Below are 72,089 nucleotides of genomic sequence, written 5' to 3' on the forward strand. Positions count from 1 at the left end.
CATATTGACACATTGGGACTGGATGATGCACTAGCGCAAACACAGTGGGTCTCCGCAGAACTGCCCAGCGGAAGGCAGACGAGGCAGCGTCTGGTATTTCGTCTCTAATTAAACCGGGCAACGTGAGGGTCTGCCGCTCGATGGCTGGAATCAGGACGGCGAGCAGCACCGTGAGCCTGAGCCGCCCGCCACTCGGGGCGGCGCGCTGTGGAACCCCCATCTGTTCCGCGAGACATCAGATGCACTGGTGTTGGGCCAGGCCGGCGCACGGCAACCCCCGGGGGGACGGTGACGCTCCTGTCGGCACGCCCGACTCGCAAACCGGGGCGAAACGTGCCCCGCATCGCGATGGCACCATGCCGACGCAGCGAGCTCTCAGCCAGCGGCTAATGGTGCAAAAGGGTGTTGAAATCGCTGGATGAAGGATCCACTACCACCATATTTCACCTGCTGGTTTACAGGTTCAGCAATTTACGGATAAGCGGCGTGTCAACGGCCCATTCCTCATACCACTGCGTGACTGATGGGAACAGATGCCTACGATGGGAAACAAATCAGCCTGTAATTTCTAGTAGAAAGAGACAGGTAAGTAGGCTGGTAGGTAAAGCAAAAAATGTAGCTTGTATTAATTAACTAATATTCAATGGGTGTTCTTAATTGTAATACTTAAAGGTCAGTTAACAACTCCAAATGGATTTTTATCATGAATAATCCTACTTAAATAAATAGTACTGGAACACCGATGGTCCAGCACAATGCTCCAGCTGGTAAGTGTCACGCACAGTGGCCCCTCCGGCATTAGACCTAAGGTCCTTCATCACAGAGATAGAAGAGGACTCAGGTTCCTTCGATCATTACTGTTGCATGGATTGTGCCACACTGCCAAGGTCAAGGGATTGGCATTAGCATTTCTTGACATGTGCTTGGTTGTAATCAGTCAGCCCCAGAGACGTGGCAGCAAAAGGAAGAGGCCGCGCCTAACATAGATGTGAGCCCGTGAAAGAGGAGTGTCCAGCACCTCTCAAGCTTGTGTGGTCAGCCCACAGCTGCCCTTGAAAACAAGGATGCCGCATACAATCACCCAACCAGATTGGACCTGCCCTTTTAATCTTCCCTGCCAACTTGACTCCAGGTAGTTTTCCCACTGACAGCTTCTGCTGACATATTAGCAATGAAGACTCCCAATGCTCCCTGCAGCTGAGCCTAGCATTGGGGCTGAGGCTGGGAAAAGCGGCGCACTCATAATTAATGCAGAGAAGAGGATCTTGGGAAGATGGAGAGAGGGAACACCACGGTCTAATTAGGCCATGACCCCTCTGCACATCGAAAGAGAAAACCCCCTGACCCCAGTGTCTGACAGTGACACTGTGACATCGAGGTTATGGAACTGGGCTTTTGAGCATAACAGTGTGGGTTTGGTACCGCTGCTGTACCCTCAAGGTACTGAACCTTAACGACTCCTGTAATATCCAGATGTAAAAAGCTATAATATATAAAAGTGATGTAAGTCACCCTAGATGCTGGCTTTGCCAATAAATCATGGATCCACCTCCTAACAGAGCTCACAGATTGCACGACTACAAGGAAGAATCATGGGAAATTTATCTCCACCAACAGTCTTCACTGTGAGATGCAGCTGACTGTACACACTTGTGACACTCAATTGATGAGTAAACTGAGCATTTTCCTCATCATATCTTAATTACTCTGTGATGGACTACAGACAATAGGCTGATTACGCTGCCTAAACAGCACTGGGAGGGCAACCGCAATTTCATAATGACATAATCAAAATGATTCTGTTGACTAAGGTTGTCAAGCAACAGCAAATATTGATTAATCTGTCTATCCAGACATATAATAATGAGAAATATTTAGAAAGGGCATATTAAAACAGAAGTCTTAGTCATACAAGGAATGAGATTAAATAGACAGACACTCAATCCCATCCGAGCTGCACAAAATTTTTGCTTTAATTAAATTTAATTAGCTAGTCTTTACTCAAGACGTTCTGATCCACCACTAAATTCCACGCCAGATGGAAATTACCTTCAGAGCTTTAGTCGTTTAATGGACTGAATGGCTGAGTTTTACTCCACTTCCTCTGATTGTTCCAACACAATAATGAATGTGACTAAGCTTTGCCAGCACTGGTCCATTTACTCCAATTCAGCTTTCACTGCTATGTAAATAAAGATATATGATGAATACGAATTCATGAATGGATATGCAGTGGATATGAATGGTTATGCAATGAACACATGCAATTATCTGTACATAAACCAAATTTTAAAAAAGGAAAGAAAACAGGAATCCTTCTCAGAGGATGAATATTTTTTTTGGAATAAGAAGAGGCTGAACTCCACCGCTCAGTTTTAAGGTATACCAGATGGCACCTTCTGTTAAATTTCCGTCTTTGGTCAAGACCCCATCCATCATGAATTAGCCAAGAGAGCAGCGCGTAGGGGGGAATAACGCAGCCGAGAAAGAGAGTGAGGAGTGTGAGTGGGGGGGACGGCAGATCCCAGCTTCCGCTGACGGCGTGTGCGTGGGAAAGCCGGGGCACGTGCAGAGGCAGCGGATTTCTCCTTAATGAATCCTTGTCTCGTTTGCCCGCACTGTGCCCCCGCACTTCATTTCGCTAATCTTGGCAGCAAAATTCACAGTGACCTACTGAAATGAAAGGCCTTTCTGTCTGTTTCTGAGCTTCACGCTCATTACGACAGCCTGTTTTAAAGTGTACGTCTCACATTAAAGATGAAGGTAACATACACACCATAAAGAAAAACTTGATGTATGCAGACATACTACATAACTTCACAATGGCTGCTTTGCTAAAATAACTGACTGGCATCACATTGTGCTATACACTGTAACGGCTGCAAATAGCTATTCTTCTCATCTCACTCCATCCTTCACTAGCCTCAGATGAAAGGGATCAATGCCTGAAAAACCCTAAGTATTAAACATACTGTACATGTTTATGTCTTTTACTGGTTAAATTTCAGATGTTACCTACATCAGGAATAGAACAAGCTTGAATTAATGTACAGTAGACAGAAAACATGTTGTCTTGATGGGCATGATACCTGTATTGTCACTGTCAATCTTTTGTCATGAGTCACAGAAGGGTAGTGAATATTTCTGAGATCTTGTTTAAGGCTCTTCTTCATAGATTCAGGGCTTCATATGTACCATCAAGAGGTGCACGGCATGTGCGAGAAAGGGTAAAAATAAAAGCCCTTGATGTCAGCCCGGGAAATGGGTGCTGGTTGTGGCGTACCAAAATTACATGGACAGCAGCAGGGGTTGATGGGAGTTCCCTGCAGATGCCCGACACCAGGAGCCTGACGGCACCCTCTCCTGCTGAGAGTCACAGCGCTTCCTCCCTCGGGAGTCTTCTGGCGTGTCAGGACGAGGGAGAGTGACCCGCACGCGATCTGAATATTTCAGCGCGCAGTGATTTATTGAGTTTCTGGCTGGGTGAGCACTCCGGGATCCTGGGGGGGGGCGGCAGTGGTGGCGTACACAACGAGCTCGCGGGACAGGGAGCGCAGCCTGGAGGTGACAGGCAGGCAGAGGACGGGACAGGGTGACGAGCAGGGCATCAAGGGAGACCGACTGAAAGCGGAAGGACATGGCGCGCTGCCGCCGAGTCTCCAGCAAGCACAAAGGGACGGTTAAAAGAGTCAGACAGACACAGAAACATGCACCAGAAAGGCATTATGGGGGCTCTTTCAGCAAGTCATCCTGCATTGAAAGGATTTGTGCATGTTGTCTTCAGTTTAGTTTTAGCTTCATTTCAGTCACAAGGCCACTTTCTCCTCAACATCACCACCACAGACTACCCAAAATTCAACAGGTTTTCCTACAAGACACTTTGTGTTTTTAAGTGATCAGGTACTGTTTTGCATTTTTGACATGGCAGTATTTCATGCATGTAATAAAACATAACGTATGACTGCAGTTCTCCTGTACAGCAAGCTGGAACACCTGCTGGACTCCATCCTACAGATGAGAGGCCCTGTTCTGTGACATCAAGCAGACCTTCCCCACATCTACATATAGTCATGATGCCACACTGGAAGTACATTTAAATGTAAGCCAGACTGAATTCTGCACCCAATCCAGTAATCCTCTCTCTACAGGAAGTGGAGGAGATTCCCAGAGACGCACGGCAAAGAGTGCGGCACGAAGCGACACTGTCAGTCTGCACTGCATAATCCCCTTTAGCCAATGAGGGCAGGCTCGGAATCCTATTTAAACCCCTGATCCTTGCCCTGTGGCTCATTTACACATGGGGAACTTGACTTTTCTTTTCAACTCTCTGATGTCATTAAAAAAAAAACATGCTGTTAATGAGCCTATCCTGCACATCTGAGGACGGTGGACTCGGGCCTGCGAGAGGAGGTGCGGGAGGAGTCACGAGCCGACCTGCGGTGTCCCGGGCTCACCGGGTGGGGGAAGGTGTAGAGAAAAATCCTGCCTCGCAAGGTTAATTCTGGAAGATTTATTAAAACTCAGACCTTCGTCACATCTTCCTCTACATCCTGTCTCCGAGGCACTGTGTCCATGATGGAAACCGTTTTTTTCGTCCTTCTCGTTCCATTTCCAGGTCCCACAGCAAATGAATCCCATTTCAAATTCATGGGAATGGAGATTTACACGAGAAATAATTTTCCACAGCTCCACCGATTCCAAGTTTACAAATGCCTACACCCTCCCTACCTACTGGTACCCCCCCCCCCGTGCCAGTTACAGCATTTGGCATAGCAGCAGTTGACGCTGACGATCCAGTCAGATCACGCCCCACAGTATAGGAGCACAAAAAAGCTTTAACAGATGGGTTTTTAAATTAAAGTCAGATATGGTCTGTGTGGATCGTATTAAAACTATAAAGGTGAAACCTAATTCCGTATGACTTTCAGCACATCTGAAAGATAATTAACTGGTAGTCTGTTTTTTTTTCTTTTTTTAAACAAATTCTACCTTATTAGACGTCGACCTCTACGTTCTCCAGCAGGTGCCTTCATTGTGCATAAAAGAAGAGTACAGTATGGAAATGCAATCATCACAATTACCGTCACCTTCCACCCGTCTTCATGTGACACTAATTGCGATAGAAATCCAATCATCCCATACGTGTTAGCACAACGTCCTTGGAGCCCCTAGAGGTCATGCATAATCATCCACTCACTGAAAGGTTTAGACTTCATACAGCCTATGTCTGGTGTATGGCCGAATGGTGTATATGGGGCATAGGTACCTTCATGGCGCACAGGAAACCAGTATGGACAGCAATAAATCAAAACAAAAAACAAACAAAGAAGGTTGCACTGGAGAGAGAACACTCATTGAAAGGAGAACAATCCCCCCCAACCCCACCCCCTTCTCCAAACGAGCGACCTTTCAGAGCAAACCACACTGCGTGTTGACTTTGATCTTGAAAGGTTTTTCTATCCAATGCAACGTGGGGAGGAAAAGTCACAAACATCAAGGTAAGTGACGGCTCGGCCTGGGTGGGTATCAAAACTTTAATATTGCGGTACAGTAACCCACCCAATCCGACATGACTGATTCACCTGACCTGCTTGCGTCAGGCTGCAATAAATTAGTGCTGATGTCAGCTTCAGCTCTGCATTTGAAGCTCTGTATTTATAACATATAACATGGTTTACAATACATATCTGAAGCACGAACTAGCTAGGAAATGTAACCTCCATTGCTAAGGTTAGCCACATACCTAAGTGACACCGGCTCAGCTTGGACCGTGATAAGAAATTTAAGGTCTCCAGTTTGTAACCGGACATGCCCTCTCAAGTGAATTGAAAAAACTCACTCCGAGGGAGTGCGCGTGACACACGTGCAAAGATATTTCCACCTCAGTCACTGGCTCTTGTCCATATGTTACTGCTTCTGTAGTGGCCTGGTCAGGGATTTAGTGGTAAATAAAGGAGGGTAAACTGACAACAGCGCCGTTCTCTGTAATTCACTCATTCCCCTTGTGATAAGGGAAGACAGACTGCTATAGTGAGTGCATTCTCACCAAGGATAATGCAGTTGTAAAACTACAACTGGTTTACAACTAATTTAAACAACTATAGTTTATAGTTAATTGTAAAGACTATGGTTAGAATTCTGTACATGGGCAGGGGTGGGGGGTGGGGGGGAACATATGTGTTACTGCTGAAAATATCTTGAGGTCACACATATATCACGATATACAATAACACTCAATTTTGGTCCAAGCCTTGTGAATGCATCAAAAGAGAAGGCGAGAGAGAAGGGGATGGAATGAAAATAGGGAAGGAGAGAGACTTTCACGAGCTGGCATGCATGTGTGTGATTTCTTCTACCAGACCAGGGTTAACAGTTCTCTTTTGTCACTGCCACATCACTGTCACTTCACCCTGAGAGGCCCTATTGAGGGTACTTCCAGCTCTCTGCCTGCCCCTTTCTACTCTGGGCTGAACTGGGCCTGGGGGGGCAGCCCGGGTGCTGCTGTCAACTTCACTGCCCACCAGCCAGACGAAATGAGGGAGATCCGCACCAAGCCACCCCCTCACCCCCCCCCAAACCAGCATCTGGATTCAGAGACACGGAAACCCCCCCCAAACCAGCATCTGGATTCAGAGACACGGAACCCCCCCCCCCCCCCCACGTTCCACAGCTGTTGCCTCTCAAAACCCAGGAGATTCTCCGCTCAATTCCAGCTTGTTTCCCCCCCCCCCCCCCCCCCAAGCGCAACCTCCAGTGAGACGGATGGAGGGATCTCAGGAGGGGTCATCAAGCACACCCTCATGAATCCCATCAATGGCGCGGCGTGTCGCCAACAGCAGTAAACAAATATTTATTTTTCGTACTCCGCTACTGGGTGGCGCAACGGTTCAGTGACTGATTCAATTTATCCAAAAATAGGGCTTGGGACGGGAGAAAAAAATAATAATAATAAAATTGAAACTAAAGGCTTTCCTCCGTTTCATAAGCCCAGCCATCCGTTCTCAGGGGGGAATGAAGAAAATCATTTCCACCCCTCTTTTGTTCCAAGAGGATGCACTCAAAAAGGCAATCGCTGTGGGTAAATTAAGACAAATGCAAGGGTCATCAGTGGTATTAAGTTCAGAGCACACGTGCTCTGAACGGCAGTGCAGCATGGTGGTAAGGAGCAGGACTCGTGACCGAAAGGTTGCCGGTTCATTTAAAGAGGGTCTGCTAAATGACAAAAATATAATGTAATGTAAAGTGCTGCCTGTGCATCTTGTGTTCTCCGCCTAAATTGGGTCTGGGTGCGGCACCACCTGCAGTGGAACCAGCATGCAGTATTGGCCCGATGAAAGTGATTATCCCCGGGAGCAGGTGCAGGAAGACCGGGTGATGGAGGACGCTGGCCTGGCACAGCGTGGCGCTGTGTGCTGGCCGGGGCGCGGGGGGCGAAGACGGAGCAGGTCTGACCCAGAGCAGCAGTAAGGACACGGGAGGGCGAGCATCTGCACGGCGAATGCGGGTCAAGTGTGGCTGCGGGCGATGGTGCGCGGCGCAGAGGGAGAGAGGGCGAGGTCGTCCACCCGCCTGCGAGAGAGCGAGGCGCTTACTGCGGCCGGTCCACGAGCGAAAGCAAGAACCCCCAACCCCCGCCTCCCAACCCCAAGGCTTACTGTGACATCAACCCCAGGCTGAACGCTAATGTGCACATGAGCGTGTGTCAGGCCCTCTCAGTGCAACAGAAAGCCTGAGTGCATCTGCTAACACACACACACACAAACACGCACCAGCACAAAGGCTCCCCGTCCATAAGTTGTCTGTAATCACTTGGGAGACGCCGCGTCAGAGATAACAGATTTCCTTTACACCTCTAATTTCAAACACCTTGCTACACTTTAAGAAAACAAACACGGCACGTAATCCTCGGCACTCAGAGACTCCACTGCAACAGTCTCCGCTGACAAGCCACACTAATTCAGTGTCGCCTGACAGAGGAGGGAGTAATTCCACGGGCAACCATGACGGAAAAGCCGCGGCCCTTTTTGTCATGGGAAATTATAACACAAAGTATCCGTTTTCCTGCAATGGCAAAAATAAATCATGAAATAGTCAAATGGTGATAGGAGCCAAACTCGTGTATTTACAGTAATAATTTCACACGCCTTTCGACAATTCCCTCGCCGGCCACGGAAGGCCTAGTCTTCGATAACGTCACAAATGACAGCGTAATAAATGTGGCCCACAGCTCCCGGAAAGGGCAGAGCAGAGATGGGCTTAAATACACTTTAATCCCGCATGTGGGAGACATTCTGTCCCAGCCCATGTATTGGAAGCTGGAGCATCCTTGGTAGAGCAAGGCAAAGTGGCCCAGCCCTCATTTACCAAAAAAACCCAGAAGCTCCACAGGAAGGATACTCTCCTTGTACAGCAAGCTCACCACATTCCACAGGAAGGCTACGCTCTTCGTACTGTCCGCTCATCACATTACTCAGAAGGCACTACGCTCTTCACACTGTGGTCTTGCTGCATTCCACAAGAAAAGCTATGCTAATATTCCTCAACTTTTCCAGCAGGTCCTGAATGACAATCCAAACCCCCCGCGGAACAGGGAGCCAAAAAACTACACTCACTAACATCAATGGGAATGCAGGGTGCGTATCTCACTGCACCACAAGCACTAGTACAAGCAGCCACTACCAAGACACCACGTCACATAACATGCCTCCCTCTTCCACACCTTCATTTACATTCACTTCATTTGGAGCTACTGTACACTTTATCCAATTTAAGGCTTCCGTCACTCCATAACAATGATGTTTACATGAAGATGAATGTGGTAGCATCCATATCACGTGTTGTCCTCTCTGAATAAATTACAGAGCTATAAATCTTAATGTGTGTACGTGTGTTATGTCTCTGTTGCACAAAACAGAGATAAGGCAGAGTTACTCCCACGTCAGACAGGAGATAAGACCGAGTTACGCACATGTGAGGCAGGGGATCACGGAGAGTTACTCACATGTGAGGCAGACCATCAGGGCTCGGAGGGCCAGCTCGCAGGGCCCCCTCCAGCTCTCACGCAGGCGTGACCTGAGGGGCGGCAACAGGATCTCCGCTGGAACGAAGAACTGGATGGCGAAGCTGACGAAAACCCCGAAGCAGTACAAGATCTTCACCATTTGGTTGGTCCTGCACACACACACACACACACACACACACACACACACACACACACACACACACACACAGAGAAGGGAGTGATGAGGTCAGCGAGCCTGAAGCACCCTAGAAAGAACACCTCCATGGTAATCATGTAATGATGGATCACTTTAGGAGCAAAATGCTCACCCTCCTAAACATCTCTCCATAGGGTAAACAAAGCGATCTGTTTAAAGATACTACACACGACGGAGATTAATACCAAGACTTGTGTTTGGTTAGATGGCAGTGCAGAGCAACAATGAGAGACCTGGACCTAGATGAGGTCACAGGTGTAAATCCTGCTGAATGAAACACTTCTGTTGCCCCCTTGTGTGAGAGGGCCTGAACTGCTCGGAGTGCGGAGAATATGTGAAAGAATACACATTATGAGGGCAAATAAATAGTGTTACGTAAAACGTGCACCCTGCCACCAAAGATCCCATGCTTATGTGGTTTGCTGCATTCAACCACACAGCGATCATTTCTTATTTATGAAGCTGTTCTTCGCCACAGAGGATCAATTCCAGGCTCCAGCTGGATTGTCGGTAGATGTTAACGCATCATGGCAACGCTCTCTTTAACCAACCCCATCTCTCAGTCAGCGTACACGCACCTCGTCGATCAGAGTTTCGGCGGGAGAAAGATGATTTTCCTTATGACAGCTGAAAGTCACCCCCACTGCCAGTTTAACGAGGGCCGATAATGCGGGCACCATGATTAATGATTTGGTCAATGGGGGTCTCGGGCAATCTCAAAGGCCCAAAAGCACAAACAGCATTGTGGGTAAAAAAAAAAAGGGGTAATACGGGCTCTTGTGACATATGGTAAATCTCCCTGTCACTGTACTCCCTCGCCGTGCATATTGCATCACGGCCTTAAAAAGACATCTAGCCGTTCCTGAACAGCTGCCAGGCAGACATCAAAGGCACCGTCGCATTGTGTTTGACATGTTTTCCAACACGTCTCTGGCATGTAAAGCAGGTGTAACAGCCTGTAATATGCACGCGTAATGAGGCCGTCGCAGCAATGGCAGCCACCCGCGGTGAGTCCGCCTCGGTTCAGGCAGGGCGCTCATTACGCCGAGCGTGTGTCACCTGGCCGCGCGGTTCCCCGTCCCCTCACAGTCTGATCGCCCTGCGTTTTAACCTTTAGGTGAGGAAGTGCCAGCTCTGCAGATCAGCGGGCGTATTCACGTTAACACCGCAACAACGATTTAATGCAGCAACACATCCAGGGAGGAGGGAACATCAACTGTTCCATTACCACCAAGTAACTTCAGATTAATTCCTTAAAGGCTTAAGCTAGCCCGCCCCAACCCCACCCCGAACAACATTAAAGTGAGAGCGGGCTGGGCTCCGTTCCACACAACTGTTAAACGGTTTCTCTAAAATGCGTTTTTAAGATGCTGGGCCAACACAAACAGACAGGAGAGCGCGCAGCAGGGATTAGCGCTTCCTGCCAACAGCAGAGTGGGACTCTATTGGATATGATGAATAGAGGTTATCACAGCATAATGACCAGCGGACGGCTCAGGGGGGACGGGGAGGGAAGCTTGCAGGAGCATCACCCATCGAACAATGCAACAAGGAAGCAGGGGAAAAATAGCCGTCCTCCAACAAAAGGAGGTGGGGAAAAAAAAACCTGCCAACGACACCAAAGCCGCTCCGCAACCTCTTAGCTCAAAGCGCATTGTGAAGTACGGCCATAGCTCAGGGGCTTTTTTTCCACCCAACTTCCAATTACACTTTGTGTGGATTAAGCGTCACACAACAGATGATGAAAGATATATGATACAATGATCCCTTCAATGAGAGCGCTGAAAGCGACCAGGACCATTTTCCTCAAATGGAACTGCGCTGTTTTCTTTTTTTTCAGTCAAACGGCAAAAACTCTCCCCGCCATCCCGCAGCAGAGGCAGGCATCATCCGGGCGTCTGAAAGGTGCTCCTCTGCTCGGCTTTCACGAGGCTCCAAACGCCGCACGTCTCGGCTTTGTTTGGCGTACACGTCGCAATGGCAGCTAGTTATCTGAGCGCAGCAGGTTTGATACATGGACTACATTTCTCCTTTCCATTCCACCAAGCAAAACAAATCTTTACACCCCTAAAGCTCTGCTGAAAAGTTGATTTATTGAGACCCGTTTGTAAAACTGGAACAGGGAGAGGCAGCATTTTGTCAAGAGGGGCTCTGAAATTATAATAACCTCGACAGGGCCAAAAATCATCCTCAAGCCTGGGGGGTGGCGAGTGAAATATGTACCTCCCTTTCTTCCCATATCATAAACACGTGCATTAAGAAAACCAACAAGAAAAAAAGATTAAAGCATGCGAAAGCGCTACTTTTTGAAAAGGTGCTTTTGTTGCATTGAACACCGTCCCACTAAACGTCATTTGAAGTAAAATGACCTTCACTGGATTTTTTTTTTTTGTTTCAGAATACGTCAGAAAGTGCAAAAATCGCCCTGGGTGATATGTTCTCTGCGGTTTTGAAGGGCAATAGCACGGGCATGCATGAAGGCGTAACATCTATCATACATGAGGCCCTGTACCCAGGTAATTCAATCATGAATGTTATGAATCACCCATTCACCAGGAAGTTCTGTGCAAAAAAGGAGCCCTAATCTAATCAGAGAGGGGCAAAGTGATTGATTGGCTCGGCCTCACAAACTCAGCAATTAAACACTGCCCAATCCCTCACTCTGACAAATCTCATCCGCGATCTTATCGCTCCGGCCCATGTGGCCGCTTTTACGCCGGTGCCTCCCGGGCAGCGTCGGGCTGCATGTGCGGGCCCATGTGGCTTGCGGTGTGGAGCGGAGGAGTTCCTGTGCTCCCCATGACAGGAACTGGGAGACACAATCCTGGGGGACCAGATGGCTGTGCGTTCCTTTCCCCCTGCACTCACTTATCACACTTAGCATCGCTGTCTCTGGGGACAGCGCATGACTACGCGCAGCACAGCTCAAGATTTTTCCGTCTGTTCATTTTATTTTCATTTAAATACATTTCTCCCCATTTCTGTTTTCAATATTCTTCTAGTACTAGTACTCAGCAACAAAAAACTGTCAAAAAGTAAAAAACGAGAAGAAACCGAGAGGTTACACAAGCGCATGCATGCACATGCACACACATGCACCACTCTGGATTCAGACACAGCTGAGGTCACCACCTCCGGCCAAGCGGCCCGTTTGTATTCCATAGCGTGGCAGAAACCTTTTCCAGGGAAAAGGGAGGACAATTTGTTTCTGGCGCGCTTTAACAAAAGGCTGCTTTAACCCTGCCTTCTAATACATGCCGGGTGACAGAGACCGGGTCCAAACGCATTACGGAAACGGATTGCTTTTATTCCACCGCACGCTCTCCACTGCACCTGTACAGAAGTCTATCCATCAGTTCTAATGTGATTTTGCCCCCCACCCAGACCCTTCACAGGTTTTCCCCATGTTCCCATTTATAACAACATGGGGCTCTGATCCTACTCCGTAAATCAGCAGGTCCGGCTCTGCAGACCCGTGGTTCCTGTACGATCCATCAGGCTGTCCGCCCGGTGGAGCTGCGGCGGGCCGCACACAGCATGTATCTACAGAACCCCTCCGTCGTCCGAAGCGCAGATATCTTCAGCATGTTCATCCACGTTATCGGGGAAGCCAAAGCTGTGCCAAGGCTACACATCCACAGATATTAAGGCCTGTTACCTCAGCTAAAAGAATATGCATGACAAGAAGTTCTAATTTTAAGCGAATGTCCTAAAATTGGACATTACAGATTCACCACAGCATACTTCATGAGCTTGAAAGGAGCCACACTATCTCTAGTGATCTACAGTTCTGATTTAGCCTAATACAGAGTGAATTGAGCACATGAGTAAACTACTCTCCCCTGGGGACACCACTGTGAAATGCATCCCTGCACACTGCAATTTGGGACTTATTTCACAATGCACCCTGGGGAGTGTAGTTTTCAATCGACCACATCCTACGTTAGATCTGACTACACCACATGACCTGATTGGGTTGGGTCGATAATGTGGGACATTGTGATGTTTAAAGATATCACTGGTATTATTTTCGTAATCATGACATGAAAAAGTGATTTAAGAAATGTTAATATTAATGTTTTGGAAACAATTTTATCACTTATCAAAATGAATCAAACTAACTTTGTTGCTAAATATGAGATGAAGCTGAGCTGTAGGTAAAAAGAACATTCTTTTTATTTCTGTTGTATTTGGCTATATTAACTAGGCCAAAAGCTGTATACATTTCCTATGGCACAGTTGAAGAAGTAATTGTCACTATTTATTGGCGTATGTGAACAACAGCAGGGGATCAAATTACACTGTAATAGCTTGCTGTTCTGTCATAGCAGAGGAAGAAAGTGTGGAAAGTGATCCTGATTAGGAAAGACTGCATATAGACTGGATTGACAGAGGATCAAAGACTGGACAATCTTTCTACCAAAAAACACACAACTGTAGCTGTTTGGCAGTTAAAACCTAATAGGAAAGATGTACAAGTCAACTTTGAAGGAAGCAAGTTTCATCAAAACGTCTATTCAGGTTAGCCTAGCATCAATGTTAATACTATAACAATTTAGTGATGAATCAAATTTTGTCTCCATACCGCAAAGTTTAAAATTACACCCTTGTATAGGACTAAACTGTGCATCAGAATATTACACAATAGTATACTGTGCATCTATTATATTGTTTCCAAGAACAATATGATGGACGTTCTTCTTTACTTCAGTATATCTGACTCCCCCCCCCCCCCCCCAAGTCTATTTGCAAAGAAATCTGTGAGCATCATGCAATAGGATCCACGGTACAGAGATTCATGTATTTCCTATTAAAGTTTCAAATTTTTTTCAGCATAATGTGAGTTATTAAAGTGCTGTATTTCAGTTTTGGCAAATCAATAGAAGAAAAACATTTCTAAAAGTTCACAACTCCACAGCCACAGGACAAGGTGTGATTTAAGATTCCCAGTCTCACTTATCATTTGCATGATCACTGAATGACAAAACTCCTCAAAGAGCAGTAATAAAATTTTGCTTTGAGCGATTTCCCAAGAGAGAAAACTCAGCTAGCTAGATTCAGATTCATTCACAGGCACCAGAGAGCCTGGATCACTCTTCTGTAGAGTTACATGGCTGTGGAGATTGTGGGCAGACTCATAATAAGGGACAAGCCCCACATTCACGCACTCAGAGGAAGTATTGACCAATAACAATCTGATTTCTGAGCAGTGGAACTGCTAGGTACGCAGGCTTAACAAGCGCAGGAAACCACTCGTCAGACCCAGCGCAGTTCCTGTGTTAACATGGCGGACACGGTGATCTTACCATGCATTGTGTGGAAGGTTAAGAGTTATGCTGCCTTTGATGTCATCGCCAAAGTGAAGGTACCCAAGCGTCGCCAGGGCAACATACAGGACAATGACGATGCCCATGCCGACGTTGAGCGCCTGTGGGAACCGCTTTGGCTCCTTCATCTGGTTTTCAAGGGGGAGAACCTGCAAAGAGCGCATGCGGTATGAGCGAAGCGGTCAAGGCCCAGCGGTACAAACAGAACATTACAGAGACACAAACGCACAAGCACACTGTACATAAAAAAACTGATCGGGCCAAACATGACTCATCCTTTACAACACACATACATTTCACATACATGCATTACAAGAGGTAGTTAGGGTTTGACTCACCCTGAAGTACACACCCACAGGCACATTCACATTCATACATGCACAAACCAACACACTGTATACGTCAAAATGGTTATGGAGGTAGTGACCCCATAAAACAAGCACCATTTTCAATGATAATAACCTCAAAAACAAACAGCAGTGACTTTAGATGAATATTGCTTTTTGTCTACTTTTAACTAGAAAATGTTATATATTAGCATATGTGCAGATTGTTTAATACAGAAGCCAGTAAAACCCCAAAGTGGAGGCTACTAGAATGCAGCAGATTGGTTACTGTTGCAGTTTAAGCAGCCATTTGGCATTTTACACTATGAGTAAAAAGAGAAAGTGTTGTTTTCACTTTTAATAAAAGTACAAAACATATTAACTGAATGTAGTGCTTATTCAGGAAAAATAATTAATATTAATTCATGAAAAACATGCATGAAAAATGCTTATATATACAGTTCTGCGGATTTAAAATTCAATTTTTATATGTTTAATTAGAATGAGCTTGGATGAGCAGTTAGCTTGGCCCTCATTTGCATGTAGGAGATGCCTTTAAGGTTGTTTTGTGAATTAGGCTTCAGATCCAATTCAATTCAGACCCGGAGCAGCCCCGGCTTGTACTTCTTCTTTTTTTCCGGGCTCAGTGACTTGTGAATGAATACAGTTGAAAAGGATGCTCCCATCCATATCTCACCCTGAAGACGCCTGACTGAAAGGCGTTTGTCAGCTGCGATTCTGTTTCGACGGTGCTTCAGGATGCACTGCATTTTCTTTTGAGCGAATACAGAACACAGACCCAACGGACTGCAATGCCGTTAACAGCAGTCAGCGATAAACACTGAGCTTTGCGTGTCCCTCTGGGTCAGCGATTCACGCTCGGAAGTCACGGGCTTCCCCTACAAGCTTGTCAATCTAATTCGAGACTTCGGAACGCCGGCAAGTTATCCATTATTTATCACCACGGCATATTCTGTTTTCTGTTGCTCACAGTAACAAACATATTCGGGAAAGCGGTTTTCTTTCATTTCCCAGCATGCTCAAACTGCGTCGGGACAGAGGTGAGAGACACAGAGGAGGACCCCGGGCTCATGGTAGTGCTACCAGCAACTCACCACACACACCAACATAACATGCAGCCCTGATACTGGGCCCTGCAACCACTGATTCCTGTGGTCCCCACCAAATATTCCCCACCCAGGACCTTTTACTCTTTCATAGGCTGGAGCTGGCGGGCACAGACTACAATGTCATGGGAGTGAAAAGAAAGGGTGCAAGAGTTAGAGGACATAAAATGAAATGCTGCAGGAGCAGGATGAGCTCACTGGCAGCAGTGTGGCATAGTGGTAAAGGAGCAGGGCTCAAAGGTTGCTGGTTCGATTCCCAGGACCTTAGGCAGGGTCCTTATCCCTCATTGCCTCAGTAAATATTCATATGTATAAACAATTCCAGATAACAGCATCTACTTAGAAAATGTAATTTAATGAAATGTAGTAGGATTGAAAAAAGAGTTCCGCACAGGGCCCTACCCTGAAACTGACTCCAAGCTGAGGAAAGACATTAATGATCACCATTTATCAACAACCTCCTCTTAAACAGAAATACTGAGTAATTAGCTCCCGGCGGACGCATGCGGCTCACACTACTTTTGGTCTTACCTTGATAAACACGGACGTATTTGTAATCTCTGTAAACAACTTTTTCATTTGAACATATTTAATCGAGGTAACTGAAGTCGCATGCATATTCACAGAGACCTGCCACTTCCGCATCGCCCTTGAAGTTTCGAATGATCCTTTTCAGTGAGACCTCGTTACTTTTGGCAGCTTGTTCTCTCTCTCTCTCTCGAGTTCCCACAGGGAATCAAGATACACAAACATGATATACCACCAGCCAAAGGAAGACACTTTGCGCAATCACTCTTAAAAGCGTGTTTGCTGGGATTCTTAAAGAAGAATCAGTTTTCATCCTTCAATACATTTTTAGCACCTACGTTCAATAAATGAAGGCCGATTTAGGATCTCTGCAAATTGAACATAGATGCCTTCAGAAATGACTCTTGAGTGACTCAGCAAGTCAAGGCAACTGGTTTGAGTCTGGATTATGTCATTACCTGACTATGACCAGGAGCCTGCACCGGCAGAAAGGAACGGGCTTTTTCTCTCTGTGATAGGGTAGGTTTAGGCCTGCCAGGGCTCCTCAGCTAGCCACTGTATTAGCATCTTCTACTGCCTCTATAGGTTACTAGTTGCCATCGGTAAAGGATGTCTGAAGTCCACACCTAAAAAAACCACAACTATTGCCTGACGCACCATTAAAAGCAAAACTTAAAACAAGACCATTCCTAAAAATCCACATATTTTCACTTATAGTGGACTATATACATGGATTGTCAGTGTAATACTGTACACTGTGTAATGTCCTCCATCCAAGAGTTTCTGCAACTGACATTTTTATTTCTTCACAGGAAATAAGCAATAGAAAAAATATATTTTGCAAGTTAACCATGTTATGACTCCTGATGTGTGATGTGTGATGTGTAGTGACAGTGACTTCCAGGGGTTACAGTCTATCCCACATACCAGTCACATTTCAGAAGAGGACATCTGAGGACACGTGTGCCCTGTGGTTCAGAGTAATCTTTAGGTGAATGACAGCCTTTGTAGAGCTAAAATTTGGCTTCACCTTAATCTGAGGCCAAAGGGTGTGATTTGCAATACTGTCTCTACAAATGCTTGGAATATGCTAGTCATGTACAACCAAAGAATGATCATGCATTAATCCTGACATTTCCAGAAGACTTACTAGTAATACCAAAGTATTTATTTATTCAAAAATAAGTATTCTCTGAAGTGATCAATCATTTTCAGGAACACATGCTTTAATCCCTTTAGTACTTCACACCACTGTAAAAGCAAGTATAAACAGAATAATGTACTGATATTATATTGTTTTATTAATATACCATATATAGTAAATTGTTTCAAAAACACAGTATATAATCCATCCAGTTTATATCACCTATAATTAACATCTTGTATACAGTATTGATTTCAAAGCCAACTTATTGTTACTCCAGATATTCATTATTAATGTTATTAATGTTATTAATGTTAATAAGTTATTAATGAAAACACTTTTTAATCAAACTACATTTTTTCCACTACTGTACACCCTAAACATTTGTATTCTCAATATTGTGAAGGCCTATCTCCAGGAGATATTTACTACCGCTACATTATCTCTGATTTCACCAGTGTTCTTGTCATCTAATGCTATGTTCAGACAGCAGGCTTTAATGCTCCATTCCAAATTGTTGCTCAGATCTGATCTTTTGTCTGACCATGTTTGTGTGTTGATTTATTTGTTCATGTTCATTTTTGAAAGTAGCCTATGTCCAATATCATTGTGAATGGACTTCCCTCCTGAAATGTTTTGCATATGCGTGTAAATAACAACAAAAGACACCGTGTCTGTCTAGTCATGTAGAATTATAATGATGTGGGTAACGTGTCCCATACAGAGTGATGTAAATATCACTTGGGCCACGTTAAACACGTTCGATGGCAATTTCAGCATCCACACAAAGGTCGCACGCAGGTCATACAGCTAGATATCCAATTTATTTCCACATATTCATGTGGCCCAAAACAGAACTGAAAAGATGCAACTTCATGTTTTTGTTTTCTAAAGACAATTGGGTCCAATTGGGTCACATGAGAGGAAAATTCGAAACTGACTCATTTCTGAATAGCTGCAATCTTAATGCAAGCCCGAAAGCCTTATTGACATACTCCTCGAATCCATGGTCTTGAGAGATGCCATTCACCCAGCAGTAAATCGACACCTAGATCAACACGTGATTTGTGTAACCATTCAATCAATTGCTCCAGTTTAAGAGAAGTCCACTGGACACTAGTGGTGGGGGAAAAACGAACTTTTTCGAAACAATGAACCATTTGAATCAATTGTCTTAAACTAGATTCACTACTTCAAGCTGCCCAAACCTTCCATGCCACAGTGACATCTACTGGTACATGGACGTCAGGACAACTAGCCTCCTAGGTCACAAAACTACGGATACTCAGCATATTCACTCCCCGAAACCTGTGAAGTAAAGCATGTCTTTACTAAAAAAAAGCCTTTTTTGCAATTGTAGCGAGATATATGCTTAGATATGGCTGTGCTCCTTGTAAATCACTGGGTAATAATTAAGGTACAATGCTTATTCTCTGCATTTACGACGAGTCGAATATGTTTTAATAAAGAGGAAAATGAATAATTGAACCTGAGTGCGGCATATCAATAATAATGAGCATCATTATTATTGATATGCCGCATCATTATTAGTTTACCAATTTAACACATGGTAGATTTGCAATGTTTATGCTAACTGCATTAAACGCAAATAATGAATTAGTCCTAAATTAAAGGAATGGATCCCCTACAGGTTTTCCTTAAAGTATAATGAAAAGTATAATAAAGGGAAATGTCCATCCTTTGAGCTATTTAGGCTATTAGCTGAAGGTCATACTTCACATGCTCACACTACTGGTTGATGAGGTTTGTGACACAAGTGTGGTTCTGTGGAAGGGGATCAGCCTGAACCCCCAGGTGAACTTCTCTATTCCATGGCACAATCACTAATCACAAAGTGTACATCCAGTGCTTCAAGCATCAATGACACACCGTGGGCTGGAGGACTAATGCCTGTTTTAACACAGATGAACTTCTGGTCCCGCTGCAGTGTCAATGAAACATCACCTTGGTTAGAGGAAAGCAGGAGTACATGGTGTAGGCTATTTAGCATCTATCTGTGAGTGGTATTCCTGTCTGTGCTTTTTGAATAACCACTGCAAAGACTATCCTAGCATGTAACTGGACATTCTTGTGGAAATACTTTTGGAAAAAAACATGTCTGTCTTTTAGTTAATTGGTCATTGCAATTTTACAGCATATGACATAGGCTACAGACACACTATAGGAAACGCGAAACTTCATGGTACTTCAAAACGAAGAAATCGAACAGCACCTGCATCCATTAAACAAGGTGCAATCACTGCAGTGTAGATAAATACATCCATCACCAGCTCCAATCAAACACGAGTTTGACTGATTTAAATTGTCACAGCAGTCCAGTTCCATTGTTTATTCAATCGTGCAACACCCTGAAATCCCAATGTTAAGATATGGCAAACCTGCATATGGAAGGAAATGTGTAATGCTCGAGATCTTTTTTTTAGAGGGCTCGAACCTTTTGTTTCATAAAACCTCAGCTTTGATAGGCTTGACACAGATTTGAACATTGAGATCAACTCTCCCATCACTACTTTCTCACGTTCTCATCAGGCTGACTTAAACGCCTCTAGATATCTCATAGACAAACCAACAGACCACAAAAGAAGGTTCACCTTCAGCGAATATAGCATATATCAGCAACCACAGAACTGTGCAAGAAGTGAGTAAATGGGTCCATCCTCCCTCTGCAAAAGGGCAAAATCTATACACCATGTAACAACCTGTGTCAGTAAAACCATAAAACCTTTATTCCCATTTCTTTAAATGCTGTGAGGCGGATACTCTAAGGTGAAACGGACAACAGTTCATTTTTTTCTAAAGCTTACACCAAGCTCTGGCCTCAGAGGTCAGGATGTAGCAGGTTTTCGAGCTCAAACTAAATCGCTAAAACACTCGAAGATTTTTGCTTGTGAGGGAAACTAAATTGTTCCAATGAAGACAGTAATTAGTGGAATCAGGTGGCTAAGTGGCTGGCAGGGAGGACAGCCAGGAGATATCGCTGCCCTCCGATTAGCACTGTGAAACCCTGACTTAAGATGTAGCATGCCCAACACATGACCAGCCTCTGGCTGAAGTGACAAAGCGTATTCTCTTCTGCTTCTAATAAAGTTCACCCAAGGTGATCCGACAGACTTCCTGCTCTCAAGACACGAGTTAAAGACCTCACACCTGTATCCAGAAATCTTTCAAATTAGCCAAGATCAAGCTCTCCCAGTTTACCACAGGTGGCGTATTTAACAAGGTAATGAGCTGTACTCTGCCTCTCCAGGTGGGCAGAGCTACTCTCCCACACAGCACAGGGGCAGAGAGACAGCAGCCCCCTTCGCAAATAGAATTTTGAAATTCACACTAAGACTATAAATGGCAAGTTAGTGTTTCAAAAAAAAGGCAAAAGAAAAAGTTTTGCTGATTAAGCTGCGGGGAAGGCATTCACCTCGATGTCCCGAGCAAATAACAAATCAATGTCCCTTGCAAGAGCTTTTTCCAGAAAGGAGCTGTATGCCTGGCCAAGCACTTTCTTCTCATTGTACCTCCTCACGGCAACACTCCAGGTGCCTTTTAGATAGCTTTATGTGTAGGAAGGACTCTGAGCATCCCTTCCTTCCCTGCCACACATAGATGGTGTAGCGCTGCATGGCCATTACACCGTGGCATCTTAACTGTGGGGGAGAGAGATTAAGCTTTAACTTGTTCCAAGCATGGCTTTACTTTTGCGCCTGAACTAATTACACCAGCCCTTTCTGTCCCTTTCACTGATATATGAAGTTAATTTGTCCTCAATTAAAGGTTAATTGAACATGCTGTGTGATGAAAGAAGACATACGGCAGTGGCACTGCGGAGGTTGGTCGTCTGTTAGCTCCGCGGGGCATGATGTGCCCTTTGGGGTCAGTTGCCCCGCTCATGTGACTTCCCAGCACAGCAGTCTGCCATCTCATTAGCAATGGGGTTCCACCATATAGCCTCGCAAACTCAATTATTAAGGACCTCTGCTTACCCACTTAACTCTAATTGTCCATTTAAAGGAGACTGTACCTCTGGCTAAATTAATGGCATCGATTCACAGCTTGCCAAAGTGGCATGTGACGCACACATGTACATACATATTCCCACACACACAAAGTATGAAGGAGAAAGACAGATTACAGATACAGTTCACACTCTGCGGCTCAACTGCCTTGATATGCCAGCTAGCAGCAGCGTTGTCACGCCAGCAAATGAACAATGAATAATTCACTGGAGAACAATCAGTGCTATAAAAGGTGGTGAAGAGAGCAGGAACAGGCCTTCACTCAGACACCATGACCTCCCCAGAGAATGCATTAGCTCTGCTGGCAGTGGCACCTGTCTATGCCCTAATCCATGCCCTGAGTTACTTCTCCTTCTGTGGCTTATCAGAGAAAAGACCATAAGCACAGAACCATAGACTGGAGGAGAGGAGATATGGGAAGAATCCTCAGAAAAAGCTCGCCCCTAAAAAATCTGCTCAACACACACCAGCGTGTTTCTGTTTAATTCTCACATTTGAGAGCATATTCATAGGCAGAGTCTTGGTTTGGTTCTCTGGCTTTTTGCTTCACTTCAATTAGTTTCACAACTACCTACTCTCTCTACCTCTTCCACTGTCTTTAGTACTGCTGTTGCATGACACCCTTATGAAGTTCAATACCATGATAGCAGGCTTGCTCTGGGGGCCTCTGTCCTGGGATGTAAAAAGCCTGCACATGGTGATGAAGTGGTTCTGCTTGAGGACTGCCACAGCATGGGGATGGGGTGCATCCTAAAACCAGCGAGAAGACACAGGCTCCCAAGGCTATATCCCCTGCCACCTCCCCCCAAACCTCTCTCTGTGGGTAATGAGGTCATATATCACTTAATTTTCACTGCTGGAGGCTTGAAGCGGCGTGTCGCCTTCAGCCACCCCCACAAACACAGCCTGCGGTCTTCCAAAAATGGCACAGAAATGTGTTAGAAGTACACACAGCGTTTAGTGTGTGCGTGCATGTGTGAGAGATTCTGCGTATGTGCGTACACCCATTTCATGAACCAAGTAAAGATGCCATTCTAATACGAAGAGTCAATATGCAATGTTGACTTTGCTTGTAACCACCTCTGCAAGGATGTCTTAAATAACTTGTGCACAAGCTCAAGTCTGCTGATTTGCAGTGTGCTGCTTGATTGTTTCTATTAGCTGATCCCTGGTTCATGGCTGAGACTGAATTAAACAAGGACCACTACTGAATGGAGCTGCGACAGATGAGGACTCTACTTTGAATACTCCAATTGCGCTGGCTGGCTCCTTGAAAGCACGCTTGTTACTGTGAATTGCCTGCTGCAGAAGATTGATGTACACAGCCATTTATTGGTATCTAACGACATTTGCTTCATCTCTCTCAAAGACCTTATGAAAATAATCCCAACCTTATAAAGACCTTCTTCAAGGCAAGAGTCCATCCCTCACTGCAGTATTAATGTTTCAAGCGATTCCTTATTCCAAGAATTCAATTGATTGGGTGGAATTTTCCAGAAGTTTTATTCAGAAGAAAAGACTCCCAACACAGCATGGAGTAAAACCACAACATTAAAGAGAAGACACTGGGGGGCAGGAATCGATCGAGCCGACAAAAACAGTCCTTGCACTAGCAGTTCCACATCTGGGGGAAGAAAGAAAAGAAACTTTTTTTCCACCCCCAGACACAAATGGGCATGCTTGATGAGAAGAAATCGGACAAAACGAGGGCTTTCTGCTCCAGCAAATCATCAATGAGCCACCTAACAGCAGGAGGCAGACAACATGAAACACAATGCAACACAAAACAACACAAACCACAACCAACAAAACAAAGACGTCCTGCCCTGATCTCTCAGAGCACATCAGGGGTTCTCTGTTCTGCCTTGAAGTGCCCAAGCATCTCTATTTCTAGGCCTGCAGCATTTCAGTATTTTTGTCACTCCTGATGAAGCAGGTAATCTACTATCTGATCTACTCTCTCTGGGAGATCCACTCTCCCTTTTGGGGTTTAGTGAAGGAACAGGGGCATGTTATTCATTTGCCCGTTTGTGCAAAAAACAACATGAAAGCCCAGTAAAATGTTGACACAACAGGCGCCAGACACACACTGTCTCTTTTAGAGGACACACACGCACAATTTGTCGAATTTTATGCAGGTAATGGCCTGACTGGCAATCAGATTTTTGCCATATACCTCATGAAATATCAATCATTTATGTGCCAATCAGAGAACAAAAAGGCAGGTATGGCTGGTAGAAATATCCATTACAATCTAGTTTGAAAGCCTGTGGAACTGTTACTCTAAAATGCCTATGAACAATGTAAACAGGACGGAAGAATACACTGCCTGCAATGGTCAGTGAGAGAGACTGGGCCAGAAGCACAGCCCGCACCTAAGAGATCAAAGGCGCACAAATCTCATCTCCCTTTCAGCTCCACGACAGGGTCCGTTTCGTAGTAGACAAATAACACGCCATGGAAAAAACGCCCTTCTCTCAAACCAGCGGTTTCCTCCGTCAAAGATAAGAAAAGTTTCACTAGACGAGATGCCTTGTGCTTACCTTACCGCCGTCCCTTGAGCCAGCGGGTAAACTTGAACAAATACGGCGTGAAAGATTTTCGCCTCAAGCTAAAACTTGCTGATGAGCTGATGACGGAAAGCGAAGGTAAAGAGGAAGCTGCTTTTTTTTTTTTTCCTCAAATCAAAAGACGGGAATCAAAGGGCCTCGATAGTAAATATGCTTTATTAATTATTTATTTCTGGCTCTTTATTGATCCTCATTAGTCGAGTGGACCTGAACTGAATAGGGACCTTCCACGGCCAGGTTAATGATCACTTTGATGATTCTTTAAAGAGCTGCGGGTTTCTGGCCACCCTTCATCCCCATACCTAACCGACAGCTTTCATGTGGTCCAGCCCCATGCATTAATTGGACACCTCTCGAAATCCTTCATCAGGGAGATTTTTTTCAAAAATCAAGCACCTGAATACAGATTGTTTTAGGGGTGGGTTGAAATGCTCAACAGAATTTAATTGCTCTGGGTGCAGCCAAAAGAGTGCACTTAGAGTTCAAAAGCACCCGGAACACTGGGCAGCGCGGGCTCGGTAGAGGCAACCCAAACACATGCTTTTCTGCAACCCTCTACACCTCCGTATGGAGTAGTATTTCACAGCTCTGGCATCTGTTCCCTCCAGTTGTGTCATCTGTTCCTGGTTCCGAGTGTTCTTCTAACAGACAATAGATCAGCGTGAGGATCCTGTAGATAATTACACCGTCGATGCAAATGAGCTCTCCTGATCAATACGGCTGCAGATCAGATGCACACAGTGAACCTCAGGGAAGGGAGGAGGTGTGGCCCGAGGAGGAATAACGCTTTCTCTCTGCCCTGCACAGAAGGAGCTGGATTGTATGTCTATAAAATACATGCTGACAACAGATTTTGAAGATAGCAATAATGTTATACAACCACTAGACAAAGGGATGCAGCAAGCCAATTGTCTGATACCGTGAAGAGGGCTGTGCCATCTCTGTGTACCGCACATGCAGCTTTCTGCTAGGAGTCTAACAAACACGCACTCAACACACACTCACACATATTGGTGCATGCACGCACGCACGCACACATGCACACACTCACACACACAAACACATCCACTTCCAAAAAAGATCTACGATAGAGATATGAAAGGATTACTGTCTTCTTACAGTTTCCTATTACGTGTAGTATGGCATTCAGGTTTCGCACAGAGGACAAGGCCCTTCAGAGCAAATACCAGGCCTGAAAGCCTGAACGGGTCTGAACAATCACCCAGGACTTCTTTTCTGTTACTGCCCAGTGGAGGCCTAAAAAAAGACACATGCCATCACCATCAACTGCTGGACCTCTGTCAAAGCAAGCAGAACAGTAGCCAACCAACTCCATCAAGGCTCATTGGTTAAGAGAGACCAAATCAATGAGAAACTGCCATTTTGTCTAAGTAAAAGCCAACAGGCAGTGGTAACCATGTAGGCCAGTGGTCCCCAATTCATTTTTGAATGAGGTCGCTTTTGAAAACCACAGGCGAAACCAAAGGCCAGTGCCAGCCTCAAGCCTGTGACCAACACGTACATACCATGTTATTAATTAGGTATACCCCATAAACCACTATTACAACATTACTCTACTGATAAATAAGCTACAAATACTCAGAGCTTAGATTAGAGCTTGCATATCACCCTTAGAACATTGATTTAATTATCACTCCAGGCCATTAGTTATTGTGAATACAGGTTAATACCCATAAAACAGGAATACATAAATCATATCAAGCAGGTCAGACATGGACTAAAACTGTTTTAATAGGAGTGAAAACCTCAATAAAAAGTCGCTGTTCTTTTCCTGTTCACAACCTCCACTCATGCATATATACTCACATTATATGTGTATGTATGTGTTATGTATACTGTACACACACGAGAAGAAAGCTCATGAGCATAAAGATTGCATCATCCTGCTGTGAAAAACCCTGGTGACTGCAAAGATTTGCATGTAGAAAACTGGACTGTCCTAGGGACAGCGGCATGCCCAACAGAGCCATGCTGAGTAATGAGTACAACCTGAACTGCAGCTGGGCGCACTGTGGAGATGTGGTGCAGATTATGCCTTGGCTCAATGACCTTACTTTCCCTAGCCTTAAAAAATAAAACATTCCATTGCAAAGGCAGCAGCAATTCACATCGACCGGATCACACGTTTGCGATGGGCAGACACGGCCCGGACCGGGTCCAATTGGCCCCCCCCACGCCCATTTTCCTCCCCGCCCTCACCCTCGCCGCACTGTCAAGACTGGCCGTCCATCGCCGTGACGACCCGGCTCCCTTTCTCTCTGCCGCTGATTAATTGGCCGCCTCTTTTGAGTGAGGGCTTCTGTGCCTCTCAATCAATACGCTTAAGTGCCAACTCATAAATCATCCTGCCCAGGGCTTATCGGCGTTGCAGCCCGCGACATGATGCCACTCCTCCTGGACTCGGATTAAACCTCATTATCTCCGCGCCGTGCGCCCAGGACCATCACTCTAGCTGCCCTAACGGGCGGCAGACGCAGGGCCCCCTCAGTTCGCCAGCCCCCGCCCCCCCCTGAGGGGACCTTCCACGCCGAGCGCGGGCAATCAGGCCTCGAAGGTCACGTGGAGCTGTAGAGGACACGGCATCTTCCTCGCTCACAGCAGCTCAATGGGTTTTTTGGTCATCAGAATAGGATAGCCGGAGAGTCCTGTAAAAGACACTTACCACTCCTATTCCCTCGAAGGCGAATATAGCCGTGCCAAAGAAGAAGGGGAACTTCTTCCAGCTGGATGCATAGGGCAGTCTGTGAGGGTCTCCCACGTCCTGCAGAAAGAAAAGGAGAGCTCTCTGAGGCTTTCTTTTTAAAGCAGATGGCCAAATTTACTACAAGAAATGTGTGAGCACAAGGTGCGTGGGATTTCCTAAGATGTCATATTCAGTGACTGTGAACAGTTTCTATGGGGTTGTGTCACTGGGAGACTGTGTGCCTTGATACAACTCCAGTTCCTCACGGGTATGTACAACTGAGATGAAGGTGCTGAAGAGAATGTGACAGATGGGATCTAACGCCATTTACATATAATAATACAGATATTTAGACAGACAAAAAGCTAAACAGACAAACATATACGTAAACATACGCTTATGATTTTATAAAACATGCCATTTTCTTGGTGCCTAACACAGAATATTAATAATGACATGAGTAGTGAATTCAAAGCTGTCTAGAGGTCCAGAGCCCAGTGTGTCATCTTCATCCTAACTAGTCTGCTTTTACGACCTAATTTAAAGGATGAGTTACATACACGTAAAGTACAATCACTTCATACATTATCCTCTGGTAGATGGAAGGTCACTTTTTGAAATGAACACTACACAACACACTTGAAACAGCAGCATCTGTGTTTTTTCCCCTCATTCACTCAGCATGGCCCACTAACCAGAAAATAAAAGTCCCCAAGTGCAGACTTCTGGTTTAGGAACATGCCCAATCGTGTAACTCGTGTAAGTTTCTCTTCGTATTTCTTAATTCCTTTACATAAAATTCTGCTCTCATATGACACAGTCATAATTTTTATTTGTTATCCTTGCTGTGTCCTTTTGTTAAGTAATGTGCTGTCCACTGTGTTGTGGAACGTGTGTAACTAAATGGAACAACAGTGTTTCATTAGAGTGACACAGTAATTACCTGCTGCACATAGCTAGTTTCCGTAAATTGGTCATTAACCTCACAGTGACGGCAACAGCACTAAACATGCTTTTTAGTGTTGTGCCTACTACACATTTAATGTGACCCAGAGCGTTCTGGTAAGTGGATGTCATAACTTTAATTATTGTGCAGATTTTGTTTTATCTGCGGGTTTGATTCATGTTGGCTTGTTATTCTTCAATATGTTGCTACAACAGCACCCCCTAAAAATTCAGACAGTATATCTCAAAGAGGGTTTTATCATGGAAATAAAAAATTTCAAATTAAAATATGTAATTAAAAAACTAGTAATAAAAACATCACCAAAAGCACTAATGACCACTAACAATAAATTGACACTTGTCAATGACACTTATACAGCAGTGGTTTGTAATTCACGTAGCCTGACTTTTTTTTTTTTTGTTTGTTTGTTTTGTTGTGTTTTCTTCAACATTGAAATAACTTAATAGGGCACTGGCTTTCTTATCAAGGGCAAGGACACATTTAATTCCCCCCCCAAAAAACATCCAGCACAGCAAGGCAGAGCGAGGCAATGTGCCGAGCCTGTCTGCGGAGAGAGAGAGAGACACAGAGACAGACAAAGACAGAGAGAGAGAGTGAGAGAGAGGGAGAGAGAAAGACGGGTAATCTGGGATGGGCAGTGACCTAATGAAGAATCAGGAATTCAGCGGTGCACTCCCACATGGACGTGTGTCGACTGCGGAGTGACGGAGCCCCTAATTAATCCTTTTAAAACATAATTCAGCGGCGTGATTGATGAAAGCGGTTCGCAAGGGCACCCCGAGCGGCGTGGCAGCTCATAACGTGACGCTGACAGTGCTCCTGCTTGCCACTTAACACCCACCAATCACACGCGCCCTCGAAGGCCCCAGCAATTAGCACCCCAACTTTCTTCTGCACTGTTCATGATAACTGTTGTGTTTCATCAGAAACGTGGGAAGAGGGGGGTCTGATAAAAGGGCTTTCACCACCACATACATTATTTTACAAGAAAGAAAATAAATAAATATGTTTGCACACAAAACAGCTTTTCCACACAAAACCATAAACTAACAATGAGAGAGGCACTTTAGAAAGCCCACTTCTGCCACCCTTGAATGCTCACAAAAATGGAAGTGTTTTCTTTCTTCTCCCACGGGCAATAATTTTCCTCCAAATCCATCAATAACATTTTCAGTTACGTTGTTAGCAGACAGACAGACTGACACGCACGGGCAATCATGTAACCCCCTACTCAACGTACCAGTGGCGGGGTAATTAAGTGAGGACTCTTTGTCAAGACCAATTAGCGCTGATGTCATTACGACGCACACGCTAATCATAAACTCAAAATGACCTTGGAGGCACAGAGTTAAAAATAAAAAAAAAAGTTTGGGCTGTTCCGTACGCATAAAACCAATATCTAAAGTGCATTCCGATGCATTACCCTGGCTGTCAGTTTAAACAGAATATAGCGTGAAATTCTCCCTGAGCCGGGCAACAATTGCTCCAGCAATCTTGGGCCAAAATCACTGCAAGTCAGTATTAGAGAGTTGGCCATGCAGAAGCCCCCATCTCTCAGATTAAATGAACCCTGCTTTGCACATCAAAGAGAGGAAGCTGGAGCGATGACAACAAGATGCATTTCCAAACGCATCCCTTCATCTGGCGCTGCGGAGCCATGGGCCTGGGAGAGGCACTACCGAGGCAAAGGGCATCTGTATGACAGAGCCGTGGCTACGGTCCGGCAAAAGCATGATCGATGTCCCCCAGACCCGGGGAGATGTTACCGCTGGTCCTCCCAGACCACTGGGCTCTGAACGCGATGCACGCACAAACGGGTGTGATGCTCTCCGACCAACCGCACGGAACACTTCCCACTAATTTTGCCAGATAACGCCACACAGGCCTGTGTGGGGGTGATAACACGGTGACAACTAAAACAAGGAACAAAGGCCAAAGCAAAAGGCAATGGCATCGTGGTGAGAACGAAGTAACAATGGAGACGGAGTGAGACGAGACTTGGATGGCACCAGGGTGAGACTAAAATGAGACAGGCAACAGAGTAAGTGGAGACTACTGTGATCACTAAGTAGAGGCAGGCTGAGATTGGGCAGAGGCTGGGGAGAGACTGTCTGGCATGTGAAGTGAGTGCATAATTGTGCATTGAGGATCTTACCCTTAGGATGTACTGGAAGATGATGACCAGGCTTACGGCCATGGCAAGGTTGGCCAAGAATGACAGCACAGCCATGTTCTTCAGGTCTTTAATGAAGACAAGGAGAATGAGGAAGGGTAGAAAGAAGAGCATGTAGAGGCGTACATCCAGGTCCCATGGCTCCAGGGGCGTGCCCGAGCCCGTCTCCATGGTGACGTTGGTGAAGGATGGTGGATGATCTGTACTGTTCCCCCAGTACCCTTCAACCACCTATGAAGGGAGAGGGGACGACATGATTAACGATTAATGACATACATATAATTAATGAACTTCACCTCCCCATTCCCCTGTGCGACCTTGAGACTGCATATGCCAGAGCATCAAAGCCAGGCAGAGGAATTGGTTCATGCCTCTCCCACCACTGAAGATGTTCTCAGGGTTCAGCCTTTTATTCACAGACCTTATGCAATATAATTCCATAACTAGGAGCTCGATATTGGTGATATGCAATTTCACATTGTGAACAAATGTGAATTCACTAATTTTGACAGAGAGGAAAAAAGATCAGAGCAGTAGCTGGAAAACCTATTTGAGTAATCAATTAATCACAACCATCCTATTACAATACACAGACAAAGGTTATGTAGATATTCTGAGGGTTCTCAAACAGTGTTTTTTCCCCACCACAATACAATGGTCTCTAATTTGAAGCTGCCATTTAACAGTTGAAAAATGAATCATTTAAATGATTGAATTCATACCTTACATAAAGATTCTAAATTGGCCAACAGCAATTAGATACTTTTTTCCACTACATGCTACGGAAAGCAATTTGTAGCTTATCATTAAGGTGCAGTAGGGAGCGAATTTGTCTCTCGCTTGTCGATAAGCAGCTCCAAAACTTTCTCCCACAGACATAACGATTGGAAAACTTCAGCTATGAATATTCAACGCGGGGGAGATTGTTCTTATCGGGGTTTGCTCTTAACGATCATCTCTCTGCGCTTCCCGATCAGACAGCTTCTGCTCCGGCTCATATCTCTCTTTTGCTCTTGTGTAAAAAAATCATTCACGTCGACGCTTAAAGCCGATTGTTTATGAGTTAAAGTCAGTCATGGATTAGAGCTAGCCTTGCCACTGGAAACCCCCGCACGCTCGGTCGTTTCTGCAGCCGCGGAAACCAGCCATGCTGCTACGCTCTGAGGAAGGCACAGCCAGTGGGTTGTGTAACGTAGCGTTATATAAGTCACCCATTCGCTATTTCGGATGTACTGGAATTAATAGCGCAACACATGAAAGACTTTAAGGAGAAAAGAAAAAAAACTTAGTGATGACGGCATAGGAATGGATCCAGCCCTTTCACCCCTCTCGTTTTAATGCGCAGACACTTCAAGAGCTTTTAATCAACGCGCCCTCGTTAAAGTTTACAGACATGCGTAATTTAATAAGACGTAATAGGCTATATGATCCCTTAGTGGTTATCATTCAGTCACATTTTATGGAGCAAGACATTGTAAAGTTCCATCATTAAGGAACAGGCATTATTATGTTACAAGAAGTGCCAGCAGAAATCATACATCTCGTACAACAGCACCACAAAAAAAAAATCTGCTTCGGAACTACACAAAACGTCATTCGTAAAATGGCATTGTAACAGGTGATGATATCAATTGTTTCGTGCTATGTATTGTCTACATCGCTCATTGTATAACATTTAAACAAAATTAAGCATGTCTACAAACACTTTGTACAAGAAAATACTGCAATAGTAAACCATATGGCTATCACAAACTAGCACAGCAGACACCATTATCGTTGTAATGGAAAACCATTTCCTCTTAACACGTAATACATTTATACGGTTGATATTTGCTGAAGCAATTTAACTTAAGATCCTTTTTAAAGTATACAACTGCTATGTTTGACCTAGGATTTGAACCTGTTCCATTGTGGTTACAAGCTCTGTTCCTTAACCACCGTGCCAGACTACTTCTAAAAACTTTTCACTGTACAATTTGCTAAACTTGTAATCTGGTGAGATGATTTGACAGCGATAAGCACGGTAGCCAATGTGTGCAATGAATATTTTAAAATGGCACATATTACAAAGGCAAAGCATCTAAAAGGCAGAGCCCATTTAACTTGAAAACAAGTGACGTGCTGAAATGCTGTCGATGAATTTCAAATCATTAAGCTGAATATAACACTGCATAAGAGTCTGCCCAGTTCACTTTTTCTAGTCTAGATTAATAACTGGGTAAAACCATCTTTAATGTGTTGGATTTCAGTGTTATTTAACTCCAAATCTGTATGCCATTTAGCCTCTTGTTTACTCTGCTAAGAGACAGTGATAAGAAGCTTTACTCAGCTTTTGACAAATAAACTGTGAAGAGCTTGGTATCCTGTTCAAGCAAATAAAGCATGTTAGCATACAAATATAAACACACACACAAGTCAGTTATCCCACATCAGTTTGTACTCAGCTAGGAGCACCAAGGTTGTAATATAGGTCAAATGGCACACAAAGACCACCCACACAACATCTGTGAAATTATTTCTGCTTTGCTCTTCAACATGGCAACAAATGTGATTTAATTTGTCTGTATCCATATTTATAATTTCCATGTTATTAATATCTCAGCCCTTTGCGCTGGCTCACCCAGCAGTCAGCATCTGAGACAGACAGAAAGTTAGGATGGCACACATGAGCCAGGCAAGCTGTAGATTTCGGTGCAGATGCAGAAAATAAAAGAGATAGTGAGAGCCAGAGAGTACTCTACAATGGAGAACCACTAGCACCTTCTAGGGACGGCCCTGTGTTACTGCAACTTAGGGGAAAAAAATCGGTTTGTGCAGAACTACTACCACGAACAATAATAATCATTAATTCAGAAGGCCCATTCTATTATTCACTGTTGTGTGCAATTGATCAGACCATGCAGAGGTGTGAAGAAGGCAGTACCTGCTTGATATTCTCTGCCAGGAATACAAAGTACACGCTGCAGAAGCCCAGTTGAGTCAACACCAGGAAGAAGCTGACCAGGTGCCTATACATCACAGAGGACAGACACACAGAAAGGGACAGACACAGAGAGGGGGACAGACGCACAGAGGGGGACAGACACGCAGAAAGGGACAGACGCACAGAGGGGGACAGACGCACAGAGGGGGACAGACGCACAGAAAGGGACAGACACACAGAGGGGGACAGACGCACAGAAAGGGACAGACACACAGAGGGGGACAGACACACAGAGGGGGACAGACACACAGAAAGGGACAGACACACAGAGGGGGACAGACACACAGAGGGGGACAGACACACAGAAAGGGACAGACACACAGAAAGGGACAGACACACAGAGGGGGACAGACGCACAGAAAGGGACAGACACACAGAGGGGAGAACAGACACAGGGGGACAGACACACAGAGGGGACAGACATGCAGACATGCTGAAAAGAGGCAATGCTTCTGTCTTTTACGATACAAACATATCAACTTCACTATTTTCATTTATATGTGTACTTCAATGAGCTCTGGCATTTCGATCAAGGCAGAAGCCCATGCAAATGTGTCCCACAAACAATACATTTCATCAAGAAATAGTGCGTATAATAAAATAACTGTTCTTCAGTTGAGGCTGGCAATGCACGCTCTCGATGTGCACATTTGGGTGAGCGTTCTAAAGAAGACCCTCAACTCTTGGGTTCGGGTGGATGTTTTATCCAGTGCAGCCAGCTAATTCTGGAAACCGTGCACATCGACACCGAGATACACAATGAAAAACCTTCCCTTCAACTGAAACTACTAATTGAACGCTTTGTCAGTTGCATGTGCTGTAACGCTGTCCAGAACAGCAGGCAATCAGCTACATGACATGAGACAGCAGGACAGGAAGGCATATGTACTGAGCTCATTACATGGACGCAGGATGGTGCGGCCAGTGTAGCACAGCAGGTACGACCCAGAGGAACTCAGAAATCGACTGTTACCTCCCAAAGTCTGCTCCCCTTTTGATGCACTTCAGACTGCTCTGCTCCATCGCAAACGCCACAGTGTCACTGTACCCCATCGGGGGTCTTTTCAACCTGAGAAAAGTGGGGGGAACAGAGAAACGTGAGACATATGAAGGAGGCCGTGGAGAGGCAGGCACCCTGTGATGTGCCTTCGGCCTGGCCAATGGCTCGCACTGTGACTGCCCGCATCAATCCAGCCCCCTCTCCTCTGCTGTAACTATTTGCCGCACAAACAGGCGACATTCCAGCGTAATTGAAATGGTGATTAATACACTGAGGCTGGAACAGTTCAATTAGCTCTCACGTCAGTGGGCGAGCCAGCGCTGCCCAGCACGGAATTTCTGCATGGACATGAAAAATTGCTTTAATAAGGAAAAAAACTGCTTCTGCTGCTACTGAGAAGAAGGTGTGCTTGATGCCGTCCGATAAAGTTTGAAAATATGCAAGTGAAATAAGTACAAATAGTTACTTTGGTTACCCTCACTGCAAGCAAATTCTGCAATATGTGTAAATGCATCAAGTTTTTTTTTTTTTCCTGCAAGATCAGAAATAAATTTTTAAAAAATTTACAGGGCACCATCCTTTCTGTTTGCTCTTATAAACAAACAGCTTTAAAGCCCCAATTAGGATGCAAATGTAATACAGAGCGCTCAGTGTTATCTGCTTGAAACACAGAGAGAGCAAACATGGGTGTGATGGATTTGGACACAATAAACAGTAAATAACCAGTAATGAAGACTAAACCACAGTAACAGGCCTTTCATATTCCGATCCGGAAAGCCAAACCGCTGGCAACAGATTCGATTCTTCTCCTTTTTCCTCTCTCTTCTTTTTTGGACAGGCTAATGTGGCGGAGGGCTTGCAAGTCAAGAGTACTTGGCGGATGACTAATAGCGACCCCCTTCGCCGACAGCACACCTTCCCATGCTGCACTCTGCCGCGTGACAAAAGCACTTAATACCATTTCACGTCTTTCGTCTGGGCATTTATCATTAGATCCGCCAAGGAAATTACGGCGCATTAGCCAGCATATTAAGCAATGTGCGCCCGCAACTCCAGGCACGGCTGCAGAAAGTCAGTCTGAGAAAATACTCGAGCAAGCCCGCGACGGCTAAGCTTTTCGGTGATTGTGGAAAGGAAGTCACGAGGGCCTTCGCCGAGATGCCGCGGCATTCAGTCCAAGCTGGTGAGAATATGTAATGATGCAGTTCTGTTATGGGTCTACCCAGGCTTCCCTGCGTAACTTTTCCCATCGTGCAAGTGGAGATAAGGATGGCATACAGAGGTCCGGCAGGCTGGGGGTGGAGGGGCATCCCTGGTGAGAGGAGGATTAGATACACAGGTCACCTCTTCCCCAGGAATTTAGCTCACCCCTTGACTCTGGCAGTACAGCCTCACCAGGGGAGCACGCATAGGAACAGCTGGGACACACTTATTTCGGTTGGTACACTAAAGTCCATTTTTCTGATGAAGACCTTTGTCAAATATAACGTGTAGGTGTACTGGATCTGTGGCTTACTCAGCACTGAATGTAAAAGTATCATGTTACTTTTAAAATTCATGCAGTAGATGCCCCAGCCAAGGGAAACACTTTTTAATACCTTTGCACTCATGTTTAATTACACTAATTGACCTGAGACACCTTAAAAGAAGTAGGGTCTCTTCCCAGGTTGCTACAGTTACTACATGTCACATCCAGGATTTGATCTCATGACCTTCTGTTCAGAGGTGGTTTTTCTGCCCCGTCCTCTGCACAGCAGGCCCTGGCTGAATGACATTTACGGGTGAGGTATTACCTCTCACACAGGTGATGGCTGCAGTGGACCAGGATGTGCATGCAGTGCACGCACACTACTCCCATCAGCACGAGGCTTATAGGCCCAACCTGGAAAACAAAAACAAACCGCACAGACAGTGAGCGGCCAGCCAACGGCTGTGCCCTGTTGTGACCATCCTTTCCACACCAATCATTTCATCTGCCAACCTAAACACAACACAGCTTAGAACTCACCAGAAAGGCATGATGTTATAGTCAACATTTATTTGTTGCAAAGCAAAACAAGTAGCTTTTGAAATACACCATTATCCTCACAAGTTCTATTACTCTTTTTAACAGTCATTTTTCAGTCAAATATGACAAGCTCTATATCGTTAGAGGATTTGGGGAGAACCAACTGGAACTGGGCTAATGGTATAACATTCATCTTTTCGGACTGGCGTAGGAGTCAAATTTTTCCTTTGAATCCCCAACCTAATATCAGAACATCGGGCAGCAGTACTTCTAACATCCCCATTGCTAAGGATCCTCACCGTAGAGAGGAGGAGTGAAATTTGACATTTAAATTAGAAGTATTGATTTAAATCTTATCCATTATATATCAAAACACAACTGCGCTCTGTACTAAAAGTTCAGAACAACGATGACAAAGTTCAGAAATTACTATGGTACGATGTGATGTGATGTAACAGACTCAGACGGGTTCCCAAGTTTGAGTGCTGGGCAGAAGAGCAAAAAAACACTCCTAGAAAAGATTATGCACTAGGAAAAAAGATGTTATTCTGTTTGAATGTTTTAAGATGGTTTATTACCGGTACTCCATAGATTTGTTGCATGAGTGTCTGAAATGATGACACCGTGAAGGGGATTTCTATTGCAAAGGCAAACCACATCAAAACTCCATCAGAGAGAGCAATCTAAATGTCACCCTTAAACCACCGAGCTTTGGGATTTTTATCATTCTTCACAATATATTGGCTAATGGTACGGAGGGTGAAATCCGTTTGACAGACATAACACCTTTAAATAGAGTCATTCAGAGAGCTGTCCCTCATCCAGCCTGGTTTCCTGTCACAGTGACTGGCATGTCATTTTGTGCCTGCAGAATTGGTCTCTTTTAAAACAATTGCCAGTGACAACAGGACACAGAAGGAGCCGGCTGCTGGAAAAATATCAATTCTAAAACCCCTGTCTGATTGTTTTCTGCAAATTAAATATTGAGTTTCTTACCGCTGATCATTTGTGACTCACTGGGTCTTTAACTCTCTCTCTCTCTTTCTCTCTCTCTCTCTGTGTACCTCTCCTCATACTTCCCATCTTTTCTGTCCCTGTGAAAACTGGAAACTGTCTGGCAAATTTGTAAAAACATATTTCATAATGATGCAGCAGATACACTGTCCAGCATATCAGAAACATTTCCTCATATTAGTTCGCTGATACAGTAGCATATAGAATACTCTACGGAGCAATCAGGCACAAAGCACTATTACAAGAGCAACAGTCTTAAATCAGTTCTGTTGCATGTACTGGTCTGTACAGGCATTCCCCACAGGACAGGTTGGCCTTTGGTACATTAAATCACCAGGTTATAAATGCCTAGCATTCTTGATAGGAAGCCTGTCATTAAAAGAGTGTGGTAGTGTACATTGCTGTGCACAGTTTTTCACAGCAGTGAAACTGCCACGTGTGATCTTCCACATTTGAATGCCAGTAACCAGCTGCCAGAAGATGATTAAACATTGATTATTAAAAGCTTAATGGAGCCCTGGCTGAGAATAGACTGGGTTCAGGTCCGTCAGTGTGCAGTTGTTCCTGCATTTGGTTGGAAGTGATAAGATACATGCTCAGCCTTCCTGTTTTAAAGGTCAATTGAACAGCTTTCCATGATAAAAATCGCCTCTCTACTGCTTTATTGGGATTAGACCCTTTGACCTTTGAATACTTTTTTACATGCACTGTGCAGAGAGGAGAACATAGGGATGTACTGAGAAAAGGGGCTCATAAGCCAAAGGCTGGTGGTTCGATTCCCCGCTGAGGCACTGTTGCTTGTCTCTTGGGCATGGTAATTAATCCCAAGTAGCCTAAGTAAATATACCGCTGTAAAAATAGACAATGTAAGAATTGTAACCTGTGTTAGTCCCTCAGGTAAGAGCATATGCTAAGCAGCTAACTGTCATGTAAATGTAACACCCTTTGTGCAAATAACTCTGAGCACTGGTTGACAGCAACTTTCTGAGAATTAGGCAGACAGGCCCAGAAAAGCCTGCTCTTTGTGCAAGAAATGGGTCACGTTCAGGATATTTAGTAAGTGTATGTCGTAGCATCTCTGCCCTCACTCAACATCCTCTTTGTGTTCTGCTTAATTCACAGGCCTTTCGGGAGGCGGCCATGAAAAAAATGACCTGTCGGCAGTGTAACAACAGGAAATGTCTCTGGCGAAGAAAAGTGAAGAGCTTGAGGATTACAACTGAGCGAGTCAAGTAAATCCCACAGCCCCAAGAGTCAGGCAGGAATCGGAAACAGCGATTAACACCAGCCAAAGACACTGGGCCTCGATCTACAGAACTCTCTCACTGCGCAGGCTTGTACACAGTTCGGGGAAAGAGAGTGAAACAGAGGGAAATGGGAAAAGGAAAGGCATAACTCCATCTGACTGTGCTGCACATAACCTCTCCCCCATCTTTGATCCACCCTTCACCCACGCTCACCCAGCCCCTGCTCCCTCTCCGGCCCCACCGGCTTTGTTTAGACAGCAACAGTGGAGCTTCAGAAAACTCCTGCCCCACCAGCCTCTTGTTTACCATCCACAGCTGCATGTTGTGATTAAAATTAAAATGGAGAGGCAGGCACGGAGCGGTAGCCGAGGGAAATCACGCCAAGGTTGAGCGAGGATGCCGAGGGACCGGGCCCGCCCCCGGGCAACACTCTCTTCCCATCCTCTTCGCAGGGGGCCACGGCTTTCACGCTGATCGGATAGGTGCCACGAGGGCTATGCCTCCCCCAATACGCCTGCGTGTCTGCTAACCTGCTTCTTATTGTTCCTGTGATTACAGCTGATTCCAGAGAAGAGCTCTGAGAGCTGTGAACCTAAGTCGGCCTCTACACAGCCGTGCCACCTTCCCATTTCTTCAGTGTGCGTAAATTAGTAGCACCATCGACTTTAATCACAAATGTTAAAAGGGAGTAGAGAGGCTAACATGGCCAGCAATTAAAGCAGTGCCTTGAGATCATCTCTCCTCTCTAGTCATTCGTATGTTCAAGGTCCCCTTAACAGTTCCTATTACTGCAAATCTAAGGCTAAGTCACCTGGAGGTAGACATAAATACTTCAATTACTTTGTTCCCTATAAGCACGCACTAAAGTGGGTCTTTTTGCATAGAACAGGTTTACTAGGAAGAAGCATGTGGATTTGAATATACATGTATGACGACAGACTGCACTGAAGCAGTTAATGTGCAGTAGTTAACAGTCCACAGGGAAGACATCCCACTGCCTTGATATTTAATTCTTGTGTTCTGTTTGGTCACGCATGACACAATGAACATGTTCAGATTTCAAGCAGAAAGACTGGACAGATCCTACAAATGAGCAGGCCAGGGGAAGCTAGTTTGTAGCGGCCATCAGAAGCATATTAAGTAAGCAATGACGTATTAGAGAAAGGGAGAGTTGGGTTCATCATTCCTGCAACACAGAAGGGTCTACTAATGTAAGTTGCACTGCGTGAATTACAAAAGGTTGGGCTGGTATGCCTTTCTTTTGATTATCTGTGCTTTCGTTATTCCAGTCAGCCACAATTTATCACAACATTTGCAACCATAGTCATTGCGATAAAGAGTGAAACTGCAGCGATGAGACAATGCAGTAAGCTACAAAACTACAAACGGTTGGCGCTGAGGACTACACTGAACATGCTTCTTGGGGAGATGTAATGGATGCTCGCAGTTGGGGTTCGCATTCTTGCAGCTCTCATCCCTGATGACTAGGCGTCTGTAAGGCAGAGACTTGGAGAAGCTCCAGACAGGAGCCCGAGGTGTCCACATACTGAGGGATGAGGGAACACTAGGGCACAAAGTTCCCTATTTATCACCACGTCGGAATTCTTGGCTGGTGACAGCAGAGACATCGCCTCCATAATTTTTTTCTACAGTCCTGATAATTGAGCTGTTTGGGAAACCAATGAAGCCAGACAATAATCCTTAATAACGTTTTCTGTAATTACTTTAACGCAAAAGAACATCAAAACCAGTTAGTAGAAAAAACATCAAAATAGATTAAACAAAGTACAATCCTAGCATCTCAATGAATATCCATCAACCTTTCTCCTCCTCACACATGACTGTCAATGAAATTAACAGTCATCACCAGGACCTTTCAATTTCACTTTTTAACAGTGTATTAACTGGATAACAACAGCTGTGACCTCATATACCCCATGACTTAGCTTCATCTGCAATTGTCTCTCAAACAGAATATTGTAAAAGTTTGTAGAAATAAATCAGAGCGAATTTCACATGTACTCTGATTTAAAAGCGGTCTCTGAGTCTTGTTCTCCCAAACCATGAGTCTATGGCATGCAAGATCACAGGGACACTAATGGGAAGTTCTTTGAAACTGAAAACTTCAAACCAGGGGCAGTATGAATAAAAAGTTGTGCCGCACCATAATGTACAGTATGAGGGAGAAAACTCTGCACATAGCACATCTTTATAAAGATGCTGAGGCAAAATTTTAGAAAAGAATAAAGACCTCAATTTGACAGCACAAATCCAAGTCTTTGCTATGTTCAAACGCAGGTTGAAACTGCAAAAATGCTTACAGAACTGTCCGTAAATGTCACTGCTGACCACATCTATATGCCCACGCTCTCATACACTGGATAAAGCTCTAGCAAAATAAGGACAAAAGTTCCAAACTTGGTGTCACTGGCGTTTCTACCAACCACGCAGTTACCAAATTAGCAAAAAGAGCTGTGCTGACTTCAGCTGTCTACTGCATCAAATTCTTGAGCCACCAAATTCTGGCCCTCGGTCTGAATCTCTGGAGTAAGTTTTCAGGTAAGTCTAAATTTTATTACAACACTACAGCCATTGCAAATGATACTTTCGTATGATTAATTTCACCCAGATTCTGTGTTTAATTAACTGCAAGTGCTACATGAAGTTGAAATGAAGTGTGAACTGAAGATGAAAAGAATTTCTTTCTGCCATTCATTTGAATTTGAATATCAAAACCAGCCATTTCATATCATATTTAATGTGCTCTGCATGAACCATCTTCACATGTCAAACAAATGGTCATAGGTCAGACCAACCTGATTAAAGGACACCAGTAGAACAGACTCAAACAAGTTTTAAGCAGTTCTGAAAGCGCTTAAACAGGTCCTGTTCGTTTTTTTTTTCCTACCTCACCTAGGCCTCACTGTGAAAAGGTATTTTCACATTCCAGCAAGTCACACTGCTTAGAATGTGACCCCACAAGTCCTAAGGAAATGCAAACAGAGGGCTATACCGCACATCCACCCCATGTCTTATTTTTGTTCCACTTACAATGATCCCAGCGTTCTTCACTGCCAGGGGAAGGCCGAGCAGGCCGGTTCCAATGTTCCCCTTCAGCAGATGGAGCAGCGTTTGTGAGTACCTATAAATCAAGAGGTCTAGTTAAGCCCAAGGCAATTTGGAGAGTAGGTGCACTACCTTCAAGTCACGTCGGGCCCACTGATTCCAACATAAAAGCCATCCCAAATCTCACAGCTGCTGTGCAGTTATTGCTCATTAACTTTACAGTGCTCAAACATCAATTAATTTTCATGTGGCTCCCGAGTGGTTCAAACAGTAAAAGCGTTTATTTAAAGCGCAGTCTGAGCCCCATGGTCTGCATTCAAACCAGGCGTGTCATTTGTCGGCAATAACTTGGGCCAGCGTTGGAACAAATTGGCTTTATTTCGCCAGAGACAGTGGTAGGTAAGTCAGCTAGGGTTCGACTGTTGTTCTGCTCTTGACAACCTGGGACTCACATGGGTGCTTTCAAGTAACTCATAAAATATTAGGAGGGTGAGCACGGTGCACTGTGGAACTTGCAGTGAGAATAATACTTGCAGTAGGTGTGCATGAGTATTGGAGTATTGAGACTGTGTTCTTATGTGGGTTCAGTTGGCACTGTGGTGGTGATGAGCTTAAATGCATAGCTGATAAGATCTGACTATTTACAAAATTATTAACAACTCAGTGGGCTGGACTCCCATGTCCAATGAACAATTTCAAAGACATATGTAGGAAACTAGAGCTCAGCGAATTTAGCACAGTGGTCACAGAATTCATCCACATTACAATCGTCTTTTCAGGTACCCAGAGCTGACACCAAAATCTACAGCAGCACTTACGTGATCCCATGATGAATGCCCAGCTCATAATGTCTTTGTACAGGAACCAGTTCGGGATCATGATCTTCATCTGAATGTTCTTCTGTACACTGCCCTGCTTGCTCAATAAGAGGGGTCATAACCTCCATATCTGTGAGGACAGGATATGAAATACTGTATGTAACTGTATAATAACTTATTATTTTCACTCATTTCATCCCTGGGAAGAATAAGATATTAGGGTTATTGTTCAATATCTACAAAACCCTTTGGGAGATTTTCTAAAGGAAAAAGATTTTCTTTAATAAATAGAAGTGACAGTATTAAATAACATAATTACATGTTTTTGTCTCACATGAGAAAGTGATCATCATACATAAAAGGGGACTTTCCATTAAGAAGGATCATTTCAGATGCCCTTTCAAAAAAAATATAATTACTTTGAAGGGTTGAAGGGTTGCATTAAATGTTGGGTTTGGTTTTGACTTTATGGGGTTCTGTGTCATTTAAAAGTTTTATTAGATCAAGAGTAGGAGCCTGAGACACAATACTAGTACACAGCATACATAATGTAAATACATAGTAGCATGCACAGTAACTATATGAGCATAGTACGAGCAATGTTTCCTAATCACCATCACGAGACACAAATCACACAGTATGTGGAACCACAAATTAACCTGTGTCTTTGTCCTTACAGCATAAAGAGGGGACACGAGAATGAAACTGGGGTTAAAATTGTGTACAGTAACAACGCAATTGGGAAACCGCCAGCACGAAGACGTTAATTCAGGCTTATATCGTTTGTTTCGGCTTCAGTTTCCTTTAATTCAAGCTCCAGCCCCTGAACAAGAACGTCATCATTTCACTATAAAGTACCTAGCTGTTCCGATGATTCCATCTTCCGCCAGACATCTGTGCCGCCGGTCTACCACTGAGACCATCCAACGTCGTCTTGCTGGAGTGGGCGTGATTTATTCAGCTCGTCCTCGGACAACTGGGCACGACGAGGAAGAAGGGAAAATCGACAATTTACTACGAATATACAAATATAGAATAACGATGCTGACTAGCCAGTCGCTTGCTATGTCAAGGCTTGCTATGAAAATCAAAGGCTCGTACGGCGCATAGATGTTAACTGTGGTACAATTTGGCCAGCTAGATAGCTACTGTAGCAGTAAAATACTGAACTGACGTGCTAGTAGCTAAATAGATGGTAACGCGTAGATCTGAGTGGAAGTGGAAACCATTGCTTTTAAGACACGTAACTAGCCCGCTAACTAGCCCCAATCAGAAGCAATATGCATCTAAATTGAAACGCTTAGGTGTCTTTGATGATGATTCGCGCTGTCATGCTAGGCTGTTAGCTAGCAGGTAGGGGTTTCGTGGAAAATCAAGCGAAGAGTAATCCTACCAAACTGTCCTCCTGGTGGGTCAGTGCTTTGCCTGAAACTTGCTGCTCCAGTCTGTAGCACTGTTGTCCAACGGTAGGCGTAGTGTCACTGCACAGTCCTTTACGATTGTGTTACTTTCTTTGGGTAAGTGATGGTCAGGAAGGAAAACTTCCATTGGAAAGGTGAAAACACAGCTCCTGGGTGCGGATACAATTGCCAGGTTGTAATTCTCCGGATTAAAAGGCAAGGGCCCGTGTCAACTTTGAGCCGACAAAAAATACGCAAACCACGTCACTCCAGTTCTACGTTTGAAACGCAAGGGCAAATGACTCTTAAAGCAAACGTGCTCCCATGTTTGTGTTGCCACACATTATACTTCCTGCTCACCCGATTGCTCCTTTTGAGACAACACTGACGTTTGTTCTCTCTGAAATTACTTTCTTGATATTTTGTTGTTCACCCCACTGAAAGGCTGTCTTCCCTGCACGTTGAAATCACTTATTGCAAATGCTGCATCATTCCTTACAGCATTTCATTTTAAGCTTTTGTTTTCGTCCTATAAATCTCCACAACATTTCCCATCCCTCAAAATGGCAAACTGGCACTACAATAATGAACAAAATTAATTTTTTCATTTGGTTGTAAATAATTTACTAATGAGTAGTTAACTAAAACTAAACTAAAAACTAACTAAACTAAACATTAACTAAAAATAAGTTATATAGTATAGTAATATAAATATAAGTTATTAAGAATAATTAACCCTTCCTTAAGAGCCATAAGTATTATAAGTTGATTTGGAAGTTTTCAATCAAATTCATTTTTCCCCCCAATTTGCTGAAATAATTGCAATAAAGTGTGGGATTTGAGATTGTGCCCCCAGTCTTGATCAAACTGATCTTGGCTTGCAGATTCTGTACACTCTCAATTTCCCAGTTGGTAAATAGCCTGTATATTTACTGTATATGTATGTCTGTGTGTGTGTGTGCACGCATGTATAGCATTGATAAAACTCAAGTCACAACAGAGTGTGTGTGTTCATTTTCTTCCTGTCACTCGGGAAAGCCACAGTCATCTGGAAGCGGAGGGAACAACGCTCTACAGTGTGCACAGCAATGACCCCTGTGAACACACTGAATTCAACAAAACCACAGGATGCCACTCACAGTCAAAGAGCTATCAGTACATAGATAAGAGGAGTAATACAGCAGGATGTACTCGCTGCCATTATCTTACCTTTATTCAAATGATGCAGACGTTTCAATCAAAGACCTTCAGTCAAAAACCATCTGAGCAGACTGGCGGCTCAGAATCCCAGCCTGACTGCTTATTTATTACTAGCCAGCAGACCTGTTTGTCAAAGACAGTTGTTGTAAACCGTTGAGTGTTGCTATTAAAATAGGTGGAGAGGCACTTTGCTTGTGCGCTGTGATCAATGTCTGGCCACTGTTTGGACTAGTTTTTGTCCCTGTGGCAAGATACCTGAAAATCCTCAGTTATAAGAGAGGAATGTCTCTTTTTTCTCTCTCATTTTTATATTAGTAATATGCAATATGTAATATTGTATCCTGTATTTTGTAGTGCTGCATTACGTTGGAGGCGTTCCATCATCTTTTCTTTCAATACAGATTCCTTCCTGGGGTCAATGAAAGTATTCTATGGTGACCACAGAAAAAAATTCCTTGTGTTGGCATATGATACGATTTTTGACTGAGCAAGACTTTGGTCACAGCATGGGCAGCAGTCCTTCACAGGACACCCATATTATTTTTATATTTTTCAAAGCCTTTTTCAAAGCCTTTTCCTTTTCATCGGCTTTCTGCTGAGTCACTCAGTGTTGTCTCATGCACTAAACACAGCGTCAGTGCTGCTTTGAGTCAGTGATTCTCAATGAAAGCTGCCAGCGGCGTTGGCTCACAGATGCATATTTTGAAGCACCTCAGAAGCACATAGCTCATCCCTCTCAGAGTTGTGTTAGGTTTTTAACTTTTTTAGAATTAATAGAGATAAACAAAACCACAACTTCTTTTTAATTTGAAAAAAAAATGTATAGGGAAGGCTGTGATAGCGCAGTTGAACACATTTGAACCTTTATTTCTAGATGAACCGTGTGGAGTAGAGCTTGAATGCACAACAGCTAAAAGCTGTTCGTTTCAAGTAAATTCAGTGATTCAGGAGTTGTTCAACAATTCACTTTGAAAGACTACTCCCTCAGCACAACAACAAATTATGTTGACTCGAAAAAGCATTAATATAAGATAGCTTTTTTCCCCCCTGCACTTCAAAGTGTCATGCAAAAAAATCTACTGTTACATTTACTGAGGTAAATTGGCGGAAAACTAAGCTTTTCATTTCTCTCTAACTTGCATCAATGGCTTGGTTACACCCAGTCTCAGCATTTTTGTTTCTCAGATCGTGTTTGGCCTGTACCCTTTGTATCCATTTATTACACTTCCCTTAACAGGAAATCAACCTTTTTCAAAAAGCAGTAGGTAGTTTCACACATCTAAGATTCAATTCTCTTTTTAAGCCCTTTGATTGCATTTCATTATGCACATTTTTTGGTTCAAATATATGCAATTGCCAGAAAAAATTGCATCCGTCTTTGCTGCATTACCAAGGGCTGGGGCAAAGAGAGGCACGCTGATTGTGATAACTAAGTGCCTGCCTTGCAAAATAAAAAAGTGGGACTGGAAATTGAATTTAGAAAAGGGTTTATGTTAAACAAAAAAATAATAAAAGTTTGATAATACGAGAATTATTGTAAAAAGCTTTGTTGCACTTTATTCTGATAGAGCTGTTTTATCACATCCTACCATATAATGTCCAGTCTAGGCATGTTGTGTTCTCCAAAAAAATCATATGAAACAACACTGGGGGAAAAAAAATGTTCAATTGTCAGGGGGAGGGGGAGATGTCCTTGACATTTTGACCTCACTGATGATGGCAATTATGTTGAGCTCTCTCTCATTAGTCAGTCATAATTACACACTGGGTCCTCACTTTTAATGCACATTACAGTGGCTTTGCTTTCATGCATCTTTTCAATTAACTACCATCTACACGCTAGCATGATTGGAATTTGCCAGTAGTTTCAGTAATTAATGTCAACGGACCCATATGCATCTTCACTACATTCAAATGCAGAATGTAACCATTTTATACAGCAGGATTTCCACTGGTATGATTTAAGAACCACTGTAAACTTGAAAGGGAACAGCTATTTGGATAGGAAGTGAACATATCACCCCATGGCAGCACCATGACTTGACACTAGGTGACATATAGGTTGCATTCAGCTGTAAAGTTTGGGTGATGTACATCATAATATGAATAAACACTCAAATGGTGCATTTCTTGATTTGAAGCGGAGAGAATGGAGCTCAACAGCTTGGCACTGTGGCAACCAGCACTTCCCTCTGCATGCTTATCAATTCATGACAACATATTCAGCATGTGTGTGCACAAATTAATTAAAGAACAATGATTCCATTCTTAATCAAAATGTTGACATTGCAGATCATACATGTGAACCCTCTAAATCTAAATTACTTCCCTATTTAGCATATAGATTGTTTTCTTTTTAGTGTCAAGCTTTCATTTGAGAATGTGCAGCCCTTGAAAGGTGGAAAATGAGCTGGCTCTCACCCAGTTGAAAATAAATACAACTGTAAAGTAATGCTTTCACCTTTGCAGTGTAGCTTCCTCCTCGCCCAATTAAAAGGAACCCCCTAGCTGTGTTGTGCTCTAATTTTGCCACCTTTTTTGGAATGCAGTCATTTTTTAATAGTCAGAGAGGCAACAGCAATGAGGTCGCACTTGTCACCTTAAAACCACACGACAAAAGACAGATGCCTTTATTCAAGCTGGTTCGAAATGCTTGTTAGAAATACATAATTTATGATATTTTATATCAGATGTTTTAACCAATTTCTATCAATTGGTTTCAACAATTTAGTTAGGACTAATGTGCAGTGCACACCTAGGGATTTTCCCAGTACCCTTTCCAATAATTCACAACCATTTGTGGATGAATATATAATGCCAAGCACAGATATTAAAGATTTATGAAATGATTGCTCATAATGACATGTCATATTGCTGTAATGTTGCAACCTATCAATCTGCCTTACTGTTAGCCTTTCTGTTAATTAATTCAGATGGTGCTGATAGATTCATCATGCAGGACCCATTTCCTGCTGAAGGCGGCAAGCATGTACCAAACAGTCAGGAGAAGTGGATACTACACTAGACTCTAGGCTTAAGGGTCATGGGGTCTATAACTGAAAGTTGTTGGGGGGGTTTACCTTGAGTGGAGTCCTTTACTTCAGTTGCTACAGTAAAAATGTACACCTTCAAATGGACTTAAAAATAAGTGTGATTCCAAATGTGCCAAGTAATGCGATATGCCGATGGATAACCTGCTATATGTGTAATCCACTGTTAATTACATCAGATAACAGAATAATCTAGGCTTTCAAATGATTTCTGACTGTTGCTTCATTAGCGGTCTAAAATGATTGTCAGTATGAGGGACACATATAATAAAAGGTCATTCCAAAGTCATTATAAGAGGTGTGCTCTGAAAACCCATCGAGGTTCTCTTCTGTGAGGGCCACATTGACGTGAAGGAAGGACAGAAGTGTTCCTCTGGACTACTAAACTGCTGTAAGGGCAAGGTTGCTGAACAGTTGCTGAAAACAATAAATATTCAATGGCATAAATTAGAGTGACACCATTCTTGTTATATGTATTTCACATACTCTATAATGACTATTGAATCTATAAACATCTCTGCTCTGGCTAACCCCTTTTCCTTTTTGCTGTGTAAATAAATAACTTTAAATATAGGGAAGACTGAACAATGTTATGTCAGCACAGCACTGCACCATGTTGTTATTCCTATTGAATCTCTTCACTGAATTTGTTCTAAATTCACATGTTTAATTGGAATGGCTTTAAAACAATTACGAGCTGCATTCCATCATTCATTCATCATGATTGATCATAATATTATGGAAATCTGTGGAAATCCTGGAGATTTCACTGTCTTTGAAGAGCTGAAGGGCAATAGGTGATATTATCCCTCGCCCGTCACTGCTTTCTTTATTTTCTTCTGTCACTAAGGCTACTCCATATATGATTTCTGCTGCAGTGTTGTTCAAAGTAATCGTTGTTTTGATTCATAAGACAATTACTAATGTTTCGAATTGATTTGCATTTGTAAGCATTTTTTGTAGTTTGTGCAAATGAACCAGCAAGAAACAGTAGTATATTAGGTTCGTCAAAGCCCATCAAGATTCATCTTTGTAAAGCTTAATAAAGCTCAAGAACAGATGAACATGGAATTTTAAGAATCATTGTGCACCTGTGATGTAAAAAATGCACCTCTAATATGCATTTACACTCATGGGAAACAATTATCAGTACCTTCAAGTACAACTGTAATGCTCCTCTTACCCTTGATAATGGAACAGAGCATTTACCAAATAAGTCTCTGTAGACCAACGCTCTACAGGTCGTTTTCCTATCAAACACCTTCAGGATTAGCTATGCCACTGGAGAGCGTACCTATCTGTTACAAATACACATGCGGTGCAATTAACTTCCTTGAACCACATCAAAACAAAGAGCCATCCATTAAGGTTATACTTTTGACAGTCTCTCAGTCTTCGTTTAGCTGACCTTGAAAAACAGTTGATTTTCTTACCCTGGTACCCCTCTGAACAGTAATTAATGTACATCCCAAAAGCAAGACAAATTGAAAATAAATAGGACATGCAATGGCCCTGGACTAATTCAGAGTCTATCAAGTTAGCATTTGGAATTAACTCCTGTGATGATAATGAAAGGAGTAGTTCAGCCTATTGCAATTTTAATTAAAGCATATTTCCCATTAATTAAAAATGAAATTCAATTTACACAGGTGTCTCATAACAGTTCTTGTGCAATGGTCTGATCCTGCCGTAGGATACTCACTTCTGAAAATTAAATGAAATGTTTTGATGATAATGAATCTTTCCATTTTTTTTATTTTAATACATCTGGCTTTTTCTCCCCCGGCTTACCACTCGGAGAGTTTTTTCCCCTGCCTTACCCCTTTCCTTAACACGAGGAGGAAGGAACTGAAGTCATCTTGCACACAACAAAACACTGTTTGCATTTGAGTTCAGATCGGCTGCATGCTGTGTTTATGGAGAAAAAGTAAAACTAGTTGTTGAACAGAAGGTCCTGGTGTGTTGAAGGAGCTGAGTGAGTCACACAGACATGGGGTGAGATGAGAACGATGCACCCCTGTGGTGTAGCCAACGGCAACTGCTCAGTGGCTGGAAGCAGTCTGCTTCATAGGTGGTACTGAATTGATTGGGCTTTGTCAATTAAAACTGACTCCTTTAAGAAGATTAAACCATGTGTAAGCCCAAAAAAACCACAACACAATCACCTGCTGGACCATCACCACCCTCATTTACCAAATAGTGGTTGAGTCATGAGTGATTTACCAACAGTGACTTACACCATACCTGATGTATGATGTAAAATAATGCTGTCACAGTCCAATAAGTATATTTACCAACCCATCAGGAGCTGGGGAACAGTTCAGTTGATACTGCTGACTGCCTCAGGAATCTTAGAAGTAATGGCTCCACCTGTACTGCAGGCCCTTGCTAGCTGGGTGGAAAACAAGTAAAAAGCCCTGCAGTGCCAAATTCAGATTAATTAATTGGACTCTTTCTGTGAGGTGGTGGAATGAGACTTCTGTCTCTCAGACGTAGATTTTGCTCAAAAATGCATGTTTGCTTCGAGGACAACTTCAGTTGGTCCCTTGCCTTCAAGCTCAGTGGCATACATGAACTACAATCACAGTGTGCAGGGCAAATTACTGCAATGTAAAAGCCCCTCTCCCGCCCTCCCCTTCAGGGTACAGGGCTGACAGCGAGTCCATGTCTTGTGATAAATCAAGCAAGAACAAAATGATTCCGTTTCACTCAGCTTCTTTCCACGCAGTAAAATATCCTAACAATCAGCTTCTGCTTAGCTGCAAGATACATTTTTCCAGCCTTAAACACACAACTAAAGAGATGGCTAGACATGGTCCCCTGTGGACTCTCTTCCCGTTTGCCTTCATGATTTTGGGCATACCTCCCAGCAAATGAGTGCAATTCATAAACATATACGGGACACAAGGAGGATATGCTGTGGACACTTGCTGTGACTGAGTGTAATTTATGTCTTGTTTTATGCATTATAATAATTGTATAATATTGAGTTTGAAGGCAAAGTTAAAGGCAACTTCCAAATATCTGTGCAAGCACACCCTTGAAGCTGCTAATGTTGACTTCGGCAGTATGGGCTTCAAAGTAGCACTTTATTAGAGAAAGTTTTCACTGGGTATAAAGCATAAGTTTTACCACCATTTGAATGCAGAGGGTGATATTTAAAATGATACAAACATGCATGAATATTTGATGTAGCCTCACTTCCTGCAGCCTCTCGATCTGACCCTTCTATCCAGACAGGTGTTAGAATCTCTTCTGAAGAATTGGAGCTGTGTAAAGCTGACTCAGGGGATGAAACCACAGCAAAGAAATTCAGGGAGGCAGAGCTTTACTACAGTGTCTCAGGTAAACTTTGACTGTCAGAAACTGACAGTGAGCAGGTAAACCAGGCCTCTTTCATTCACTGTGGTGAGTGTTTAAAAGATGCAGCACAATAGGAACAGGGTTTGTAAAATGAACATTTGAGGATAAAGTTTAAGAAGGAAGCCAACCAATCGTCTTTGCGTGTTCATAGCAGACTCTATTATAAAGTAAGCAAAGAGGGGATAAGTACTCTGATATCCAATTAGCATTACAGTGTATCAGAGTGCTAACATTATACTAACATTACATATAACAGCAGGAGCATATTCCATGAAATATCATAAGCAGCACTAGCATGATTATACTGCTATGCCATGTGCATCAAATGCACAGTGTCCTGTAAAATTATAGACATGGATCCAAGAAGAGAACTATAACACATTCCCTAATGCACTCCATACATTATATGCTTGCAAGCATGAACGCCAAATGTTTACTTTCTGTTCAAACAGATCAAACTGAACACAAGCATTTGAAGTTGACCTGATGTGAGTTGGCCAGCTCTTTAATAAATGTCAGGCTAAAGAGTAGCCTATGTCAAGCAAATGAATCATTTTTAATAACATCTTTTTTCAGGGGTGGGGGGCAAAAATAGTAAGACTGGTGTGGGGGGTTGGGAGCAGTTGAGAACTTGCGGGTCTCTCATCCCAGCATTTCATTTCACAGGAGTCAAAGCAAGTCCTTTGAAGTCTGATTTACTTCAAATCCAGTGCGCATGCATGGTAGTGTGCGACTATGCAAAGCAAATTATTATTCACATTTTCATTTGGTTTAGGAAAAAAAAAACTCTTTCAGAAATATCTATTCATTTTTACTTCAAAGCAAATGAAGCCTCACACAACTGTGCAAGCAGAGTGTTTACCTTCAAAGGTTGTCAAGCCCAGGAGGGATGTTCTAAGATATGATTAAAAAAAAAACACACACACATTATTTGATCAATTCAAATGAGCCTGTTTTCCAAGTTCCAATTCAATTAATGAAATATACAATAAATACACACTTTTTTATGGTTGCCAATAAGATCAAACTATTTTGCAGTGCAAGTTTGTTTCTGGCTGACAGAATAAGGCTTTTCAGGCTAAAGCAAGTACAGGTGTTGTGATTTCGTCATAACAGTAAGACCAATACCATACTACCAGATGGAACATAGGTAGAATTTCAGCATGCATTGTGATTTATCCTTCAAGAAAACTACACTTTACAATGAGGGGTTGAGGGCATTATCATTCATTTATTTTTATTTCATACCTATGGTTTCACAATGTTCCCTGACCCCTCCTTCTGTTTCCCTCTCTTTTTCCGGTACATAACAGAGTGACACTTTTTCCAGTTTGGAGCAGGAAGAAATGTCTGTTTGTAATGTCTGCATGGGAGATCAATGCAGGAGGTGATGGATCTATGCAATTTGGATGATCTGGCACTCACTCAATACCTCCCCATACACTCCCTGCCAAGCTGCTCATTACTGTCCACCTTTTAAGAAGTCCAAGCATTAGAGAATGATGCATAGGTGTGCCGGTGGCATGGCACGCCTCCCCAAAGCATTGGCAGAATGAGGTCTGAACACAGAAACCAGGGGTATGTATGGCAATTTTTTTTTCTGTTTTACTGTACAGGGGCTGAAAGGAGGGAGAAGGAAAGGGCAGTGGAGGGAAACCACTTCTGGGGGCCTTAAAAGCCAACTGATGACTGGCAACACAAATCCAGAGGAGACCCTCTTCTGTTGAAGGGTATTCCACCCTCCGTCACCCCCGCATCTCTCCCCGCGGTATTTCCGCCACCACAACAACCACGCTCTCCACTGTGACTCATCGCTTACGCAATATTCTGTGTATATGCGTGAGTGAAAGCGCATACACCTACGTGCTAATTAGGCAGCCCGATCCAGGTTAAGCTATGCGTAATATGCTAATGAATGTTACAAAATCCATTGTCTCCCATGCCGCCTCTCCCACTCTGTCCTCAGCCTCCCCAATGTCTTTCTACCTGTCTGTGGGTGGGTATCGCCCCAGTTGTAAGCTACGGTTCACAACCCTACTCTTCATCATCCTCAGCGGATGACAGGCTACGGTGGCTGATGAGACAGAGCCTTTATTTTTTTTTCTCACCCCTGAGACAATTAGGCTCTACTAATGCTCCAATTACTGATGTATGTCGTGGAACACATATTGTATAATGAATGTTGTATAATGTATAGAGCATGGCAACATAATCACTGTTTTAAAGCAGACACACAGAGGTTTTGGCCACTTCCTATTGCAATGCTTTTGTGTACTGTATGTGCGTGAGTGTGTGTGAGAAGGGGAGGAAAGGGGTTGTGTGGGTGGTAGAGATTGTGGAGGTCTGTGCCAAAGTGCCCATAACTCCCTCCCTTGCCGCTCGGAGGTCTCAGCTGCTTAGTAATGAAGGTTAAAGTCTTTTAATTAGCCATTTATCTTGAGGGTAATAACAGGTTTTTGCTCTCTCTCACACACACACACACACACACACACACACACACAGGGGCACACACTGGTATACACGCACTGGGGCACACATGGCTATACACACACATACACACACACAAGTGTACTTACATACACACACATAGGGGCACACACAGGTTTGTATACACACAGTGGTATACAAGCACACATGGTATGCAAGCACACATGCTTTCTGTTGCACAAGCCTAAACACGATTTTACCACTGGGGAAGTTTTTACAGTGTGGGAAGGTTCTAAAGGCACATTAAGGTAGTGCAATGCATTTTAAATGCCTTTAAGGGATTACGTTTTATAAACAGGAGGCTAAAAATCTGAGAGCTCTATATTCACAGATGGCTGCCCCTGTGCCCCCAGCAACTATTCTATGGTATAGGAAGATAGTCTATCCTGTGCATGGAAGAAATGAATGTATTTTTATATGCTGTAGTATTTGTGGAAAAATTGACTGGATCGGACTGCAACTAATTATAAAGATGTTCAGTGGAAGACCTTCATCTCCTTTGATAATTCTCTTCCATCTTCGACTCATCTTCCAAACTCTGTTCATCCCTCCCTTCCTCCTCCCGGACTGTCTCAGCCTACCCTCAGCAGCACCTCTGTCTGTTGCTCCTCCTTATTGCCCCATAAATCCTGTGTTCTCTGTTAAACCATTCTGCACCATAAAACCAAGATCAACAAACAGCACAGAGGACTCCTGCAGGCTTATAATTGCTCACTCTCTTCCTCATCACCTCATGGGGAGGCCACAAGCCTCCTCTGTTGTTTTCCCTTCTTCCAGCTACTGTTCATTTTTTTCTGTCTGCAGTGCGTGTTGCACCACCCTTTGGTTATCCACACAGTCCTGGAATTGTCCTGGGGAAGTTTAAAATGTTTTTTTAAAGGAGCATTTATGCATGGGACTTCCTGGTGGACTTCCCTTCAACCCCCCCCCCTTCCTCCCCCCCATAGTTGCAGCGGTGTGTGCGGGGGTAACTCGGTTACCATGCTAATGAGCAGCAGATCCCCCATATCTGGGATCGTCACGGGGAGCGCAATGTGGGGCGGCGCGATAGCGGCGGGGTGGCAGAGCGGTAAGTCTGTCGTGCCGAGGAGATAGCGAGGACACTCGGGCCTTTACCTAGGCCACGCTCCGCTGCCCCCTCCAGCAGCCCCTGAGCCCTCTGCCGAGGACCTCCTTAACTGATTGGATTCACAATTTAACACTCTGCCCTCCCGGGCTGCTGGTGCGCCCCCTACCGCAAGGCACAAAGCAAAACAAACACAAACAGGCCCCTAATCCCTCTTGGGCTTAGGAACAAAACATTTCCTGATGGAGGATTGACCCTGCTGCCGTTGTTGATAGAGGAATTTCAGTGCACGTGTATCGTTGTTGCAAGAGAAGAACCTGCTAATGTTGAATGAAGAGCCAACATAAAGGCAGTTCTGCCTGAGCTAACTGACAGGGACACTTTCTGGAAAGTCACATTTTTAATTACTGAAGTGTAAAAAATTGAAAGAAAAGTTGTTGCGCTCAGTCAAGGAAATATAAATTGGCTTCCTGCATGTGCATAGGGCCAAGTAATTATAAGGGGAGAAGAAATAGAGGAGTTCGTACGCTGCAAAAAATGAAGTCTCAAGCCTGATTAAGAAAATATTTTTCATAGTTCTCTTGAGTCTTAATTTCTTGCCATTTGTAGACAGCGCTATTTCTCCTTCTCTTTGTAATTGCTGCAGTGACACAGAAGAAGGAATCATTTTTGTCCTTAATGTTTTAAATGATTTTTATTCCTTGAACTACAAAATAAGACTTTCTTTACATGTAATGTTTAATTTAATACATCCTTGTATTGTAATGCATTGCTATCATTTAATGTGTTAGGAGAAGAATGGTACGTGCCTGCTAACACTAAGAGTGTGGAAGTGGAAGAGACAAAGCAACAAGTCATATATTTCCATCAGAGGAGGTTCATCCTCATAACTCTGCAACAAGGTCTCTCTGGAAGACACAAGCATAAATTACATGATGTACAAGGTGCTCACTGACACCCAGAAGAAGCACAGAGGAAGATACAGAGGGCATGTGGTGTGAACAGCTGTAAAAAAAAAAAAAAAACTTGAAAAAAAAGCACCTGCATTTCCATAAAGGTCATAAGGTCATTCATCTTTAATTGATGACTGTTCGAGATTCATGTTCAGCTCCAAGTGAGGAAGAGCATGAACATGTTTCATGTGTGCACGTATGCAAATCAGGCCAAATTATATCCTACTAAGTCAAGTGATTAAAACTACACTGCCTTTAGGATGTCTGTTTCATTCAGTTTCCCTTATATCATTTATTCAATGAGTCTGGAAATGTTTAGTTCAGAAATATTTGTTTTGATGCATGAAGCTGTGTTTTTGTCCTGATGATAACAGTGGCAAAAATTAATGCTCACTTAAGATTGTTTTTAGTAAGTAAAAACATCTCACTTTTTGCTGAACAGAAAAATGTGCCAGGGAAGTTATTAAATGAAAAAGTTTTGGAATTTAAATAATTTCTTAGACACATTTCATAGACAAAGGTTTTTAGGATATGAGGGTGTTAGCAGTGCAGTCCATGCTGTTTAGTCACAGTAGTGTTGATCACTGGGTAGCCTCTTCTTGAGGGTTACAATAAGCTATAGATTGAAATATTGAGGTCTGGCGACCTCTGCTGTTTATATCTAAACATCACATCATGAGACCCAGCATAATTACAACTCACTGCATGGCATTTGAACTGAAGCCAAGAAAACATCATTCTCGTTTGCCAATGGGTGATTTAACCAAATTGCTTTTTGTGATACATTTCACGGATCAACAGCGTTTGTAATGATAATCGTTCTTTTTATATCTTACCCTGCACTGCTCTACAAATATAAGAGGCTGAAAACGAACCGCATAAACAGATGTATTTTACCACTCTTAGCCACAAAAAAGTGATTAGGACTGAGTTTAAAGTCACTTTAAAGCATCTACACATGGGTGCTCAACTCAGTGGGGGAGAGCAGGAGGAAAGAGCCATCACATTATATTTGCTTTTTCAATTAACTAGTCCTTTAAAGTCATGCAGGCCTGAGCTGCTTTAAAATGTGTTTGAATTGGTTCTGAAACAGAGAGGAGCTAGTCTTCTTTATGAATTCAGTCTTGCATCAGATCCTAAGTTGTGCCCAAGACTACAAGTGTCCAAAATACATATCAAGAATGTATGCATGTATGCATACAAGTGAGTGTAGCCAGATTATCATGGCATAAAGCAGCTGGCACCTTGAATGGGAGGACATGTTGGCTCAGACTGCCCTCAGCCATCTCTGTTGTGTTGCATTTCAAGCATGACCTTGCAATGTTCATACAGACAGAAGTAGACTTTTGGTGTCTTACAGCATTAGGAGAGTACTAAAACAGGTGAGCAAAGACCATTGATAATTGGTCTTACTTTGTGGTGTTGTTCTTGTACATAAACAGATATGTATTTCCCATAACAATAATATTAATTAGTTGTAGTAATAGTCATAGTAATGGTATTTTACACCCGTTTAGTGATTTTTAAATGAGTGATGGGTGGTGGATAGCAGTGCAAGGGGTTCAAATGAAGGCATTTCCACCCTGTATATATCAAGAAAAAAAAAATGAAAATGACCAATATATCCAAAAATCAGACATTTAAGCAAACGTGTATACGCATGTGTCACTTGTGCCTCAACTTGAACTTTCTGGCATACTCTTGACCCCGTGACCTTCTTCAATGAGCCCTATTACGTCAACAGTAAACCGAGAAAAAGATTCCGTTTCAAAATACACGAGTATTGTAGTGTGCACCATGCTCAGAATATGCAAAACCTGGCACAATTGCTAGGTTTTTTAAATGCATAAACGTTCTGTTATATAAAATAAGACGTGGTTTTATAACGAAAGGAGACGGATAGAGTGCGTGATGCACAAGTGGAAGCGAGAACCTGTTCGATAAAAATGATTGCGTTCATAGCTTCAGAAAGAATGGATGTAGCCATTTCAAACTGATTAACGCATTTGCTCATTCACATTATACATACAATGCTCTCCTAGTTTGCAGTGTATCAGTGGTTTCTCTACCACCACCTCCATTTAGCAAAAACCCTTACAAAGACAAACAACCACCAACTGATTAGGAGCAGGGTTATGTTTCATGCTTTCCCCTGTCTAACCAACAATACAGTATATCCCCAGGTTTACCGCCTCACTTAAAACGTCTTTAAAGGGACGCATTATTCCGTTGACGTTGGAGTCAACACAATCACTTCTCACTTTCCAAAACGCAACTAGTCATCTTATGCACTCGCTGTTGTTACATCGTAATCTCTACAATCGAGAACTCATAAAATGTTAATTTCGTGTATTATATGGTTACACAGTATATACATACAATAAAGACTCACCAAACTGCGCGTTAGTTCCAGTGCCTTAGCTAGTTGTGGCAAACGTCTACTAGGCTGTCATCTGAATACTATTAGCTGAAGCAATTTGTATTGAGAGATGGCAAACAGCATCACATGAGATACACTAATGAATGAAAGCATACTTTATTAAAAGTAATGAAATAATTGCAAGGATCATGTGCTTAGTCATGAGGCTATTGATGAGTGTTGTTTTTTAATTTCTCATTAAACACTTACCGTAAGTAATGTTTTGTATTCTTATTATCACATATCAACCGATAAGTTAATGACATTTACAAATATCGGTCAGTGTCTAATTATAATGAAGTTGTAGATAAGGATTGGTATTTTTCTGTGTATGTGCTGACACTGATTTGTTTTGTGCTTACTTTTATTTCCAGATTGCATTTTTCTGCTCATGTAGTGAATTGGTGTTTCAGAAATGCGCCCTCTCGCGTGCACCGGGGTACATTGCGAAGTTTTCTGTTTTGATGTTAAAGTGGAAGCGCCAAGCCGTGGTCCAACAGCGCCAAGCTGTGAGGTTTGCGGGCGGTAGATTTGGCTCCATCCCTCGCGATGTAACTTCAGTTGCAGTTCGCTTGGTTTCCAGTAAGAAGAAACGTCAGTTTGGCGACTGGTTTTGGATTGCTACAGTAAGTACTGCACGTCTTTTTGCATGGGAAGTGTCTTTAGCTTGCTTAGATAATTGTTGCAATAATAAATTTTGGTATTTTCTTATATGAAACAGTTATTGGCTTCACCGTGCAGATGTGGAACAAACTTTACTTTTAAATATAATCACTGAATAGTGACATATTCGTATATGCGGTTACAGATGGTCTTTAAATGAAAAGCTGTGTGTACATAACACCCTGTGCTGAGACGAAAGTTAAACGTATTTCTGCTCTGTTCACTCTTGGAAAACGTGCCTCAAAAACTTGCATCCATAATATCTAAATTTGAATGGTTGCTATCTATGCCATATAGCCTACTACAAAATACTACACAACGCTTTACTATTCGAGTGTATGAATGTATAGACAGATTTAGTCATATATTTTATGCACTTTATTATATGAGTCATAACTGTTTCCGAAAATCTGAAAATATTTACGTTGGTAGTTTTGTAACTTTGGTAACAAGTATTCCAAAATATATGCCTTGTACTTTATTTCATTTATTAACATGCTTTGCTTTTCATAAGATCAGAGTGTGAGGTGAAATATAACTCTTCTATTAGATCTCAAGAAAAAAAAAAAAAAAAAAAAAAAAAATTTATATATTTATATTTATATATATATATATATATATATATATATATATATAACACAAATCAGAAGTTAGTATAATGCATTTGCACCGGTCTGCCCTTCAATGGGTGGAATCAAAATGAAGCCAAGCGACGACAAACAATTTGCTCTGCATAAACGCAAGCTAAACAAGCACTGTTGCATGGCAATGCTATGCAAAAGTTTCCGAATTTTTTTCAAGTGACGTTGCTGCTTTTCATCGTGCCGTCTGAACAGAATGTCATCTTAAAAAAAAAAAAAAACGTACAAATAGAGGAAAGAAACAAAGTAGTCTGCACATTTGTTGTTTGTAAGCACTAGTCTTGCTTTTTTCTATATTAGCATGGAAAACGCCCTTACACACTATATACATTTACATTTACATTTATTTATTTATCAGACGCTTTTATCCAAAGCGACTTACAAAAGCACATATAGTTGTGGGCAGTACATAACTTGGCCGTCTCACCACTCTTGGTCTTACTTACCACTCCAGCACATAATTTTGAAGTAATACATGACAGAATAACACCTTATTCATTGATTTTTTTTTTCGAAAGCCTCTCACCCCCGCCCACCCCATATATCCATATATATATATATATATATATATATATATATATATATATATATATATATATATATATATATATATATATATATATATATATAAGTGTCGGACCGACTTGTCAGTATTCCTGTAGCCTCTAGAGGGCAGTGCTGGCTGCAATATGAAAATTCCTTCTTGATCGTGCTGATCGTGCCAGGGACTAAATTCGCCTTAGTAGACTGCGATTGCTGTGTTAGCTGCAGCGCCCAGCGTGATAACCCCAGGCCACGATAAGCTTATCCTTAAACTTACAAATCTGAAATAAACTCACAAAGGGTCACTTATTGTCCATATATGGCACTATATTTTGGCACTATCAATAGAACAGAAACATGAGAACATTACAGACCTTTTTGAAGGTGTGTTGATGAAAGAGAAGAAAGGATCTAAGAGAGCAGACAGGCAAAAAATTGAGATGTGTCCTTCATCCAAACAATCCATATTGGTATGAAAAAAGAAATGAGAAAAATAATAGCATGCACAGAACTCTGTATAGTCTGGCCTTTTATTAGTTTGTCTGTTGATCTGGCTATCTGTCTCTTTATTTATTTTACTTTATATGTCTTGGTGAATTTGAATAAGTGAACAGTCTGTTTCTCACCACTGACAGAGACCAGTTTGACATTTTCAAGGAGAGAAAAAACCTGGACACTAACGTGTTTGAGAAATCATGACATGGCAAAAGATGACAAAAAAAGATGACACTTGGATGTAGCGTAGCTAATTTGTGGAATTCATAACACATTAATCATTCTTGAGGAGTAATATAACATTGATAGAGTGTCTGACAGTTAAAGTGGTCTGGCACAGGGAATGATTTTTTTTCCATGAAATTACTGTTTTGTTTTCTTCTCTCTCTCTCTCTCTCTCTCTCTCTCTCTCTCTCTGCAGATTCCGTCCATATGGAGGTGCTGGCAGATAATATTCCACATCACTGTCTCACTGCTGGGTACGCTGCTACGTTTTTGTTGCAATACATCAAAATCTAAAAATGAACTCCTGTCATAATCATCACTCACGTTTCTACAGAGCACATTCACATTTAGGATGGAATACTGCAGCAGAGCACAGCACGTAACCGGGCCTGCTCCCTGGGGTATGCACTCTCTAGTCCCCAGTCCCCCAGGAGTGTGAGTGGATGAGTGATGCCCTGGTCCCTCAGTGCTGAAACCTTCTGACAGGGTGGAGAACACTGGCAGACTGGTGCACATTGTGCTGAACCCAATTACCCTTTGAACGGTTGAACGGCCTTGACATTATTAGCCCCGCTTATTGCACATGATTGTGTTGAATGCAAAAAAAAGAAGACCAGACAGTGTCTTCAACAAAGACCCGTTTTCAGGCATAAAGAAGGCTTTGTTGCTTTATCACCACTGTCTCCTTATTAAAAACCATGTTGTCAAGAGCTGTAGTGAAGTGAAGTGTATTAATGTGTTAATTACATTGATGGGCAATTATGATCTATGTTGTGAAGCTGAAATTCATGTGTTTAAGTCAGTCTCTCCCTTACGATGTTATTCATACCGCTGATGAAACAGGAAAAACACATGACATAAAGGAAAAAATGTTCGTACAGAATTGGTTTTTTTGTATGTAAAAAAATGTAAAGATTAAAAAGAGTAAAGAGTGAAAAAAATCAACATAAACACATCCTGCATTTTTCTTGGAAGGTTAGCGGAAGCTTCTGGAACTCTGTAGAAACCTCTGAAGGTTTATAAAAGGAAGTAGCACTCTGAAGAAATTCATGAGTTGCATGTATTGTCATGGTTAAGGTCGGAGAGCTCTTCAAAGACTGCACTCAAATGGTCATTGACCTCCACTAGCTGGAAAAGTAATAGCTAGCACAAGCTGGCTATAAAAGCTTAGCCTTAAGGATAAAATGTGTCTAAAAGTACCATTCAGAGTCTACCACCTAAACGTGGTATATGGGGCCATGTTGTGCATAAGAATACTCAGCTGAGGGCACGCTGTAAAGAGAGGCAACTTGCCAAACTGGATCTAAAGGACAGTTTTTGTTTCATCTGACCATGAGACATTACTGTCAGATGAAACAAAAGCTGAGGTTTGTATACATGCACATTGTTCATAAAACAAATATCCTTGGAGAATTCCTCAACCTTCCTATGAAAAAATCTACAAACTACTATATATGGAGGTGTTAATAAGTGACTGTAAAGTCTTCAACTTACAGCCTGAAAAATACATTTATTAAAGCACATTTAGGTTGAAAGTTCTGGCAAAGACATGTCTGTCAGTGGCCATGTTGCATCATATCCGATCTGCATGTGTCACTGTGTGTGTGTGTGTGTGTGTGTGTGTGTGTGTGTGTGTGTGTGCGTGTGCGCATGCGTGTGTATGTGTGTGTGTGTAGGGGTATGTCTGCTGAGGCAGATCTGCAGGAGTTGATGCACCAGATTGACATCATGGTGAGCCACAGGAGACAGGAGTGGGAGGAGCAGATCCAGGATCTGCAGGTACGCCTACAGGCCAGAGAAACAGAGCTCATCCACTCCAGATTACAGGTAAGAGTCTACCAACCTTGCTCATTCTCTTTCTGTCCTCTCTTCTCGGTCTCATAGGAACATAAGAACATTGAACTGACCACACAGCCCATCTTGGTTCAATATTTTGGCTCAATTGATGTTACTAATAAAATAAAAATTCAAAAGATGAAATAAGAATGAGTAAAATAAGAATAAGAAACACAAATAACAGCAATGATGAAAATAACTGATTTTGAGACATCCATAAAATTCACTTTAAAAAGGAATAAGATGACCATATATCTTTATTGAATCTAAAGTGTTGGGTTTGGTCTTGAAGAGTACAAGGGCTTCTGAGTGCACCACAAAGGCTGGCAATCTTTTCGACTTATTAATAACTCTCTTTATGAAGAAAACTTTCGAGTGTCAGTGTGAAATTCACTTTTAATTCAATTCCACCTGTGCTATCTTGTTCTGCTGTCAGAACTCAGCTTGAAGCAACCTGTGTCCTCGTGATTAATAGCCTGCCCGGCCAACAGATAAGTGCTTCAGAATATTTCTCCATCTGGACGGGGTTGCCATCTTTTAGTTTATCCCATAACATCATGAAGGAGATAATCATGATTCAGCCTTTGGGGCATTTCTTACTAGCGATAAGATGACCTTTCTCAGCAGTGGTCTAATCAAAACAGTTACATTTCACCCTTATCTGCCTTTCCCTGCAGCCTGCTTTCAGCCTCTAGTTATGAAATCATCCGTTTAAGACCTAGGGCCAGTCTTCTTACTCTTCTCTGTACTTTTTCTTCAGCTTCAGTATATCTATAAAGTATGCTAACTGAGACTGAACAAAGTATTCTGAATGTGGTATAAGTAAAGCATTTTTGTACACCACACTTTATGAAACTCAGTAACACATACTTCAGGCGCAGATGCTGGAGGTAGGAATGTTAAAGACAAAAAGGCACATCCAGGCCAATTTTGGTATTTTAAAAGCACTAGCACACGCAACACAATTTGAAGTGGGCTGATGCCTCACTGGGTGCCTGAGAGCAGTGAGACAAGGAGACTCAGCCAACATACTCACCCTACCAAGGCGAAGTGAAGTCAGTTTGTTACATCACTGTGGGCTCTTTGTCATCATCATCTGATAACATGGCTGGGAATTAACTCATGCCATAGGGCTCTGTCTGCACAAGCTCCTTGCCAGTTGAGCCACTCAGGAGTCTGGGAGAAACATTTTCATTCAATCCTTCATTTAAAATTAAGATTAGCTAAAGTCTACATGACCATGTAGGCGGAATAACTTTCATAGGCTTGGTATATACAGAATATGACAAAAGGATGTATCCACTGCAGATGGAGAGCGAAAAAACATAAGGCAAAGTTACATGTAAGAATTAAAGGAACACTGGGTATCATTGCATTGGGTTACTGCTTGTACAGCTGTAATGTGGCCCATATTGATATCAGAGTGTAGCCCATTTGTTACATGGGCTACATTTAGATATCAATTATTTTAAAGGCAGACTTTATTTACGGACTCATAGAGAATTTACACAAACATGTACATCAATCCCTCTGGGACTCCACTTCCCATAACACCATGCTCAGATGCAACACCTCTTATCAGTACTCTTGGTATTTTATTATGAAGCCAATTTTTAATCAACCTGGAGAGACCGCTTTCCTGCTGGGGTCATGCATAGGGGTCATATCATACTTCTTCTCTTTTTCAACTGCAAACCCCCCCCTAAAAAACAACCATGAGCAACAGTAATTCCTTCAGTTAATTCCCACATATTCACTTACTTCAGTTTGGCAAGTCCTACGGACTTCTCTTGTCTAAGTCTCATGGCTCTTCTCAGCCTGTGAGGGCTGTTTTGCCTTGGCCGCCTCTGCCTGGCAGGGCAGCAGTGATTAGAGTTTCATCTCTCTCAGTCCTCTGGGGCTGGTTAGTGGCCAGATCCCAGTTTCACCTCACGCCCGCACACAGAGGGCTCTGATCATTACCGAGAGCTCCTTCTCACAATTTGTCTGCAGAATTGGAAGCATGCTTTTATAAATGACAGAGTGACAGAGAGAGAGGAGTAGACAGAGAGGGGGAGAGAGAGAGAGCAGGAGACAGGAGGGAGTGATGCTGTATTTTGGTGCAGTGGCTCTAGTTGGCATGCAGGCCTCAGGCTTGTTTTGCCTGTTTGTTTCCTTTCTTTTCTTGTAAAATTCACCACAGTTTCACTCCTCTCCCTGATATTTACTAATACGTGCAAGCACCATTTTGGCAGTTAGATGTCATAATAGCGATGATGTAAGGATGGAATTTTTCATTAAATTAAACGTGAGGGACTGACCGGGTGTTGGAAAGGGACTTCCTTTGAGGATAAGGCTTCTAACTTAAAGACCTTTGTACAATTATTGAGGAACATTGTGCCATTATGGACCAATGATCTAGCACCCATAATCCCCTCTGCTGTAATCTGCCTACAGGTCAGAAATCTCCAGCGTCAAGTGGAAGCGGCAGGGCGTGCGCAGAAAGAAACGATGTGCAACTTCGAGGACCAGCTGGGCTGTCTTCGGTCTGCGGTGCGCTTTGTTTGGGCTGGATGTGGCAGATCTGTACCTCTTCATTCCTTGTTAATGTTCCACCATTTGGCAGCGCGTTCCGCTTCACAGTATCAAAGCGGCAGAGATTTGCTGTGCACCCGCCAGTGGGGACCAGCCCAGGACAGGCAGCAGACACATCAAACCCACCCGATTAAATATTCATCACAGAGACTCCATGTGCCCGCGCAGGGTCTCTCATCACATCCATCAGAAAACAAACAAACTTCAACTTCGACTTCAGTCTGGCTCTGTTGTGGGCTCCCAGTACTTTTATTTCTGGCTAAATCCGCTCCCTCTCCACCAGGCTGGAGTGGAGTCTCTTCATGTTACAGTTGTTGTTATTGAGTTGTTTTCACTGTGCTGATAATAACTGTTCCTCTACATTCTGCAGTTGGACAAGCTGAAGGATAGCTATGGGAGACTGCAGAGACAACTCATACGACAGGATATACAAGCTGCTCGGCAGGACAGGGCCTTTGAGAGCAGCACCTTGAGCAAGAAACTGGAGGTAACAAGATGCGTATTGGAAACATATCCTCTGGACATGTGTGCAGCAGGAAAGGAGTCGGTCTTGTGTCTGGGTTTGCAAGAATGACTCACTGATTAAGTATGATTATGAGGCATCCAAACGATGGCAAACAGATCTCAGTGAGATTGCATTCTGACATTTAATACTTAAAGAAAAATAAATTTATTTATCAGCCATTTGCACATTAAATGTGGTCTTATCTATAAGGGTAAAAATAGGCAGCCAATTAGCTAGGGGCGAAAAACATGAGTCAAATGTTTACCAAAATGTCAGCTTTTTAATCATACACGTCAACATAAATTTAGGAGGAACTTCAGCCAGTCTGAAGGGAAAAAATACATCTGACAACACTGCCCGTGCTATTATTATAGGTCATATAAAGTGAGATTTCATTAACAAAGTAAGGACTAGAGTTGTTGTAAGCTGTCCAGTGAGTCAGTGATTTGTGCCAATCAAAGTATTTCGCCTCGGAAATCAATGAATTTAGTTTGACTCAAGTCAATGATTGCCAGCACACGGCAATGCATGAAGGCTCACCTGGTCATCACAGACTCTTTAATCTCATATTCCAATGCTTGCATGCGTACAGTTGATCTCTCAGCTGCACAAAGACTCCAGGTGGGAGATATACTTTTTTAATTTACTTACGCTCTCTGCTGAAAAAGTCCATTTCCTGCCCAGAGTGTGCACAGATTAGATATCTCTCCTATCTCCTGTTACTCATACATACACACACTACACACAACAGAGAAGATCTGATTTAAAACTTAAATTTCCTCTCAACTTCACTGCGTTTTTTTTTTTTTTTTTCCTGGGTGCAGATCGGGTGAATGCAATTAAGTTAAAAGAATAGGGAAGGCTTACCTCCATTGTTCCCATTGATACAAGCCCACCCTCTTGGCTAATTAATGGTGTACTATGAAAACTACTCACTGGAGTTAAATTAGACAACCTATTGTTAAAACCCAAGCAACTCTGTGCGTGCATTTCACCTTTTTGGATGAGTAGTTTTAACAAAAGAGGAATATCTTGAAAAAGGTGTGTTGACGCACAGAGTATTGAGTTCTGTAATGGGCTTAGAGAATAACATGCCTCCTCATAACAGAATTGGCAAAGGAACCTACGTATTAGGCAATATGAAATCATCCATCCGGCTCCCTAATGTTATCCACTGGCTCCACAAACAGGAAACTAAAGCTTGCTATTACAGACAGAAAAAGGAGCACTTCTATATTTTAAAATGTGTGTTTTTTTTATTACTATTAAGTAGGATTTTGCCAGGATTTACAGTAGTATGCATGAAAGTTGAAAGATGTGTATGTTTGTGTCTATGAATGATTGTATGCGTGTATAAATGCGCACCTGTGTGTGCATGCTTATGTGTAATTCTGTATGTATGAGCAAGTGTGCTTGTGTACGTGTGTATATGCACATGCATGTTTGTTTGTGTGCATTTCTGTGTGTGTATATATGTGTGCATGCAAACCTGTGTGTGCACATGTGAGTCTGCAAATATGTCTGTATATGCATATGTGTGTACGTGTGCATGTGAGTGTGTGTCTGTATGTGTGCATGCAAGTGTGTGTTTATGTGTGTCGGTATGTATGCATGCAAGTTTGTGTGTGTGTGTGTGGTGTTAGGCAGGATTGGCACACAGCCACTGTGGAGCAATCAGCCAGTCACTGCTGTATCAGCTGGTTTCTGTGGTGAAGGGAGAGATACTGCAGGAGTGGCATGTCAGATCACTTGTCTGACTCTATGTCTGAGCCTGTGCAGCTTCCCAAGGGCCTTTATTAACATTCATCTCAGGGAGCAGCCAACAATAACAGCTACATGATTAACAAGTTTTTTTTTTCTCTAAAAAAAATCATACAGCCAGCAAATAAGACCATTCAAAGGTCAAGCAGCCAATAGACACAGACACACACTCTTAATGTCATGTATCGGCACAAAATTTGATACATCTTGTATATCAGTTTTTACATACATTTCCAAGCGACTCATGTATCATTTAGAATATTATTATTAATAATAATAATCATCAACAATCATTATGCTATACAAAGTGCTAACTTTGAACCAGCTTCTCATTCTATTTGGCAAAATTTAACATAGTTTATAACTGTCTATAAATGCCATATTTTATCATTTTCATATCCTCACTTAATGATACAAGTGATGCCAATAAATTCAGAGGAAATATAAGCACTTGTATTGGTCCAGAATCAGACATCTTGCCTTGGCTTTCATTTAGAGTGAGGCCAGTATTTAATTCTTTTTACAGCATGATTTTCTGCAGACCTCTCACTAAGTCTCTCTCTGCATTTCCCAGAGTGACTTAAACGTGTAGAGATTGTCTCAGGATTTTATGGAGGTTGTCTGGAGTTGAACCCTCAGCATTGACAGAGACACACGACACAGGGCAGGATGTGAGACTGCAGTTCTCTTTCAGGAGTTCCGGATGAAGTCTGAGGAGTGGCAAAGGCAGAGGGGTATATTTCAGAGGGACCTGACTGCTTTAGAGGCGAACAGGAGATCACTGGCCGCCAAATGCCAGCTGTTCCAGGTGAGCTTGCCCTATCGCTCTGCAGCCGTCTCCCTCCAAAATGTCTGACACTAACCCGGGCTGGGTGCTTTTAGCGCAGACAGCCAGTGATCGTACACAGTGTGCTCCTGGAATCAAGACATGTATCGATTTTCTCACAGACACAATTTTTACAAGTAGCAATTCCATTTCTGAAGTACACACAGTGTGAATGCTGTTAACATGAACTGTACAATTGTACATGTTTCAAACATGAACATGTATGAAAATTTCATACATATACATTGTGTTCTGTTTCCTCACATACACCACAAGATGGTTCAAGAATGACAGCACACCAAATCAGCAAGACCCAAATCATTTGTGCAGATCAGTATAGAGCAGACACTGCACAGATCCATCTTTATATCATATGGCTGCAGTAATGTAATCATCTGTGTCATCTGACAGCCTGTCCTGATTGTACACATGCTGGTTGATCTGCGCAGTGCCCATTCTGAGGTGATATTCACAAACAAACATAATCTTCAGACCAGTACGTGTGGACTGGATGGTGTCACTCCACACACACAGGAAAGATAAAAAATGTACACAAATCTACCTCCCCATCGCATCTTCACTGAATGAAAACTCTTTTTATTATTCCACTGCTTTTACTCCCCATCCTCTCTTTTGACGTTAAACATGGATTTTGTTTTGTGGAAAGATTAATGGTGGGATTGTTACACATAAGTGAACTGGATCGCCAAAACCCAGGTCGTCATAAAGCAGAGGCTGTCTGTATTGAATTTAAGGCCTCTGTGGAACACTGCTCTCTTGCTCCGAGTTGTGGTGGAGGCTCATTAGGGGGCACTATTCCTTTGAGGCCAGTGAGAAATAAAAGCGCACATTAATGAGCTCTCAGTAAGTGTCCCACAGTTCCTCTTAAGAGCACAAGAGCCTTCAAGTCCAAATTCATGGGCTTCCTCCGTGGCCACCCACACATCCCTTACAAATGGCTGGCAATGAAATGCATCCAATACACTCCATGTACACCCAGGTCACCACCATGAAAGAAAAATGAGCTCTCTGTTCGCTTTTCCATTTAAAACATCTTCAAAGCCAGTAATCCCTCGCTTGCGCTGAATGGACAATTGTTCTTACTTTCGAGTAATTACATTATTTATGTTTTGGCAGATGCCAACATCCAGGGTGACTAGTTATCAAAGCTTACATTTTCACATCACAGACATTACAAATCTTCTTTGGCACGCTCCTTGTGGAGTTCAGCAAGACTAATTCGGGCTGCATTAGTCTTGCCCCAGTTTGGGATTTGAGCCCACCATTGCCAAGCCATGAATACAGAGGCTTCTTTACCACCTTAAAATCCTGCCACAGGAGTGATAAGTACAAAGCTGTTTGTGAAATCACAGTGGTCTGTATTGGATCAGCATTACGCAATGTGTTTTTGTCCATCATCGCTGGTGTGTGTATGAATATATATTTTCAAATTCGCTAATGTCAGTTTGCTGTGCCTCGCGCCGCCGGCTTGACTTGAACACAAGTAAAAATAGCGGGATCGATCTTCAGGGGCCATCACTGATCCCACAGAACCGGAGCCTGCAGAATAGAAAACCTCATTAACCTGATGTACTGCCCACCCCGTACGTGACCGACACATGCCGAAAAAATCAATCCCGCCCGTCTAATTGTTTTCATCGAGATGCACAACGGTTCAGCGCTGTCTGCACCTTGTCAGTATTGATCCGCATTGACACACCGTCGCGGCAGCGGCCCGTTCCCGCACTCACCGAGCGGGGTTTGCTCATCAGCTGGCGAGGTCCTGCCACCAGAGCCCCCCAGAGGGAGGGCAGCAGGCGGAGACGTGGGGCGACGAGGTCGTGGAGCTGCAAACCTGGCTGGGAGATGCTCGTGCAGCGACGTCTGCGAGTGAGGTCACCTCCAGGCAGCTGAGGGAGGAAGAGGTGGCAGCCGTGAGGAGAGAATCCCAGGCGGAGAAGGAGCGCCTCCTACTGGAGCTACAGCAGACGCGCTCACAGCAACAGGTAGGGCACCGTCTCACCCCTCACTCCTGCACCACCACACAGGCATTGTTCTTCAAGATTTCCATCGTGCAGCGCAGAATTCACATTAAAACACTCTCAAATTAACTTCGACATCAGTGGGTGTCCCTTTGAGCAGTGAAACGGGTCAAAAATCTGTCAAAACACAAAGTATACTGACAGCTGTCTCGTTTAAGGGTCTCCCTTTAATGACAAAATGACTATCAGGAGTGAGAGAGAGTGGGGGAAAGAAAGCAATGTAGCAAGAAGAGCTATATTAAAGGACAGAGGCTGGAAATACCCGTGCAGCCGAGAGAAGACAGTTACTGCTGCATGTCTCTTGACACCACTTCAGATGAGCGACAGTGATGAAACGGTTCTGCGTGGCTGGCAGCAGCTCAAAGAGCTCCTGTCTGGCCTTCAGGAGCTGAACGGACATTAGTCACGAAGTAGCATCTGGCACGTAGACGCCGTGTGATGGCACTAATGAAAACTAATGTGCCAGGAGTTAAACGATCACCTCTGTGGCACCTCTGATTGGAACCTTCTGTCGAGACAAAGGGGTTTCCTGAGCATAGGAGGTTTGTCAGTCCTCTTGCTGGTTAGCAGTTATGTGCTCTGAGAGATGCAGCAAATTCTGCAGTTCTTCTGTACTTTCACTGAGATTTTTACAAACCAGAATTAGCCCCTAGTTGAAGAAGAAGCTCTCTTGGTAGGCTTTGAGTCAGTGGGAAATTGGGGGTTAGGGGTTAGGGAAGTGGTCCTTGAGAGACAAACCTAAATTCTTACGGCCACATAGCATACTTTTCAAGGTTGAAAATAACCGTGCTAAACCTCTAAAGGCATGATTATTTCATTGGCTTTACAGCCTCATTGCTGAGTCCCAGCTTCTGGTAAAGCTAGCTAAACAGAAGACACCGTGCACACACAGCAGACACTGGGGCAGCCTTCAGCCTGACGCTGATGGAGATGAACAATTAACAACAAAGGAACTCTGCCTGCTGATTCATTTAGCACCTTCCCTCCACACGCCGTCACTCAGTCTTCCCAATGCAGCGCCCTGTAGCTAACTGCATGACCACATGCAGACCTAAGGAGATACACTGAGACATTAACACATTTTAAGCGTCTGAATAAATCATGAATTCAAAGCGGAAACTTCTCAAGTTTTAATTCACAAAAAGCTGCTTCATGTTCTCAGTGTGACCCCTGCACTGGCATAAACATTTCATCAGAAAATGTAACTCCAGCGTTTCACCTGACATTCTGGTGTGCGGTGTTCTCAGGAGGGCTGTTTCCACACACTAATACATAGCGGCAGACAGCAGAAGTGAGGGACGTGCATGCCAGCAACAGAGGAGTAAGCACACTTATTCGGACCACTTAATTGTGAATCAAATTGTGTGTAGCAGAAAGCTACAGTTGGTAAAACTGCGTAAGTTTCATTAATCACATAAAATCATATCCATAGCTGGCAAACCTGTGGTTAACAAGAGATTAGTGTAGACTGACTGAACTTCCAATACACATTCCCTGGTGTTCACCAGAATATCTCCTGCCATCCACAGCAATTTACAGAGATACATTAGCCACCACTTTGGGGGCCTAGAAGAGCCAGTCAGTGCTTTTTATTTCATTTAGAAAATGTAACTAATGGAAAACCATGAATGCAACGTTAAATGAGACACAATATTCAGGGTCATATGTTGACACAAGTCCCACTAGCTGATTGTTACATTCCGTTATTATTCAGCGCATACAAGACCTTGAGTGGGGAAATGTTTTTCATTGGTAGTTGTGTCTCTGTGCTGCTGTGCTGTGGGGGCCGCGA

General features: G+C 43.2%; 1 protein-coding gene across 1 annotated transcript; it reads right to left on the reverse strand.

Moving 5' to 3' along the window:
• Window positions 1-7,505: 7,505 nt before the first annotated feature.
• On the reverse strand, window positions 7,506-43,819 carry slc36a4 (solute carrier family 36 member 4). The gene is made up of 12 exons (XM_036537591.1): window positions 43,642-43,819; window positions 43,107-43,224; window positions 42,249-42,378; window positions 41,416-41,506; window positions 35,889-35,977; window positions 34,069-34,164; window positions 33,036-33,120; window positions 30,095-30,343; window positions 26,952-27,050; window positions 14,525-14,694; window positions 9,002-9,171; window positions 7,506-7,591 (listed from the first exon to the last, which is right to left on the reverse strand). The coding sequence occupies exons 2-12, from the start codon at window positions 43,126-43,128 to the stop codon at window positions 7,506-7,508; spliced, it is 1,287 nt and encodes a 428-aa protein (XP_036393484.1). The 5' UTR covers window positions 43,129-43,224; window positions 43,642-43,819.
• Window positions 43,820-72,089: the final 28,270 nt, after the last annotated feature.

Source organism: Megalops cyprinoides, chromosome 9 (genome assembly GCF_013368585.1).
Source record: "Megalops cyprinoides isolate fMegCyp1 chromosome 9, fMegCyp1.pri, whole genome shotgun sequence".
Taxonomy (NCBI): Eukaryota; Metazoa; Chordata; class Actinopteri; order Elopiformes; family Megalopidae; genus Megalops; species Megalops cyprinoides.

Coding starts and splice junctions, on each gene's coding strand:
- slc36a4 (XM_036537591.1), bottom strand. CDS start 43,128: ATGGAATCATCGGAACAGCTAG. Junction 35,978..41,415: donor TGAAGAACGCTGGGATCATT/GTAAGTGGAACA, acceptor TTTGTTTTCCAG/GTTGGGCCTATAAGCCTCGT. Junction 14,695..26,951: donor CCTTCGAGGGAATAGGAGTG/GTAAGTGTCTTT, acceptor CGCTCTTTGCAG/GTTCTCCCCCTTGAAAACCA.